We start from the raw sequence: 70,951 nt of genomic DNA, 5'->3' as shown, positions 1-70,951 counted from the left end.
TTGAATCTATTTCCCTATGTTAAGTTCTCCTCACACCTTCTATGGGCCATCTCAATTATCACTGCAAAAGTTTTTTTTCTCCTGCTGATGATAGCTCATCTCAATTGATTAGACTCTTCCAGTTGGTATGCATACTTCCACCTTTTCATGTTCTCCTGTCTGTGTGTTCCATTCTATGCATCCGAAGAAGTGAGCTGTAGATCACGAAAGCTTATGCTAAAATAAATTTGTTAGTCTCTAAGGTGCCACAAGTACTCCTGTTCTTTTTGCGGATACAGACTAACACGGCTGCTACTCTGAAACCTGTATGACATGTGTAATCCTGTGAATAATAGATAGGGGTGGGTATACTAACAGTATGGGTATTTCTATTACTTAATAAGGGTTTGGGGGGTGTTGTAATGGATGTAGGCATGTACATACTAACTGAGATAAAAGGAGAGTGACAACCCATCATACCCTACGTTACACAAGTCTCAGCAGGTTTGTCACACCCTGTCCCCTCCCTTTCTCCACCCTCAATATTTCCTGCCTCCCACCACCTCCAGCAGCTCCCACCCTCCTATGCATTTACTGCTCCTCTCCCTCCAAGCAGAGCCCACCATCAGCTCATGATAATCTCTTACCTGAGCCAGCTCCATTGCAGCCATTTCCTGCCCCCTGGGAGGACGGGATGATCTGGAGCAAACGTGGACGTTAGTCTGTAGCCTGTCAGGGCGAGAAGGGCAATGTGAGAGAATTCAGATGGGGTTTTCATCCATTCCACAAGCCGATTCCCCCCAGGATTTTTCCCTGCTAATGGACATTTTAGGTTCTGCCACACTGTGAAGAACAGAGTGACCTTATTCCAGTACAGGCCTAGCCCCCTCGCACCAGGGTGTAACCCTCTGAGAAATCGTGAAACCCTCCTAGTAACAGTCTCTTTTACACTTATCAAGTTTGTGGGCAATACCAAGCTGGGAGGGGTAGCAAGTGGTTTGGAGGATAGGATTAAAATTCAAAATGATCTGGACAAACTGGAGAAATGGTCTGAAGTAAATAGGATGAAATTCAATAGGGACACCTGCAAAGTACACCGCTTACGAAGGAACAATCAGTTGCACACATACAAAATGGGAAATGACTGCGTAGGAAGGAGTGCTGCAGAAAGGGATCTGGGGGTCATAGTGGAACACAAAGTAAATATGAGTCAACAGTGTAACTCTGTTGCAAAAAAAGAAAACATCATTCTGGGATGTATTAGCAGGAGCACTGTAAGCGAGACACGAGAAATAATTCTTCTGCTCTATTTCACACTGATTAGGCCACAACTGGAGTACTGTGTCCAGTTGTGGGTGCCACATTTCAGAAAAGATGTGGACAAATTGGAGAAAGTCCAGAGAAGAGCAAGAAAAATGATTAAAAGTCTAGAAAACATGACCTATGAGGGAAGATTGAAAACATTGGGTTTGTTTCGTCTGGAGACGAGAAGACTGAGAGGGGACATGGTAATAGTTTTCAAGTACATAAAGGTTGTTACAAAGATGCGGGAGAAAAATTGTTCTTCTTAACCTCTGAGGGTAGGATTAGAAGCAATGGCTTTAAATTGCAGCAAGGGCGGTTTAGGATGGAGATTAGGGAAAAACTTCCTAACTGTCAGAGTGGTTAAACACTGGAATAAATTGCGTAGGGAGGTTGTGGAATCTCCATCATTGGGGATTTTTAAGAGCAGGCTGGACAAACACCTCTCAGGCATGGTCTAGATAATACTTAGTCCTGCCTTGAGTGTAGGGGAACTGGACTGGTGACCTCTCGAGGTCCCTTCCAGTTCTATGATTCTATGAACCAAAGGCCAGAGAAGAGCAGAATCAAAGGAGTCACTTTGGGGGATTCTCCCTGTCATTGTCCCCAAGGCAGCTGTCTCGGGTTTACAAAGTTGTTGGATGCTCCAGCCTTTATACAGTCTTTCCTGGGAGTGCCCCTTTCATGGGCTGGCCTAGTTTTAGCTTTTGGCAAGTGTGACCCTGGGGGCTCTGAGACTGGGCCTTCTTGCCTCAGCACATCTTGTTTCTTTCTGTGCCTCCCAGCGAGTCCAAATGAATAGATATTCCTCATACAGACTGTGAGCATAAAAATGGCCGACTGCATCAGAGCACTGGTCCATCTAGCTCAGTGGCCAATGCCAGGTGCTTCAGAGGGAAAGAACAGAAAAATCATCAAGTGATCCATCCCCTGCCACCCATTCCCAGCTTCTGGCAAAGAGGCAAGACACACCATCCCTGCCCATCCTGCCTCTGACACTGGCAGATGAGGTGTTAGCTCTTGCAAAAGCCCCCATGTCTTAATTGAACACGGACAAACACATAGCTGGAATCAGTCTGACTCACCTATGTTAGTATTGTTAAAAGAGGTATTACAATTGTAAGAATGTGTTTAGACTTTATTGAATGCTTGTGAGTTGGTGTCTGGGTTAGTATCTGACTAGTTGCAGGGGGCTGGACTAGATGACTTCCTGAGGTCCCTTCCAACCCTGATATTCTATGATTCTATGACTGGCGGTAACCTGGAAGTGAAATAACCGAAGCAAGTTAAGAAGAGAACGGCATCGGGCATCGGTGGGGGTAAAACATTAGATGGAAAGAACTGACTATGCAAAAAGGAACATCGCAAACTATCAGAGCCCCAGACCCCCGCCCAACTGAACCCACCCCAGCCAGGCATATCAAGCTGGGTCCCTGAAAAATCACCCAGCCCGTCTGGCAGTGAACGCTGCGTGTTCCAGGCGGAGCTACGGTGTGTGCGTCTGCTCTGCTGACGTGCTGCTTTGGTACGGAATGCGCCACGGCCACAGGGAGCAGAGACATGGACTCCTACAAAACACAATCCCAGATACACCTCCAATGCCGCCTCCCCCCTGCCTCCCATCTCCTCCCCCACCTCCACATGGCCATTCTCAGCCCAATGCTAACAGTTCCTCCCAGCCTTCAGCACTATAAATAAATAAAACATGGTGTTACAAAAGGTAGATTGTGCCAGAGAAACGTGATCTGGACGTCAATAAGGCTTTTGATACAGTTCCACATGGGAAACTATTCGTTAAATTGGAGACGATGGGGATTAATATGAGAACCGAAAGGTCAATAAAGAATTGGTTAAAGGGGGGGTCTACAAGGGGGTCATATTGAATGGTGAGTTGTCAGGCTGGAGGGAGTTACTAGTGGAGTTCCTCAGATCAGTCTTGGGATCAATCTTACTCAACACTTTTATTAGTGATCTTGGCACAAGAAGTGGGAGTGGGACACAAAGCCGGGAGGGATTGCCACTATGGAGGAGGACAGGAAAATCATAAAAGAAAATCTGCACATCCTTGAAAGCTGGAGTAATAGAAATGGGATGAAAATTAATAGTGCACAAATTCTAGTTGTTAGTCCCCAAGTGCAGAATTTTGCAATAAGCTGGGGATTTATCAACTGGAAGTGACAGAGGAGGAGAAAGACCTGGGTGTATTGGTTGATCCCAGGATAATTATGAGCTGTCAACGTGATGCGGCCGTGAAATAGGCTAATGCAGTCCTAGGATACATCAGGTGAGGTATTTCCAGCAGACACATGAAAGGGTTAGTACTGTTGTACAAGGCACTGATGAGACCTCATCTGAAATACACCTCTACCTTCTGCCCTTAAAGTGTGTGAGCCTATCAATTGTGCCTTGCGTTGCACAGACACTGCTGGAGCTCAGGGCCCCATCGCTGCCCACGGCAGAGACCCTTACTGAGATCAGCACCCACGTTGTGCTGGGCGCTGCAGAGAGAGGGACAGTCCTTGCCCCAAAGAGATCACAGCCCAAGCAGACAATGGGGAGGAGGAAAACAGAGGGGGCTGTGACTTCCCCAAGGCCACCAAGCAGGTCAGGGACAGAGCCAGGAACAGACCCCGGTAACGCCAGAGCCCTGTCACCCGCAGCTTGGAAAGGTCCCAGACCCCATTGCATTAGGCTGCAGGAAGAGGTGGTTTGTCCATGGATGCACAGGCTGTCTTGGCAGGGCACCTCAGCGGCAGTCCCTGCACACAGCTGGGTGTGTGGGTCATGGGTCAGGAGAAGTCAGTGTCCAGTGCTGTGGGGCTGTGCTCCTGGCTCATACTTCACTGCTGCCCCTCCCTTGCCAGCTGCACTGTTCAGCCAGCCCCAGGCCTCAGTGAGATACTGGCCCCCCTACCCCTCCACACACCACAAACCTTCAAACCGGGACATGGTGCACCAGTGCCAGAGTGCACTAGTGTAAATTCTGTCTGTACTAAGGGTTTGCACCAGTGCCTAAAACACCAGTGTGGCAGAGCCCTTCAGTGCCCAAAACAGCAGTACGGTGGCACTAGAACTGGGATCTAGTTTTAGCTCCATCACGGACGGCCTGGGTGACCTTGGGGGAAAGCCGACTGCTGCAGAGAAGCGTGTGGATCGGACACAGACTTCTCTTAGGGGAGAGTCTGATGATAGAGAATCTCCAGGTTATAGTCAGGAGCAGAGGAATGAGAAATATAATGTAAGGGCCGGATCAGATGATGAACAGTCACATAAAAAAGAATCTGGCACATCAGAAAAAGGCAGGCTAATAAACAGGGACAAGTTTTTAAAGTGCTTGTACACAAATGCCAGAAGTCTAAATAATAAGATGGGTGAACTAGAGTGCCTTGTGATAAAGGAGGATATTGATATAATAGGCATCACAGAAACCTGGTGGACTGAGAGCAATCAATGGGACACAATCATTCCGGGGTACAAAATATATCGGAAGGACAGAACAGGCCGTGCAGGGGGAGGAGTGGCACTATATGTTAAAGAAAGTGTAGATTCAAATGAAGTAAAAATCTTAAGCGAATCCACAGGTTCCATAGAGTCTCTATGGATAGAAATTTCATGTTCTAGTAAAAATATAACATTAGGGATCTATTATCGACCACCTGACCAGGACAGTAATAGTGATGATGAAATGCTAAGGGAAATTAGAGAGGCTATCAAAATTAAGAACCCAATAATAGTGGGGGATTTCAATTATCCCCATATTGACTGGGAACATTTCACTTCAGGACGAAATGCAGAGATAAAATTTCTCGATACTTTAAATGACTGCTTCATGGAGCAGCTGGTACGGGAACCCACAAGGGGCGAGGCGACTCTAGATTTAATCCTGAGTGGAGCGCAGGAGCTGGTCCAAGAGGTAACTATAGCAGGACCGCTTGGAAATAGTGACCATAATACAATAGCATTCAACATCCCTGTGGTGGGAAGAACATCCCAACTGCCCACCACTGTGGCCTTTAATTTCAAAAGGGGGAACTATACAAAAATGAGGGGGTTAGTTAGACAAAAGTTAAAAGGTACATTGACTAAAGTGAAATCCCTGCAAGTTGCATGGGCCCTTTTTAAAGACACCATAATAGAGGCCCAACTTCAATGTATACCCCAAATTAAGAAAAACTGTAAAAGAACTAAAAAAGAGCCACCGTGGCTTAACCACCATGTAAAAGAAGCAGTGAAAGATAAAAGACTTCCTTTAAAAAGTGGAAGTCAAATCCTAGTGAGGCAAATAGAAAGGAGCACAAACGCTGCCAACTTAAGTGCAAGAGTGTAATAAGAAAAGCCAAAGAGGAGTTTGAAGAACGGCTAGCCAAAAACTCCAAAGGTAATAACAAAATGTTTTTTAAGTACATCAGAAGCAGGAAGCCTGCTAAACAACCAGTGGGGCCCCTTGACGATGAAAATACAAAAGGAGCGCTTAAAGATGATAAAGTCATTGCGGAGAAACTAAATGGATTCTTTGCCTCAGTCTTCACGGCTGAGGATGTTAGAGATTCCCAAACCTGAGCTGGCTTTTGTAGGTGACAAATCTGAGGAACTGTCACAAATTGAAGTATCAGTAGAGGAGGTTTTGGAATTAATTGATAAACTCAACATTAACAAGTCACGGGACCAGATGGCATTCACCCAAGAGTTCTGAAAGAACTCAAATGTGAAGTTATGGAACTATTAACTAAGGTTTGTAACCTGTCCTTTAAATCGCTTCGTACCCAATGACTGGAAGTTAGCTAATGTAACGCCAATATTTAAAAAGGGCTCTAGGGTGATCCGGCAATGACAGACCGGTAAGTCTAACGTCGGTACCGGGCAAATTAGTTGAAACAATAGTAAAGAATAAAATTGTCAGACACCTAGAAAAACATAAACTCTTGAGCAATAGTCAACATGGTTTCTGTAAAGGGAAATCGTGTCTTACTAATCTATTAGAGTTCTTTGAAGGGTCAACAAACATGTGGACAAGGGGATCCGGTGGACATAGTGTACTTAGATTTCCAGAAAGCCTTTGACAAGGTCCTCACCAAAGGCTCTTACGTAAATTAAGCTGTCATGGGATAAAAGGAAAGGTCCTTTCATGGATTGAGAACTGGTTAAAGGACAGGGAACAAAGGGTAGGAATTAATGGTAAATTCTCAGAATGGAGAGGGGTACCTAGTGGTGTTCCCAAGGGTCAGTCCTAGGACCAATCCTATTCAATTTATTCATAAATGATCTGGAGAAAGGGTAAACAGTGAGGTGGCAAAGTTTGCAGATGATACTAAACTACCCAAGATAGTTAAGACCAAAGCAGATTGTGAAGAACTTCAAAAGATCTCACAAAACTAAGTGATTGGGCAACAAAATGGCAAATGAAATTTAATGTGGATAAATGTAAAGTAATGCACATTGGAAAAAATAACCCCTACTATACATCCAACATGATGGGGGCTAATTTTGCTACAACGAGTCAGGAAAAAGATCTTGGAGTTATCGTGGATAGTTCTCTGAAGATGTCACGCAGTGTGCAGAGGCGGTCAAAAAGCAAACAGGATGTTAGGAATCATTAAAAAGGGGATAGAGAATAAGACTGAGAATATATTATTGCCCTTATATAAATCCATGGTACGCCCACATCTCGAATACTGTGTACAGATGTGGTCTCCTCACCTCAAAAAAGATATTCTAGCACTAGAAAAGGTTCAGAAAAGAGCAACTAAAATGATTAGGGGTTTAGAGAAGGTCCCATATGAGGAAAGATTAAAGAGGCTAGGACTCTTCAGTTTGGAAAAGAGAAGACTAAGGGGACATGATAGAGGTATATAAAATCATGAGTGATGTTGAGAAAGTGGATAAGGAAAAGTTATTTACTTATTCACATAATACAAGAACTAGGGGTCACCAAATGAAATTAATAGGCAGCAGGTTTAAAACAAATAAAAGGAAGTTCTTCTTCACGCAGCGCACAGTCAACTTGTGGAACTCCTTACCTGAGGAGGTTGTGAAGGCTAGGACTATAACAATGTTTAAAAGGGGACTGGATAAATTCATGGTGGCTAAGTCCATAAATGGCTATTAGCCAGGATGGGTAAGAATGGTGTCCCTAGCCTCTGTTCGTCAGAGGATGGAGATGGATGGCAGGAGAGAGATCATTTGATCATTGCCTGTTAGGTTCACTCCCTCAGGGGCACCTGGCATTGGCCACTGTCGGTAGACAGATACTGGGCTAGATGGACCTTTGGTCTGACCCGGTACGGCCTTTCTTATGTTCTTATGTTATGTACATCAATGTTTCTCCTCCCAACTTTAATTTATTTACCCAGCTGCCCACTCACTGGGGTCTCCTCTCTCTCCAGAGCTGCTCACCACTCAAATCTGTGTGGATGTCCCCAGAGCTAAGGCAGTTCAGCTCGGGAATAGTCTTACAAGGGGGGCTGGGGAGTCTCTTTCCCTGGAAGTTTTTAAGAACAAGTAGGACAAAGCTCTGTCAGAGACAATCTACAGAGACTTGGTCCTGCCTCGGCAGAGAGAGCTGGACTTGATGACATCTTGAGGTCCTGTCCAGCTCTACATTTCCATGATGCTATGAAATAGATACGTATAAAACACAACGTACAGAGTAAAACCCACCACAAAATAATGTCAGGCAATTCAGGGGGAACCCCCCCACACACACACACTCCACAGCATAAAATGACAATACAGAAGGGGAAAAAAGCAAAACAATGCAAACTAACACATCCTAGGAGAAAAGTACACAAGGGAAAAGAGCTCAGCTCAAACTAACACAACACAGGCACCAAACAAGCTAAGGCAAAACAATGCACCATAAAACTGCTACACAACATGGTGCATCACAGTTCCAAATGGCACCATGCAAAACAGCTCAGCATAGAACAGGACACAGCACAAAAGAGAATTATTTCAGTGTAGGCCTGGAAGGGATCTTGAGAGGGCGTCTACTCCAGCCTCCCGTGCTGAGGCAGGACCAAGTATCCCTAGACATTCCCAGACTGGTGTATCTCTAACCTGGTCTTAGAAACCTCCATGAAGGAAATGCCACAGCCTCCCTTGGAAGCCAATGCAAGGCAGACACAGCCCAAAACAAGCTGTACACACACACGCTGGGCTTGGGGTTAAGGGGAGAGGCAAGAATTCAAACAATCTGGGTTCAGTTCCCAGTTTTGCCCCAAATTCTCCATGGAAACTTGAGCAAATTACTTCAGCTCTTGGAGCTTCAGTTTCCCCATCTGTAAAATGGAGAGTCGCCTCCCACCATTGGCCTATTTAGCCTTTGAGCTTTTTGTGGCAAGGCCTCTCTGTCCCTGTGGGCACGTCTACACTGCCGTCAGACACCGGCGGCTGGCCCGTGCCCGCTGACTTGGTGCACACGGCTCAGGCTGTGGGGCTGTTTAATGGTGGTGTCGATGTTTTGGCTGGGGCTGCAGCCCAAGGTCTGGCACCCTCCCACCTCGCAGGGTCCTACTGCCTGGCTCCAGCCCGAGCCCAGACATCTACCCGGCAATTAACCAGCCCCTTCGCCTGAGCCCTGTGAGCCTGAGGCAGCTGCCATGGGCCAGCTGGGGGATTTTAACAGCAGGGTAGAGATTCCCTGGGTGTCTGTTCAGCACCTGTCACAATGGGGACCCTGACCTTGGTCAGTGTCTGTGCAGAGCCCTGCACACAGGGGGCCTGATCTCAGCCGGGGGCTCTGCAACTCCCGGCATTACAGGATCCCAGATTTTGTTTAGGGCCCCTGCAGCGCCTGGCAAAATGTGGGGCCAGGATCTCTGTCAGGGTCAGTGCAGTGCCCTCTACAGTGGTGGGGCGTGATCTGGGTCGGGGTCAGTGCAATGCCAGACCCAACGGGGACACAGATCTCAGTCGAGGTCTCCGAAGTGCCCAGCACAATGGATGAAGCAGTTTGGGCCACAGTCGTGCACTGCCTGACACAAGGGGGGCTGTGATCTCGGTCCAGGTTTCAGTTTTACCTGGCACAACAGTGGGGTCTGATCTCACCTTGGGTCTCTTCAGCACCTGGCAGAACAGGGCCCAGATCTCAGTTGGGGTCTCTGCAGCGCCTGGCAGAACAGGGCCCAGATCTCACGTAGGGTCTCTGCAGCGCCTGGCAGAACAGGGCCCAGATCTCAGCTGGGGTCTCTGCAGCGCCTGGCAGAACAGGGCCCAGATCTCAGTTGGGGTCTCTGCAGCGCCTGGCAGAACAGGGCCCAGATCTCAGCTGGGGTCTCTGCAGCGCCTGGCAGAACAGGGCCCAGATCTCAGCTGGGGTCTCTGCAGCGCCTGGCAGAACAGGGCCCAGATCTCAGCTGGGGTCTCTGCAGCGCCTGGCAGAACAGGGCCCAGATCTCAGCTGGGGTCTCTGCAGCGCCTGGCAGAACAGGGCCCAGATCTCAGCTGGGGTCTCTGCAGCGCCTGGCAGAACAGGGCCCAGATCTCACGTAGGGTCTCTGCAGCGCCTGGCAGAACAGGGCCCAGATCTCAGTTGGGGTCTCTGCAGCGCCTGGCAGAACAGGGCCCAGATCTCACGTAGGGTCTCTGCAGCGCCTGGCAGAACAGGGCCCAGATCTCACGTAGGGTCTCTGCAGCGCCTGGCAGAACAGGGCCCAGATCACAGTTGGGGTCTCTGCAGCGCCTGGCAGAACAGGGCCACGCTCAGTCCGATAAGAGCCCTGATCTCAGTCACACACCTGGAGAGAAAAGCAGGAAGATTTTCGAGGAGTGGGGCTGGAGTCAGAAGGTCGCTGGCTGGGGGGGTCTGGGAATGTGACTGGGGGGGGGGGGCTGCTGGGTTGGGCGGGGGGGCAGTAGCTGGACTGGTTAACCTGGGGCTGGGCCGTCTCCTGGGGGGACACATGCTCCACCCACCCCATCCTGGCCCTTCCCAGGCCCCGTTGCCAGCAGAGAGGCCCCAGCCCAGCGGTGTCCCTGTCTCAGGCCCCCCCACCCTCTGCCCAGCTCAGGAATCACTCGGGGGAACCATTTCCCACCCGCACAAGGACAAATCCCTGCAGGGGAAATGGGGGAAACCCCCAAACCCGAGCTCTGAACTGGCCACTGGCGAAGGGGAGAGAAAATGGGGCACAGTCGGGGGGGGGGGACAGGGAACTTCTCAGGGGTGGGGAGGGGGTCACCCTGGGGCTGCTCGTGGCTCTAGGGAGAAAGGGGCGGGGTCCACACGGGGCAGCGGTAAATCCGAGGGGTCTCAGCCCCCTTTCTCTCCCCGCTCCTTGGGGTCACTGGCTCCCGGCCATGTCCGGGCTGCACCGACACTTCCCCCCCCGGGCCCCTCCCGCCCGGCCCCGCCCCCGGGCTCGCGCCGGGACCTGGAGGCTGCAGCTCCGCAGCGGGGGCGGGGCCCGGGCCGGGCACGAGGGGGTTAATGAAGGTCTCTCCCGCCGCGATCTGCGCATGCCCAGAGTCCCAGCGGCACAAACCTTCTCCGGCCCGGGAGAGGCTCCAACGGCCCCGCACGAGCCAGGCAGAACCGCAGCGCCCCGCCTCTCTCGCTGACGTCACTTCCGCTCCAGGGAGAGTCCGGAACTACATCTCCCAGCCTGCCCTGGGGGCGCGTCCGCCCTCCCCAGCCCGGGTGAGGGAGGAGTCAGCAGCTGAAACTGCGCATGCTCCGTGCGAGCCCCGCTGCGGGCGGGAGAACAAAGCTGCTGCTGCCGCCTCCGTGTGAGCCGGTGAGTGAGAGACCCCGGGGGGGGGGGGCTGGGCGGGCACGTGACTTTGCCCCGGGGAACCTGGGAGAAGCCTCGGGGCCGAGCAGCAGGATCCGCCCCCCCCCCCCCCGCCGCGGCGCGGGGGGCGGAGCCTGGACCCCGGGGTTCCTGTGCGGGGTGGGAGGAGCCGGAGTTGCGGGGGGGGGGTGGAAGGTCGCTGGGATGCGGGGTTGAACTGTCTCTGGGCAGCCAGAGGGGGAGTCGGGCGGGGGTTAATTGGCTCCTGTCCCTGTTTGCGCCTCTCGCCCCCCCCGGCACAGAGTCTCTCCGGTTCTGCCCCGTTTCTCTCTCGGGGTCTCGCTCGGGCTGTAACATCCGGGGAGATTCGCCCCCCCCCCGATCCGCGCTCTCGGCTCCCTGTCCCCGGTCTCTCCACGCGTCTCCAATGTCCATTTAAAATCTCTCCCATGGGGGGTCCCCCCCCCCCCGTTTTACCTGCAGCGATTTGTCCTTGTCCGGGTGGGAAATTGTCCCCCTGGGTCAGTCCCCAGCACGTGGCTGCCCCTGGCGGGGTGAGATGCCGTTTCTCTGCCGGGGGGGCGGGAGGGGCACGTGTGCCCCGTGGGGGCTGCCCGGACCCCGGTTTCCCAGTTACTGCCCCCAACGACCACCTGCCCATCCCCCACTGCTGCCCCCTTCCCTCCTCCAGGGACCTGCCAGCTCCCCCCCCCTTTGCCCTCTTAAAGCAGCTCCTCAAGGGCTCCCTGCTGCCTGTGGGAATGGTGGGGGGAGCCATCACTTTCTGTATATGTATTGGACTGTAATATAAAATCCAGCCCAACAGTCCTGCTTTTCCCTCTAGTTATTTAACAGTAATATAAAATCCCCTCAGATCTTGCTGGTGGTCATAGAATACCAGGGTTGGTAGGGACCTCAGGCAGTATCTAGTCCAACCCTCTGCTCAAAGCAGGACCAATCCCCAACAGATTTTTACCACAGATTTCTAAATGGCCCCCTCAAGGGCTGAACTCACAACCCCGGGTTTAGCAGGCCAGTGCTCCAACCACCGAGCTATCCCTCTCCCCTCTCTCATGTTATCAACTGTGTAGTTTCTGACATGTATTCTCTGCAAATCTCAAAGATTGATAAAAATTATCCTAAGCCCCACTTTTTCTCCAATTGTCTATTTCTAAATGACTATGGCCTGAGATTTTTCCCTGTCTCTCTAATTATAAAATACTAAGAAAATCTCAAATTTACACCTTTTCTCAGATTCCTGAACATGGATATAAAATGTTGGCAAATGTTGCCCATTTTCTGTCTATTCAGTTATCAGATATTGATGTGAAACACTCAGATTTTACCTCGTATCAACAACTGAGATAAAATCCTTCTGATTTTCCATTTTCCTCTCTAAACGTATTTAATACCCATCAAATCCAGAGGCCTCCCCCTGTTTGGGGGATCAGTGGTTCCCAGCTGGTAACAGGAGAGTTGGCTGGACCCTTTTCTTTTCTCCAGCTGGCACTGGGTGAGGAGGTCACTCTGAGTGCAGCGTGGATCCAGAAGTGTCCCAAAGCCCATAACAAATGGTTCCTGGAGGGGTTGCTTCCCGCAGTGCGAAGATGTAGCTAGTGACAGGGCATGGACCTTTCCTGCCCTCCAGGCCTTCCATTCTCCTGTTAAAGCAGCACCGCCCAGGGATCCCTCTGCCCGGGTGACTGGCCAGCAGGAGGCAGTGATAACTTTCTATCCACTTAGCAGACACAGTGAGGTAACTGTTGCTGGGGTAGGGGATGGGGTGTCTGTGTGGGGAGATTGCAGCTGGAGCTGAAGGGGCATTGTGGGAGGGGGAGGCCTCTGGGTGACTGGGCAGGGGGTTCTGGAGGTTTGGGGGGGGAGGGGTTCTGATGTGCCCAACCCTGAGGCTGTGGGTCCTGGAGGTGGGTAGCACTGGGGACTTGTTGGTGCAGAACAGTGACGGTGGGCATCTCTTGGGGAGGCGGGGCAGGGGGCTGGAGGGAGCCTGGTGCTGTGCCAGGGGCTCAGTCGTGCCCAATGCACAGAACTGGGTGGGGGAGTGCCAGGAGCTAGGTCGGGATGCCCGGCAAGCAGAGGGAGGGGTCCCATTGTAAAGCATCAGAGGGTCCCAGGCAAATGGCCTGGCAGGTCCTGCTGGAGGACAGGTGGGGTCCTAGGCAGGCAGTAGGGGAATCCTGGGCAGGCAGTGAGGGACTGAATTCCCAGTGAGGGGTCCCCTGGGGGGGTGGTCCCTGGCTGTTGGGGGCTCTTGGTGGGGGGAACCTTTAGGATTCCCAGCCTGCCAGTGATGGTCTGGTGGGGGTTCTCTGGCCAGTGGGGTGCTGAGGGGTATCTGGAGTTCTTGTTCAGGGATTTTGGTGGTTGGGTCCCAGGGAATATCTGGTGGGACTCTGGCTGCGGGGTCTGGGCTCTGGGTACTGGGGGTGTCTGGGGGGCCCTGGATGGAGGCTCTGGGGGCTGCTACTAAACATGCTCCTTCTCTCTGATCAGCTTGTGCCAGAGTCCTGACTCCAAGCACATCCCAGCATTCCCCAGCCAGGCCCAGTCACCATGATAACTTTCTAGCCACTTATCAAACATCTTGAAAACTCCAGGACCTTCCAGTTCCATTGGGAAAATTTGTGCCCCGAGTCCTCATACTAGATCTTGGGGGTGCGGCAGGTGGGAAGGGGGCTAGAAATGCCACACAATGGTCTCTTCCACAACATTCTGGACTCATTCATTCTGAAATCTGGTTTCATTGAGACCATTGTTAATCCAGAGTCACTGCATGGAAAGACAAGGAGTGACTCCAGATGGACAGTGGGGCAAATGAGATCAGCAGTTCTCCCTGTGAGGAGGGGCTCTCATTAGCTGCTCTCCCCAGAGAGCTAAAGGAGGGAAGCTGCTCAAATGCTCTGTCCCTCTCTGCCCGGGATATTGGGGTTCAGCTTCCAGGGTCAGATGCTGCAGCCTCCATTGTGATCTGGGAGACCAGGCATGTATTGCAGCATCCCTGGGCAGAACCACTTTCCAGTGATCAAGAAAAGGATCAGACAGAGGAAAAGCTGGTTCTTGACTCCATATTCCCCCTGCTGGGGTGTGACTGCCGGGGGGGTCAGTGTCCGAGGGAATCCCCCACAGTGACTCCTTTGGTTCTGCTCTTTTCTAGCCTTGTGTTCAGAGACTTAGTTATGAGATTGGGAGAGGGAGAAGGAAGGTTAAAAATCTCTCTGTGGGCTTAGCCTGGCAGGAGGGGCCAGGTCTACACTGTAATACAGAGATTGAGCATTTTCCCAGGATGGCAGAATCTAGGATGTCTGTCTGCAGGGAAAGGGCCTGGGGGAATCGTCCTGTGACACTAACTAAAGCCTGTTCTGTAACCCCCACAACTGCCCTTCTCACCCTCCCACGCTGCAGAATGACGTCCGTGTTTCACTCCAGCTCATCCCATCCTGCCATGGGACAGGGGAGAGAAATGGCTGCAGAGGAGCCTGTTCAGGTAGGGATTATTGGGGGGTAGCTGATGGGTTCCTGCAGGAGGGAGAGGGACAGCAAATACACCGGAGATGGGAAGATTTGCACAGTCTGGTTTGGAGCCGGGCAGGAAATGCACAAGGTGGGGAAGGGAGGAGGACAGCTTGTGACATTCCTGCTGGGGGGAGTTTAATGAGTGGCCCAGATTCTAGGAACAGACCCATGAGATTAGGAGGTGGAAATACCCCAATTTGTGAAACAGAAAATAACCCTCCTACATCGGGCTAGGAAAACTGACCAGACTCCCAGTGCTGGAGCCTGACCTGACTGACCAGCCGCTGTGAGATATGAAGGGGGCACCCACAAGTGAGGTTTAGGGGAGATTCCCCTCCCTTCATATCCAGCTCCTCACAATGGGGAGGGTGTTGGGCTTCCTACGAGGGAGCTCTCCCTGGTCCCTGCTAGGGGCTCCATCTCCTTTATCCGTCTGTGGCTAGTAGGAGTGTGATGGATCTGCTGGGAGAGAAAAGGGACTCTCTATTTGTCCCCTTAACCTGGTGTTTCCAGGATGCTCTGAGTGGGGTGGAGGTGGGACTCTGACTGTGATCCACCCAGAGCTTGCATTTGATTGACTTCTCTCCCCCACAAATAGTGGGGCTGTGAGTGAGGCAGCAGGTACTGAGTGTTGGACTCTTGCTCTTTCAGGGGCCAGTGACCTTCGAGGCGGTGGCTGTGTATTTCTCCAGGGAAGAGTGGGCTCTGCTGGACCCTGCTCAGAGAGCCCTCTACAGAGACGTCATGCAGGAGAACTATGAGACTGTGACCTTGCTGGGTAAGGATTCCTGTCCCCTCAGTTCTTGGAAGGGGAAATGAAGAGATACGGTTCATGCCAGTCCCACAATGCCACCTCTGCTCTGTCCTGTCTCTGCATCACCCCAATACGCCAGTGACCCACACACTGCCACAGACCCTCCCCTGCTGCAGAACACAGGAACAGTATTGCACAGTGTCAAATATCTCCTGTTTGCACAAGTAAACTTCTTTGAGATGGGGTGACCACATCTGCACGCAGTGTTATGCTCCTACAAAGCACACAGGATCTTTATAGAGGAAGGTAAATACACAGTATTTATTGAGAATACAACAGTTAGCATATCACTTGCACACACACACACACTCTCTCTCTCTCTCTCTCTCTCTCTCTCTCTCTGCCAGAGCAGTTCATAGTTACCAGTCTGTTGTAGCTCGAGTCAATCTAATGGCCAATTACACTGAGCACGAGTGTGGGGCAGGGCTTTTGTCGGTCGCAATCCAATGCTCCGGGAGTGTGGCAAGATGAACCCAAAGTCCCATGGCCAAGCACCCTGGTTCTTATACGGTTTTTGCCTTTGTTGAAGTCTATGGATTTTGCTGTATCAGTTAGTGATCGGTTACTTCTTAACTGGTGTAAACATTCCAGTGCACCTCCGAGAGGGTCAGCCTGTCCTCTGTTCTGATTTAACCAATTGTCCTCAGGGGTGCCAGCCTTTACCTCAGGTTCATCAATCTGCCCTTCATTATGGATGCACGTTGATGATTCTTTGATGTCCTTTAAGTCTCTTGACTCCTTCTTCCTTGACTCTGGCTATAACAATGGCCTTTACACCTTCTCTTTTCCTGATGCATACATCCTCATTCACACAAACCCACTGAGAATACAAACAGTAGTGTTTTATATCGCGCAAAAAGGCATTGCAAATGAAACCTTGCCTTCAATGTTTCTCTAATCTACTTAACATAGACACAATAGAGAATCCTGTCTCTTATTTACTAAACCTTAAAACAAAGACATGTAGATTTAACTAGAGTGCCTAATTTGTAATACATAGAGGAAACCATAGTAGACAGTGTAACTTATCCTAAAACAAAAGGTGACCATAATCAGTCAGAAGGATTGTTCTGGTCTGTCATTTCTTTCTGCTATTCAAACAGGGTGGCTGACAGGATGAAATCAAATCATACATTAAATTCTCACAGTACATTATAAAATCCAGCTCCTACAGCCGTATTCGAGATGTGGACGTACCGTAGATTTATATACAGGCAATATGATATTTTCTGTCTTTTCTATCCCTTGCTCAATGATTCCCAATGTTCCGTTCGCTTTTTGACTGCTGCTGCACATTGAGTGGATGTTTTCAGAGAACTATCCATGACTCCAAGATCTCTCTCTTGAGTGGAAACAGCTAATTTAGACCTCATCATTTTATATGTCTAGTTGGGATTATGTTTTCCAATGGGCTGCACTATGTGCTGTCCTGACATCTAGTACTGCTGAGATCCTGCATTCAGCACTATCCCTGCCCTTTCTGTTCCCTTTCTCCACTGAAGCCCACCAGCCCATGCTTCCTGTTCCCAGCTTCTCCAGGACTCTCTCATTGTCTCTGGACCTCTCCGTCAGCAAGAAGCAGTGGCAGGGAGATTTGCCCTCTCTCTGGAGTCTTGGATTTCTGGGACATGGATTTACTTTCTCTGTGTTTTGGGAGCCTCTTTGAAATTGAGTGTCTGTGACATTAACCACAGTGCAATCTGGAGTGTTGAACAGCTGTGTCCCCTCAGTTCCCCAAGCTGGGGTGACTTTTACACTGTTTTACTGTGAGAGCAGCCACTCCTGGGCAGTTATCACACAGTCTCCAGCATGTAACTCGCTCCCAGCTACACAGTATTTAGTGCTGCTAGTCAGCGACTCATGAGTTACAGTGCAGCACAGGAAAACCCCAGAAAAGTCTCTGTTCCCAGACTTCCCCCAGAAATGTGCATCTTTCCCTGTCCAGCACACTACTGAACAAGGCAAGCTCATAGGAAGTCTGTCATTTCATCAGTGGAAACTGACATGCACCAGCCTTGTTATCCCATGTAGGTGAGTGGACTCATCCCTGCGGCACCCCCTTCTGGTGATTTCTGGGAATTAGCTCATTCCAGCTCCCGCGCACCCTCTGCAGGCCGGTGATCCGCCTGTCCTCTGGCCCCCCGTGTCCCTCCCTGGACCTGGTGCCCCTTTTACCTGGGGTGCTGCCCTCTGGCAGTAACCCCTCAGTCTTAGGGTCTCCCCTCCCCAGGGAACTCCCATCCACTATTCCCACCTCGGCTCAGTATAAGGCCAGTCATCATCTAGCCCCACACCCTGGGGCAGGCTGCAGTATCAGCCACTCATCACTGGTAAGGAGGGTTTGGACCTGCTGCCTTTGCCTACCGCTGGGCTGCCCTCTGCAACCCCCCAGTACCTATTGCCTTCTGCTAGGCCGCAGCCTGGGGCTTTCCAGGCTGGAGCTCCCCAGCTCCTCTGCCTTTCCCCAGCCCTCCTCCACTCAGGTACCCTGTGTCCAGCTCCCTGCAGCCGGGCCCATCTCCCTCTACAAACAGAGAGAGACTCTATCTGCCCCTGGCTTCTCTGCCTTTATAGGGCCAGCTGAGTCTGTTTGGGGCCTGGCCCCAGCTGCAGCCACTTCCCCCAATCAGCCCAGCCTAAAAGCTGCTTTCTCCAGCCACAGCCCCCTCCCAGGGCTGTTTTTAACCCTTCAGAGCAGGAGCGGGGGTCCACCCCGCTACATCCCAAATGCAGTTTCCAACACACTGTAATCCAAACACACTAGTTGGATAAAACAATAAAACAAGATTGTTAATTACCAAAAAAAAAAGATTTTAAGTGACTACAGGTAACGAGGCATAAAAGTCAGAATTGTTTACAAAAGAAATGCAAGATAAACCACAAATAAATGTGTTAGTCTCTAAGGTGCCACAAGTACTCCTGTTCTTTTTACAAACTAACATGTAGGTCAGGGGTAGGTAAACTACGGCCCGCAAGCCACACCCAGCCTGCTCGGCCCCTGAGCTCCCGGATGGGGAGGCTCCCCTCTCCCTCCCCTCCCCTCCTGTTCCCTCGCCTCTGCTGTCCCACTGCAGACTCAACATGCCGCACCAGCAGCGCTCTGGCCCACCGCTCCTGGGCAGTGCTGCAGCGGTGGGGCTGCGAGCTCCTACTGCTCTGAGTGGCATGGTAAGGGGGCTGGTCTGCGCGCTCCTGAGGGACCTCGTATCTAGCTCCGGCGAGCCGCGTGGCTGTGGTAAGGGGGCCAGGGGGTTGGATAAGGGGCAGAGAGCCCTGGGGGGCAGTCGGGACAGGGAGCAGGGGACGGTTGGGCGGGCGGTCAGGGGATGGGGAACAGGGGGGTTGGATAGGCGTAGGAGTCCCGGGGTCTGTCAGGGGGCAGGGGTGTGGATATGGGTTCATATCCAGGACCCCACCCCCTACCCAACCCCGCTGCTACCTGTCCCTTGACTGCCCTGACCTCTATCCACCCCCCTGCCCACTGACAGACCCTTGGGACTCCCACACCTATCCAGCCCCCGTCCCCCCAGAACCTCCGCCCCATCCAACTGTCCCCTGACTGCCCCCTGGGACTCCCTGCCCCTTATCCAACGCCCCCACCTCCTTACCATGCCGCTCAGAGCAGCGTGTCTGGCAGTCACGTGGACCACACAGAGCCAGACACACTGCCCAGCAGGAGCGCACAGCCCCGCCCCGCAGGAGCGCACTGCCCGCGCGGTGGCGTGGCTGTGGGGGAGGGGCTAGCCTCCCCAGCCAGGAGCTCAGGCACTGGGCAGGACGGTCCTGTCGGCTGGATGTGGCCCGTGGGCCGTAATTTGCCCATCCTTGATCAAGGGCATAAACCTATTGAGTCAGCAAGACATGCAGGGGTATGTCTGTGTGCTGAGACCTACGAGGCTTTTCCATGCCCTGTGCTGTGAAGCTTGTGTTTGGGACACAGGAAGTACAAGCCACATGGCAAAGGGAATATAAAGGGCAGCTGCATCATCTCCATTTTGTCTTCAATCCCTCTTCCTACCTCTGGAGCAACTTCTCTACAAATTGAAGCCTGGAACAAAGGACTGAAAGACCCATCGAACTTGTGGATGTGTTCCAGACGGACTTTCAAGCCAGCAGCTCAACAATACTGCTAATAACCTGATATATAGATTTCTGAATGCATCTCACTGCTTTTCCATTTAACAACTTTTTTTGTGTCGTGTCCTGTCTTGTCTTTCCATGCTAAAGGATTGGCTGGCAGTGTGGTCTTTTGGGTAAGATCCAAACCTATAGTGTTTGTAATGTGTTTGTAATGTGGCTGACCTTTTGGGGTCAGAAAAACATTTTGTATATGAGCAGAGTTTTTAAATAACCTCTCACTGTACTGGACCTAGGTGCTGATTGGGAGTCGGAGAACTGGAATGCAATAAAGGGGGCCGTGTGATTTCTTTTTTTCAGCTTCTCGATAACCCGTGTGTGGGATCAGAAGCACAGTTTGTGACTGGTCGTTGAGTTTAACTTCAGTGTTAACCACCAGTTTTGGGAGCATCTGCTCTCCCTTTTTCAGCCTGCCCTGACCCTGGCATTTTCAGTGTGGACTGCCCCAGGCACACCCGTCACACTAAGCACTGAAGTTAAATTAATAGAATGTTTTTTATGACAAAGTTATGAAATCAAGTGACCTCCTTTGTTTTCTTTCATCTGAGCAGGGTTTCCAATTTCCCAACCTGATGTGATCTCCCAGCTGGAACAAGGGGAAGAGCCATGGGTCCCAGACCTCCAAGGTTTAGAGGAAAGAGAGATCCTGAGAGCTCCCTGCACAGGTGAGGCAATATTAAACCAACTGAGAATCTGTAAGTGCCTGAAGGAAACATCTGGGATGCCCTACAATGCCCTTGGAAGGTCTCTCAGTTCAATATTGTCCCTAGCAGGGGTCGTATCCTTAGGGTAAATATAGCTCATGGCTTCCTGTAGACACTAGCAGACACCAGGCAGTAGCTTCCTCCCTTCCCCCTGTGAATTTGGATGGGATGTGAAGCCTGAATTGATCCCCTCCTCTCTCCTGTTTGGGGAAGAACTTGGGGGAGTTCAGTTCCTGATTTTTATTTGACCTCTCTCCAGTACTTGTATTGGTTTGGCCTTCCCCTTTCCATCCCTGTTTGAGGTTTCTGTCTGTATCACAGCAGGTGACGCAATGGTATGTGAGAAAGAGGAGCAGAATTCTCAGCAGGAAAATGTTGAGCAAGTGGATAAACACAGAGCACAAAGATCGAAAAGGAATGTGTCCTGGAGTCATAAGCCGGAAAAATCCCATGACATTCAGCACAGACCAGAAGGAGAGCAGGGAAACCAGCCAGGGGAGAAAGTGGGTAAATGTATTTCCTGTAAGGAAACTCAGAAGGACCTCAAGGAAACCACAACACAACAGGAAATCCTCAGCAGAAAGAGAAAAAATACATGCAGTGAGTTTGGGGAAAACGTATGTGATTACTCCATCCTTATAAAGCATCACAGAATCCACACAGGGAAGAGGCCCTATGAATGCAGTGAGTGTGGAAAATGCTTCCTTAGCAGCTCAGCCCTTTCTCAACATCAGAGAATCCACACAGGGGAGAGGCCCTATGAATGCAGTGAATGTGGGGAAAAATTCACTCGCAGCTCAGTCCTTATTAGACACCAGAGAATCCACACAAGGAAGAGGCCCTATGAATGCAGTGAGTGTGGGAAAACCTTCAGTCGCAGTTCACACCTGCTTACCCATCAGAGAATCCACACAGGGGAGAGGCCCTATGAATGCAGTGAGTGTGGTAAATGCTTCACTAGCAGCTCAGGCCTTTATCAACATCAGAGAATCCACACAGGGGAGAGGCCCTATGAATGCAATGAGTGTGGAAAATGCTTCACTGACAGCTCAGCCCTTTCTCAACATCAGAGAATCCACACAGGGGAGAGGCCCTATGAATGCAGTGAATGTGGTAAATGCTTCACTAGCAGCTCAGGCCTTTCTCAACATCAGAGAATCCACACAGGGGAGAGGCCCTATGAATGCAGTGAATGTGGGAAAAACTTCACTAGCAGCTCAAACCTTCTTGTCCATCAGAGAATCCACACAGGGGAGAGGCCCTATGAATGCAGTGAGTGTGGAAAATGCTTCACTGACAGCTCATCCCTTTCTCGACATCAGAGAATCCACACAGGGGAGAGGCCCTATGAATCCAGTGAGTGTGGCAAAAACTTCACTAGCAGGTCAAACCTTCTTACCCATCAGAGAATCCACACAGGGGAGAGGCCCTATGAATGCAGTGAGTGTGGAAAATGCTTCACTGACAGCTCATCCCTTTCTCAACATCAGAGAATCCACACAGGGGAGAGGCCCTATGAATGCAGTGAATGTGGGGGAAAATTCAGTCGCAGCTCAGACCTTATTACACATCAGAGAATCCACACAGGGGAGAGGCCCTATGAATGCAGTGAGTGTGGAAAATGCTTCACTAACAGTTCAGCCCTTTCTCAACATCAGAGAATCCACACAGGGGAGAGGCCCTATGAATGCAGTGAGTGCGGGAAAAACTTCTGTGGGCACTTAGCCCATGTTAGTCATCAGAGAATCTGCAAGGGAGATCAACAACATAAACACCTCTAGGGCTATCAATACTTTTTTTTCTCTAATAATTTTCCTGATTCCCACATAGGATGTGAGGTTGGATGGACCTTTACTATCTGCCAACAGTGGCCAATGCTAGGTGCCCCAGAGGGACTGAATCTAACAGGTAATGAGCAAGTGATCTCTCTCCTGCCATCCATCTCCACCCTCTGACAAACAGAGGCTAGGGACACCATTCCTTACCCATCCTGGCTAATAGCCGTTCATGGACTTAACCTCCATTAATTTATCTGCAAAAAGAACAAGGAGTTCTTGTGGCACCTTAGAAACTAACAAATTTATTTGAGCATAAGCTTTTCTGGGCTAAAACCAACTTCACTGGATGCATGCAGTGGAAAATACACACACACACTCAGAGAGGACATGAAAAATTGGGTGTTGCCATACACACTATAACGAGAGTGATCAGTTAAGATGAGCTATTATCAGCAGGAGAAAAAAACCTTTTGTAGAGGTTTTCGTGGCCTTTGAGAAAGCAAGATAGAGCTTTGGAAGACCCAGCAGGGTTTGTGGCCCAGGAATTGTTCTCAGATTCCACTGAGACTTCAACTCAGATTGCAGGATTCAAAGTTCTGAGTGCTGGCCCTTACACCATGGGACCAGCAGAGCACCTGTTGATTACTGTAGACTTCCAGCAGGGAGGACTCTGTGGGCAGGGGCGGCTCTAGGCATTTTGCTGCCCCAAGCACGGCAGACAGGTTGCCTTCGGCAGCTTGCCTGCGGGAGGTCCGCCGAAGTCGCAGGACCAGCGGACCCTTCGCAGGCATGCCGCCGAAGGCAGCCTTCCTGCCGCCCTCGCGGTGACCAGCAGAGCACCCCCCGTGGCTTGCTGTCCCAAGCATGTGCTTGGTGTGCCGGGGCCTGGAGCCGCCCCTGTCTCTGGGGACAATTTTTTCTGGCAGGGAGGACTCAGTGGGAACATGCCTCTCTGGCCAGCCCTGCATTTGCTGAAAAAGTCAGCACACAGCACTTTGCTGCAGGCCCAGAGGCCTTTCTTCCTCCAGACTGTGAGGCCAGTGGACAGGTGAGGCAGTAGCACCTTCAGTCCCAGGCAGTAAAGGGCCCTTCCTGGGAAAGGCCATGTCCTGAAAAGGAAAAACTAAAGTCAAGGAGAGTCCTTCTAAAACTCTTTGGGTATGTCACAGGGGGAAAGTGTTTCTTTGCCTCACCAGGGACTTGAACCCTGGATCCTCAAATTAGAAGGCTGATGCGCTGCCAACTGAGCTAGCCAGGCTCACATTCTACAAAAAGCAAATTTTGTACAGAAGAGAAACTAGTCAAGAAAAATGAGGGCAGGAAACTATACAGAAAATCTGCTACTCTCGCTCTCTTAGCAGTCCTAGCCCCGCCTGCTCCTCCATCTGGTGCCCTGAGGCCGTATTCTTTTTTTTGTTAAATATCAAATCCAGGAGAAAACACAGTTATACAAAGCAAAATGAAATCACAAACAGAAATGTCATTGGAAATACAGAAATAAAAAAGGAAAATGCAATTCCCATCACTTTATCATATCTGGGCCATTCCTGTATCGAGAGCACCCGCGAAGGTCCCTGTGTGCTTACGAGAAACGTGAAGGAACTCATACCACAGCCTGAACATGCAACTCAACTGCTCCCAGGTGCCACAGTAAAACCCTTTCCCTGTTGTGAAGTTGCACTCCATAGGATTTTATTAAAGTATGCTAATGAGTGTGAATATAAAGTGACTGGACTATGCTTCATGCAAAAGGTCTCTTGTAAGGTATCATTACAAAGCTTATAATCTACTGTGTGTATTCATCCTATTGTATGAACCGATCATTCTTGGATCTGAAACTAGAAATATGAACTATAACTCTGAGGTCCTGTTGTAATGATGCAAAGTGTGGGCCATTAATAGTGGTTTGGACTCTTGATGGCTCCCATTAACCAGGACAATTGACTGGAGATGGCTCTGTCCTGCACCATCTGTGAGTCAGGCCAGGAAGAATGAAGGCTTGGGGGGGGGGGGGGTCTCACGGGACATGTGACCATGTCACCTGGTACAGGAATCCATCTTAAACCTGGGGCTCTTCCCCAGGAGAGAGACAAAAGATTCCTGCCTTGTACCAAAGCTCTATAAGAGGGTGGAACTGAACAAACATGCTGCAGTCATGAGACATCCCCTAGCTACCACCTGAGCTGGAACAAGGGCTATAGCAGGTGAAAAGATTGGGCCCAGACAAGAAATAAGTCTAGTCTTTGCAGATGGGACCTTTTCCTCCAGTGCTGGAGGATTTGCCCTTCTCATCTACCCTTGTCCCAAGCAGCACAGCAGGTAGGAATCTTAAATGTGCAGAGGAGACTTAGGAGCAGAAACCCCCCCAGACCTTCCATGCAGTTGGCACTTGCCCCTCACTGAGCAGGATTGAAACTCCTGCAGGGCAGGAGCAAAGCAGCAGGGTGAAAAGAACCTGGAGATGCTAGGATTGAACCCAGGACCTCTGGGCATATGCTCTACCACTGAGCTACATCCCCAGATGGGCCATTTGTGCTATAGGTTACATTCAGAGCCCTCCTGTTTCCAGAGCACCTAGTGGCCTAAAAGCAGCATGGGGGACACATTCCCTGCTCTGAGGCCAAATCTGCTGTCCTGGAAGTTGCTGGTTCTTAGGGGTCACTCTGCTGCAAGGCCAGATTCGATGTGTGGGGCAGAGAGAGTGGGTGCCCTGGGCTCAGGGTGCAGAGATACACTCAGCCCTCTCCCCTGCATTGGGTGGGGGGTGCTGCCACCCCCTCCTGGAATGTAATGGGAGGGGAGGGGCGCTGTGAGTCGCTCAACAGCTGACCCCGGTGGCAGAAGTGCTGTGGGGAGCTCCAGGTGTTTCTAGGGTCTGCTCTTTCCACCTGCCTGTAAAGTCCAGCTTTCCCCAGCACATTCACTGCGGTGCAATTGGGTCACTGTTTCCATGGCTGAACAGCAAAGAATCACTCCCAGTTTCCCTTCTATCTGCGGCAGGATTAGCCTTGTCAGTGATTAATGAGGTGGATCTTTGTTGTAGATTGTTATTCATTCCCCACCTTGACAATTCACACAGTCCCTTTCCCATGGAGATTCCCAGCACCTCAGTGATCCTCGTAGCAGGAGTTGGGGCCTGAGATTTTCAGGGTTCTTCCCCCTCCAGCTGGAGTGAACTCAGCTTTTCCCCCATCCCAGACAATCCATGAAATAACAACAGGGGCATAAAGAAATGGGGAGGGAACATCTCACAGCCAGGGCTGGATGTGCCCAGGGCCCACTGCTTGTCCATTGTTTCCCTGGAATTTGGCCTCCTGCTTTGCACAAGGGACAGCTCAGCTCAGCATCAATTAGGTGACTCTGGGAAGTTCGGGGTCCCCGGGCTCCCAAAGGAGGGGGAAGCAAGTCACCCCTGGAGCAGATTAAAGCTGCAGAATGACAGTGGGGTTGCTGCCCCTGTGAACAGCTGCTGTAGCACCGCCTGGGCAGGACAGGGAGAGCCAGTTATACCCCCCCAGCCTGTATCGGGGGCTGGGAGCACTCACACCCTGGGGACCCACCCACCAGAGATCTACAGGGGGGGAGAGTGGCACCCACACACCCAGGATCTTGTCGGGGGGGACAAGGGCATCCACACTCCGGGATCCTCTGCAGAGGGACGGACACCCACACACCCAGGATTCTGTATGGGGGGCAGAGGTACCCGGACACCTGGATGGGGGATGGGGGCACCAAAACATCCGGGATCTTACCTGGGAGGACAGCGGCGCCTGCAGCTCGACATGAGAGGGGGGCAGGGGGAGCAGGAGCATTTCCCAGTTCCAGGCTGTCCCCGTCTGGCCAAGGCACAGAGCTCACAAGCAGAGTTTAAAGCTCCAGCTGCCAGGCTATAACACAAGCTGGGCCCTGTGGCTGGTGCCTGTGATCCCAGCCCCTGGGGAGGCTGAGGCTGGTGGATCGCTTGAGCTCAGGGGTTCTGGGCTGCAGGGGGCTGTGCTGATCGGGTGTCCGCGCGAAGTTCAGCATCAATACGGTGATCCCGGAGAAGCTTGGGGTCCCCAGGTTGTCTAAGGAGGGGTGAACCGGCCAAGGTCAGAAATGGAGCAGGTCAAAACTCCCATGCTGATCGGTAGTGGGATCACGCCTGTGAATAGCCCCTGCAGCGTAGCCTGGGCAAGACAGTGAGACACGGTCTCTTTTTATACAGACACCCCCCGCAGAGCCTGGATGGGGGGATGGGAGCACCCACATGCTGGGGATTCTGAGGTGGGGGGAGGGACGCCCCCCTGCCACACGGATCTTGAAAAGAGGAACAGCGACACCCACACACCACAGAGCCTGGATGGGGGCAGGGGAACCACACACGGGAGCTAGTTCACGGGGTGGGGGACACACCCGTATGCTCCATTGCACCATTCTCAATGAGAAGAACGGGGGCATCCACACAACACGGATCCTTAACGGGCGGGGGGACACCCACACACTCCACTATTAACCAGGAGGGACAGGGGCACCAGACACCCCCAGTAGCATGGAGAACCCCCACATCCACCGGATCTCTAATGGGGGGTAAAACAGAGGGGATTATAATGGGGCCCAGCGCACCCACACACCGGGGATTGTTAAGGGTTGAAGGGACAGGGACACCCACACACACTGAGATCACATCCTTGGAGGAACGCAAACCCTCCACAGAAGGACCTGGTCTGTTCCATGATGGCAGCCCAGCCTGGGTGAGTCAAAGTCTCTTTTTATACAGCCATGCCCCAGAGATCCTGACTAGCGGGAGAGAGACACCCACCCACCAGAGATCCTTAATGGTCTAGGGTGCACCCACACACCAGGGATTCTTAGGGGTGGGACGAATGGAGACAGCCAGACACACTGAGATCACCTCCTCCAAGGAGCCTGGGCCAGACAGGGAGACACAGTCCCCCTTTACAGATCTGCCACACAACCTTCCTCCCACTCCCTCTACACAATGTTCTTATTTGGAGGTGAAGCCAGGGAAACCACATGGAGGATTCTTATCTGGGGAACTGGGGGGACCCACTTACCACCAGAGATTCTTAAGGGCAGGAGGAACAGGGACTCCCACCTCTGTGGCATGGGGGTGGGTCACCTGCTGGGATCATCTGGGCATATTTCACCTCCTCAGTTCCCTGCCATTGCCTTGGGGGCCCCTTGTTCGCTGCCTCTGGCACCCAGTTTAGCCTCCTTCCTGAGGGCTGAAACGCTTTGATCTATCTAAGGTCTGTGGGATCAATACGTGTCATGGTGTAATTCTGTGTTATTCGGGGGTCAGACTAGCTGAGCTAATGGCCCCTTCTGCCCTTAAATGCCATGAAAACATTTCCCTGGTTTCTCCTTGCGCCTGACAGACACCACGGTGAGGGGCCGAAGAGAAGATCCTGGACACAGCGCTCTGGCTCTTACGTTACTTGGGGACGTCAGCGCTTTCCTAGCAAAGCTGCTGCTAAAGCGCTGGATTTGGGGAACGGTTCGGCTCCGATTCAGAGATCTGCCTGAGCGGTGTGAACCTGCCACGAGGAGTGGGAAACGCAACCAGCAACGGGAGGCGTTGGCTGAGCTCCGGGCTGCCCCCGTGTGGCCAAAGCTTAGAACTGAGCAGCGGAGTTTAAAGCTGGCGCTGGGAGCTACCTGAACACGCAGGGCATGAAGGCTCCTGCGTGTAACGCTTGTTGGGTGGGCAGCTGAGCGTAGCTGATTGCCGGAGTTCAGGGCTGCACCCCGGGGTGCTGAGCAGGTGTCTGTGTTCAGATTGGCCTCGCTATGATGGTTTCTGGGAAGTTTGGGGCCGCCAGTCTCCCTAAAGAGAGGGGAACCAGGCCAGAAAAGGAGACATTCAAAACTCTGGTACGAATTGCCAGTGGGACTGACCCTCTGAAGAGCCGCTGCAGCCCCGCCAGGGAGAGCCGGTCTCTCTTTGTGCAGCCCCCTCCATTCCTCAGGACAAAGGTTGTACTCAAAGATCTGTGCCCCATGTTTTTACCTCCGTGTGAAGCGCGCAGAGCAAATAACCCTCAGCGCCTCAGCTCAGTTCCAGGCTCCACTTCCACTCGCTCAGGCAAGATGGTGCAGAGCAGGGCCGGCTTTAGGCCTATTCCACCAATTCCTCCGAATCGGGCCCCGCACCTAAGAGGGCCCCACGTCCAATGAGAATCCCTTCCCTGGCTAGAGGCGCCTTTTTAAATTTTACTCACCTGGCGGCGCTCTGGTTCTTCGGCGGCACTTCGGCGGCGGGTCCTTCAGTGCCGCCAAAGACCTGGAGTGAGTGAAGGATCTGCCGCCGAAGACTCAGAGCACCACCCGGTGAGTACAAGCCCGCGCTTCCTAAAGCCGGCCCTGGTGCAGAGGAGCCCCTGGGTGGCTGTGGGCCTGGGGAGGATGGCTTTTGATTTTTCGGCCTGACCGCTACGGGCAGCAAGGCCAAAAGTCAGATGGCCGGCTCTCCCGTCCACCACGCTCATCAGGAGCCCTTAGTCGACAGGCTCGGAGAATGCGGGCGGCGTCCCCCACTACCTCTCGCATGCAAAGCGAGCGCTCTGCCGCTTGAGCTAATTCCCCGCAGCTGGCCTGACTCTCAGGCACCGGGCAAAAAAAGGCAAGGGCTCTGTGGCCTTAAGCAGAACACAGCCTGAAATGGGGGGGTGGAGGGGGGGGCGCTACCCAGAGCTGGGGAAGGGGATCCGAGTCCCAGCCACGCTCCTCAGCACAAACACCAACGCTCCCTCCCTGGAGTGTGTCTGGGCTGAGAGTTAGCCCCTGAAACAAGCACCAAACTTCAGAAGACAACGCAGGGATAGATCACTTGACGATTGCCTGCTCTGGCCATTGCCTCTGAAGCGCCTGGCATCGGTTACTGTCAGAAGACGGGATAGTGGCCTAGATGGACCATCGGTCTCACCCAGGAGGGCCGTTCTTATCTTCACCACTTTCCTCTAACCCAAGCAAAGCCAGGAGCAGGCCCAGCTCAGCAACTCTGGCAGGCTCCATGGCCCCTGGCGCAGCATACAGCAAAACGACCCTGCCTCCGCCAGGATAGACAGCCACCGACTCCCTCTTCCAGACCAACGCAGCCCTTCCCCGCTTTGGCTGTCTCCAAGCTGTCTGCGTGCTCTGCTCTGCTCCACGGCTGCCATGCTGCCTGAGATCAGGAGGCTGCGAGGTCTCACGGTCTCAGCTGAGCTGGTATCGCGTGCCACCCCGCCCATCTCCTCATTCCCTTCATGGACCCCTGGGATGTGAGTAATTCTGTATTTGAGTGGCTCTCCCTCCCGGCCAATGAGTTTGGCGTAGACTAGCAGGGAGGGAGGAGGAAAGGGATTGTGCTCAAGTGAGAGCTCAGAAAGAAAGGTGCAAGTCCCCCACTAGAGCCCAGCACAGCAGAGTACAGCAGGCTGGAGAATGTGTGTATGGGTCTGACTACTTCTCCCATGCTCTTCCATTTGAGCTAACTTCCCCCAGCTGTCGCCAGCCTCCCAGTGAGTGCAAGGGGGAGAAGGGCCGGGGAGGAAGAGCTCTGTGCTCCGCAAGGGCTGGCTTTTTGGGAGGCCAAGCGGGGAGAGGGATGGAGGCCACTGGAGAAGCTGAGCCGGCTGACTGTCCATGGCTTCTAAAGGAAGGGCAAGAGAAGGTCCCGTGGCTGCCTTGCCGCTGGAGAATGCAGGCATTAATCCCGCTGCCTCTCGCATGCGAAGCGAGCGCTCTACCACTTGAGATAATTCCCCTACCTTGGCAGATGGTGTCTTGATCCATCCATTCGAAAACGGAGGCCACATCGTTCCCCGCGCCAGCCGGTGACTTCTTCCAAAAGGGCCAGGCAAGTGTGGGCTTCCCGTAGGCCGGCTAGCTCAGCTGGTTAGAGCGTGGTGTTAATATTGCCAAGGTCATGGGTTCAAGCCCCATGCTGGCCACTGCGGGAGGGAGAGGGTGACTTCTGCTCTTTTGGCTGACTGCTAGGGGTGGCAGAGGCCAAAACCAGGTGGGCCGGGAGTGGGTAAGAGCCCTGCTGGGCACCGGGCAGGACGAGGCTCCGGACACCTCCTTGGTCTCCCCTCCCTGGGCTCCTCGCTCCACCTGCTGCCTGAAAGGAACTTGGGCCCAGGGAGGAGACGGGTGAGCCAGGCCGGCTGCCTTCCAGGCTCATAGGAGGCCAGGCTTGAGCTGCCCGCCCACGAAGCCAAAATCGCAGGCCTGCTGGCTCGCCCCCATTGTCCACAGAGGGTTGACCTGATGGCCCGAATTCTTGCCGGCCGACAGCTCCACCCAAATGGACCCGATGCCGGATCACGCTCCCCAGCCCAAGCCACAGAGGAAGGCTTAATACTCGGCACCCCAACCTAGGGGAGAGGCTTCACACTCCGCCGGCGCAGGGTGACCTTTGGGACTTCCCTGGACACCATCCTCCCACCGCCCACAACCAGACCCCCAAGCCCACACTCGAGCCCACACCTCCGACAGGAAGGAGCAGGAGGACCACTCCTTCCAGGGGCACCACCACTCCAAGTCAGCTTCACTTGCTTTCTCTTCTACCCCTTTCCTCCCAAGTTATGCGCCCCTCACGGGAGCCGGCCGTGGGAAGACGCAGGCACGGCACTCTGACTGGCGGAAGCCAAACGCCCCACACCGAGAGTTTTGCACGGGCTCTTGAGGCACTGGAGGAACCCCATGCAGACGCACTGACGGAGCTTAGCTTTACGGCCAAGGGCCCTACCTGTGCAGAAAGCCAACTTGCTTGTGAAAAAGACTCCTCCTTCGGCTCCCCTTCCAAACTTCCAAATGCCTCCAAATGGGAAAACACACACACTGAAACACCCAAACGGTCCTAACGCTGGGTCCAGGCGAAAAAGAAAAGCAAGGAAAAGATTTCTAAATGGCCACCCTGCCAGAGTCGTACAGCTCCGCAAGTGAAACCCGTGGGAGGGACATTACACAGAAAAGGGGAATGGAAAGCTGCCCAAATTGAGATGCTGTGGAAAGCTACAGCCCCATCGCTACTCCTACTCTGCACACTTCTTGCAACAGCTGATGAACGGCCAGGTGCTTTTCGCATCCAAGCCCACACCAGGGGAAGACCTTGAGAAGCTTCCCGTGGCTTGCCTGGTTCAGCTGGTCAGAGTGCGGCACTCGTGCAGGCAAGATGGTGCAGAGGAGCCCCTTGGTGGCTGTGGGCCTGGGGAGGGTGGCTTTTGATTTTTCGGCCTGACCGCTACGGGCAGCAAGGCCAAAAGTCAGATGGCCGGCTCTCCCGTCCACCACGCTCATCAGGAGCCCTTAGTCGACAGGCTCGGAGAATGCGGGCGGCGTCCTTCACTACCTCTCGCATGCAAAGCGAGCGCTCTGCCGCTTGAGCTAATTCCCCGCAGCTGGCCTGACTCTCAGGCATCGGGCAAAAAAAGGCAAGGGCTCTGTGGCATTAAGCAGAACACAGCCTGAAATGGGGAGCGGGGGCGCTACCCAGAGCTGGGGAAGGGGGTCCGAGTCCCAGCCACGCTCCTCGGCACAAACACCAACGCTCCCTCCCTGGAGTGTGTCTGGGCTGAGAGTTAGCCCCTGATACAAGCACCAAACTTCAGAAGACAATGCAGGGATAGATCACTTGACGATTGCCTGCTCTGGCCATTGCCTCTGAAGCGCCTGGCATCGGTTACTGTCAGAAGACGGGATAGTGGCCTAGATGGACCATCGGTCTCACCCAGGAGGGCCGTTCTTATCTTCACCACTTTCCTCTAACCCAAGCAAAGCCAGGAGCAGGCCCAGCTCAGCAACTCTAGCAGACTCCCTGGCCCCTGGCCCAGCATACAGCAAAACGACCCTGCCTCCGCCAGGATAGACAGCCACCGACTCCCTCTTCCAGACCAACACAGCCCTTCCCCGCTTTGGCTGTCTCCAAGCTTTCTGCGTGCTCTGCTCTGCTCTGCTCCACGGCTGCCATGCTGCCTGAGATCAGGAGGCTGCGAGGTCTCACGGTCTCAGCTGAGCTGGTATCGCGTGCCACCCCGCCCATCTCCTCATTCCCTTCATGGACCCCTGGGATGTGAGTAATTCTGTATTTGAGTGGCTCTCCCTCCTGGCCAATGAGTTTGGCGTAGACTAGCAGGGAGGGAGGAGGAAAGGGATTGTGCTCCAGTGAGAGCTCAGAAAGAAAGGTGCAGGTCCCCCACTAGAGCCCAGCCCAGCAGAGCACAGCAGGCTGGAGAATGTGTGTATGGGTCTGACTACTTCTCCCATGCTCTTCCATTTGAGCTAACTTCCCCCAGCTGTCTCCAGCCTACCAGTCAGCGCAAGGGGGAGAAGGGCCGGGGAGGAAGAGCTTTGTGCTTCGCAAGGGCTGGCTTTTTGGGAGGCCAAGCGGGGAGAGGGATGGAGGCCACTGGAGGAGCTGAGCCGGCTGACTGTCCATGGCTTCTAAAAGAAGGGCAAGAGAAGGTCCCGTGGCTGCCTTGCCGCTGGAGAATGCGGGCATTGATCCCGCTGCCTCTCGCGTGCAAAGCGAGCGCTCTACCACTTGAGCTAATTCCCCTACCTTGGCAGATGGTGTCTTGATCCATCCATTCGATAACGGAGGCCACATCATTCCCCGCGCCAGCCGGTGACTCCTTCCAAAAGGGTCAGGCAAGGGAGGGCTTCCCGTAGGCTGGCTAGCTCAGCTGGTTAGAGCGTGGTGCTAATAACGCCAAGGTCATGGGTTCAAGCCCCATGCTGGCCACTGCAGGAGGGAGAGGGTGACTTCTGCTCTTTTGGCTGACTGCTAGGGGTGGCAGAGGCCAAAACCAGGTGGGCCGGGAGCGGGCAAGAGCCCTGCTGGGCACCAGGCAGGACGAGGCTCCGGACACCTCCTTGGTCTCCCCTCCCTGGGCTCCTCGCTCCACCTGCTGCCTGAAAGGAACTTGGGCCCGGGGAGGAGACGGGTGAGCCCGGCCGGCTGCCTTCCATGCTCATAGGAGGCCAGGCTTGAGCTGCCCGCCCACGAAGCCAAAATCACAGGCCTGCCGGCTCGCCCCCATTGTCCACAGAGGGTTGACCTGATGGCCCGAATTCTTGCCGGCCGACAGCTCCACCCAAATGGACCCGATGCCGGATCACACTCCCCAGCCCAAGCCACAGAGGAAGGCTTAATACTCGGCACCCCAACCTAGGGGAGAGGCTTCACACTCCGCCGGCGCAGGGTGACCTTTGGGACTTCCCTGGACACCATCCTCCCACCGCCCACAACCAGACCCCCAAGCCCACACTCGAGCCCACACCTCCAACAGGAAGGAGCAGGAGGATCACTCCTTCCAGGGGCACCACCACTCCAAGTCAGCTTCACTTGCTTTCTCTTCTACCCCTTTCCTCCCAAGTTATGCGCCCCTCACGGGAGCCGGCCGTGGGAAGACGCAGGCACGGCACTCTGACTGGCGGAAGCCAAACGCCCCACACCGAGAGTTTTGCACGGGCTCTTGAGGCACTGGAGGAACCCCATGCAGACGCACTGACGGAGCTAAGCTTTACGGCCAAGGGCCCTACCTGTGCAGAAAGCCAACTTGCTTGTGAAAAAGACTCCTCCTTCGGCTCCCCTTCCAAACTTCCAAATGCCTCCAAATGGGAAAACACACACACTGAAACACCCAAACGGTCCTAACGCTGGGGCCAGGCGAAAAAGAAAAGCAAGGAAAAGATTTCTAAATGGCCACCCTGCCAGAGTCGTACAGCTCCGCAAGTGAAACCCATGGGAGGGACATTACACAGAAAAGGGGAATGGAAAGCTGCCCAAATTGAGATGCTGTGGAAAGCTACAGCCCCATCGCTACTCCTACTCTGCACACTTCTTGCAACAGCTGATGAGCGGCCAGGTGCTTTTCGCATCCAAGCCCACACCAGGGGAAGACCTTGAGAAGCTTCCCGTGGCTTGCCTGGTTCAGCTGGTCAGAGTGCGGCACTCGTGCAGGCAAGATGGTGCAGAGGAGCCCCTTGGTGGCTGTAGGCCTGGGGAGGGTGGCTTTGGATTTTTCGGCCTGACCGCTACGGGCAGCAAGGCCAAAAGTCAGATGGCCGGCTCTCCCGTCCACCACGCTCATCAGGAGCCCTTAGTCGACAGGCTCGGAGAATGCGGGCGGCGTCCTTCACTACCTCTCGCATGCAAAGCGAGCGCTCTGCCGCTTGAGCTAATTCCCCGCAGCTGGCCTGACTCTCAGGCATCGGGCAAAAAAAGGCAAGGGCTCTGTGGCATTAAGCAGAACACAGCCTGAAATGGGGAGCGGGGGCGCTACCCAGAGCTGGGGAAGGGGGTCCGAGTCCCAGCCACGCTCCTCGGCACAAACACCAACGCTCCCTCCCTGGAGTGTGTCTGGGCTGAGAGTTAGCCCCTGATACAAGCACCAAACTTCAGAAGACAACGCAGGGATAGATCACTTGACGATTGCCTGCTCTGGCCATTGCCTCTGAAGCGCCTGGCATCGGTTACTGTCAGAAGACGGGATAGTGGCCTAGATGGACCATCGGTCTCACACAGGAGGGCCGTTCTTATCTTCACCACTTTCCTCTAACCCAAGCAAAGCCAGGAGCAGGCCCAGCTCAGCAACTCTAGCAGACTCCCTGGCCCCTGGCCAAGCATACAGCAAAACGACCCTGCCTCCGCCAGGATAGACAGCCACCGACTCCCTCTTCCAGACCAACACAGCCCTTCCCCGCTTTGGCTGTCTCCAAGCTTTCTGCGTGCTCTGCTCTGCTCTGCTCCACGGCTGCCATGCTGCCTGAGATCAGGAGGCTGAGAGGTCTCACGGTCTCAGCTGAGCTGGTATCGCATGCCACCCCGCCCATCTCCTCATTCCCTTCATGGACCCCTGGGATGTGAGTAATTCTGTATTTGAGTGGCTCTCCCTCCCGGCCAATGAGCTTGGCGTAGACTAGCAGGGAGGGAGGAGGAAAGGGATTGTGCTCCAGTGAGAGCTCAGAAAGAAAGGTGCAGGTCCCCCACTAGAGCCCAGCCCAGCAGAGCACAGCAGGCTGGTTAATGTGTGTATGGGTCTGACTACTTCTCCCATGCTCTTCCATTTGAGCTAACTTCCCCCAGCTGTCTCCAGCCTACCAGTCAGCGCAAGGGGGAGAAGGGCCGGGGAGGAAGAGCTTTGTGCTCCGCAAGGGCTGGCTTTTTGGGAGGCCAAGCGGGGAGAGGGATGGAGGCCACTGGAGGAGCTGAGCCGGCTGACTGTCCATGGCTTCTAAAAGAAGGGCAAGAGAAGATCCTGCAGCTGCCTTGCCGCTGGAGAATGCAGGCATAGATCCCACTGCCTTTTGCATGCGAAGCGAGCGCTCTACCACTTGAGCTAATTCCCCTACCTTGGCAGAGGGTGTCTTGATCCATCCATTCGATAACGGAGGCCACATCATTCCCCGCGCCAGCCGGTGACTCCTTCCAAAAGGGTCAGGCAAGGAAGGGCTTCCTATAGGCAGGCTAGCTCAGCTGGTTAGAGCGTGGTGCTAATAATGCCAACGTCATGGGTTCAAGCCCCATGCTGGCCACTGCGGGAGGGAGAGGGTGGCTTCTGGTCTTTTGGCTGACTGCTAGGGGTGGCAGAGGCCAAAACCAGGTGGGCCGGGAGTGGGCAAGAGCCCTGCTGGGCGCCGGGCAGGACGAGGCTCCGGACACCTCCTTGGTCTCCCCTCCCTGGGCTCCTCGCTCCACCTGCTGCCTGAAAGGAACTTGGGCCCGGGGAGGAAACGGGTGAGCCCGGCCGGCTGCCTTCCAGGCTCATAGGAGGCCAGGCTTGAGCTGCCCGCCCAGCGAAGCCAAAATCACAGGCCTGCCGGCTCGCCCCCATTGTCCACAGAGCGTTGACCTGATGGCCCGAATTCTTGCCGGCCGCCAGCTCCACCCAAATGTACCCGACACGGGATCACGCTCCCCAGCCCAAGCCACAGAGGAAGGCTTAACACTCGGCACCCCAACCTAGGGGAGAGGCTTCACACTCCGCCGGCGCAGGGTGACCTTTGGGACTTCCCTGGACACCATCCTCCCACCGCCCACAGCCAGACCCCCCAAGCCCACACTCGAGCCCACCCCTCCAACAGGAAGGAGCAGGAGGACCACTCCACCCAGGGGCACCACCACTCGAAGTCAGCTTCACTTGCTTTCTCTTCTACCCCTTTCCTCCCAAGTTATGTGCGCCTCACGGGAGCCGGCCCTGGGAAGACGCAGGCACCACACTCTGACTGGCGCAAGCCAAACGCCCCACACCGAGAGTTTAGCATGGGCTCTTGAGGCACTGGAGGAACCCCATGCAGACGCACTGACGGAGCTGAGCTTTACGGCCAAGGGCCCTACCTGTGCAGAAAGCCAACTTGCTTGTGAAAAAGACTCCTCTTTCGACTCCCCTTCCAAACTTCCAAATGCCTCCAAATGGGAAAACACACACACTGAAACACCCAAACGGTCCTAACGCTGGGGCCAGGCGAAAAAGAAAAGCAAGGAAAAGATTTCTAAATGGCCACCCTGCCAGAGTCGTACAGCTCCGCAAGTGAAACCCATGGGAGGGACATTACACAGAAAAGGGGAATGGAAAACTGCCCAAATTGAGATGCTGTGGAAAGCTACAGGCCCCATCGCTACTCCTACTCTGCACACTTCTTGCAACAGCTGATTAACGGCCAGGTGCTTTTCGCATCCAAGCCCACACCAGGGGAAGACCTTGAGAAGCTTCCCGTGGCTTGCCTGGTTCAGCTGGTCAGAGTGCAGCACTCGTGGAGGCCATGGGCACCAACTTATATGGGCTCCTGGGGCTAAAGCCCCAGGAATATGCACAGTCAGGGGTTCTGCTCCACCAATATTTGGAGCTAGGTTTCTCCCCTGCTTGGAGCGCCCCCCCCCCGCCTCTCATTTCCCCGCGCCGCCGCCGCCAGGGCTGGAGCTTCCCCCCACTCCCCGCCCTGGAGCTTCCCTGCCTGAACGTGAAGAGTGCGCAGCGCGCGTCTCTCTCCCTTGCTGCTGCTGCTGCCACCGCCTAAGGGCTACAGCATAACAGCAGTGCAAGCTGCTGGTGCTGTAGCACCTCAGGAGCGGGAGGGGAGTGGAGGGGGCCGTGCCGTGCTTGGCAGCCCTCCCCTCCCCTGCCCCTACCTGGAGGAGACGCGAAGGGGACTTCTGGCCAGGAGACGGACATCACTCACCTTAGCAGCTGCTGGGGCTTCCGTGAGTGTTTGACCCTATGATTCCCCCCCTGCCCCAGCCCCAGCCCCAGCCCCCACTCCTGCCCCAACGCTGGGGAAGGGGGGGCAGCCCCATCCCCTCCCACCGTCCCCCAGTGAGGCTGTGGTGAGGGGCAGCAGGCTGCAGCAGGGGTCAGGGAGGCAGGAAGCCACATGTGAAGGCAGTGCCCCTCCCCACCACAGGGAGATGGGGAGGGGTTCATAGGCCTACCTGAGCAGCTGGGGCTTGGGTGTATTTTGTGACAACTTGCTCTCCTGTCCCCAGCCACCACCCTGCAGCCCCCCCCACTCCTGCCCCACGCTGGGGACGGGAAAGCCCCATCCCCTACCCCCAGTGAGGCACTGCAGGCTGCACAGGGGAGGCAGGAAGCCACATGGGAAGGCAATGCCCCCTCCCCCAGCACCCACCAACCCACCCGCCACAGGGGGGATGGGAGAGGGAGGCTTCCTAGATCTAAGCAGCTGGGGCTTGGGTGAATTTTATGACACCCTGCCAAAGCCCTGCACCTGGCTCCAGAGAATTAAGTCTCACATCTCACTGGGAACTCGACTTCTTGTGCCCAGAGAGTCTCGGCCCCCCTCAGTAGCTGACCTGAGAAACACAGTGTCTGCAAAAGCAGCAAAGAGTCGTGTGGCACCTTATAGACTAACAGACGTATTGGAGCATGAGCTTTCGTGGGTGAATCCCCACTTCGTCGGATGCGTCAGTGTCGGCCTTTTCCAAAGAAGTGCCTGGAGGGCCTTTTTCTATGTGGCCTAATGGATAAGGCGTCTGACTTCGGATCAGGCGATTGAGGGTTCGAGTCCCTTCGTGGTTGTGCTTGTGCAGTTTTACCTTTGGGCTGAAAGTCCTGCTCCCTTCAGGGCTGGAACCTCTTCTTGGCCGCTCAGGCCAATGCTCTGGCTTCAGCTAGAGCCCCAGGAAGGAGTTGCGGGTTGGGTGTCACAAAGGCTGGGGCATGAGCCCCAGGTGCTTCCAGTCTCGCCTTTGCCCTTCCTCACTTGCCAAAGAAAATGGGCGGCTGCCCGGGCTAGCGTGTGGAGCAGTTTCCCTCTTCCAAATGTGCACCTGTCCCTGTGCTTGAGGGGGTTTGCTACATGAAGCCTGGGTGTTTCTCTGCTTCTCGCCAGCTGGGGAAAAATCTCCTGTCCCACTGCCAAAGTGAGCATGGAGAGTGGGAACAGTAAGAGGCCCCACCAGGGGGGCTGGCCCTGCTTTCCTACCGTCTTCGATAATGGCCACAGAGCATCAGCAGCCTCCCCACATGCTGGTCTGCGGGTGGCCTTCAGTGGGTGTTTGGCCTGGCAGGGAGCAGCCTGGCTGGGTGTTTTTGTGCCTGTCTGAAGGCCACACATAGGCATGGTCCTGCCCTCCTCTTGCCCTGCCCTCGGCTGCTCTGTGGCTTTTAAGCCTTCCCTTGGAGCCGTCAGCACCAGCCGCCTCTGCTCTAGGTGCCCAGAGGAGGAGAGGTGCTGGGCTCTGTGACGAAGTGGGGGATTTTCTTAGGGTTTTCTGTGTTTTCCAGTGGTTTGCATGCACAGGGAGTGGGACTCAGTGTCCCCAGGTGTTACTGGTTTAACGAGGTGAGGGGAGAGGGAGTTTGTTGTTACAGAGGACCGGAGAGGGACTTGGGACCCCGGCTGATGGCCTGGAGGATGGAGACCCCAGCGACTGGTGACCTGGTGACCTGGTGACCCAGCTCAGGAGTCACAGCCAGTTCTGGCCAGTGAGAGGACAATGGGCTGCAGAGAGAGGACCCCGTGACCAACCTATTCCAGCCAGAGGAGGGCAGAGAGGGGAGGAGGCCCAGGCAACCCTGTTTACCTGGAGAAAAGACAATGGACAGAGGCGGGGCCTGGGGCCGGGGATATCGGAGGCCCAGCTGAGAAGCGGGGGGGCTCGGGGCTGGCGAGGGGAAGCAGGCAGAGCCCATCTGGCTGCAGGGGGCTGGGATGTGCTGTGCTGAGGGAGGCCAGGCCTGAGGCCCTGAGAGTTTCCTGTGCTGTGTTCAACTCTCAATAAACCCTCCTGTTTTACACTGGCTGAGAGTCACTCCGGTCTAGAGAACAGGGGGCATCAACCCCTTCGGGGATGAGGAGGCCCAGGGGGTCCAGAGCGCGTGGACTCCCTGAGGGGGCCCACGGCGAGAGACAGACGTGCTAAGGCTCAGAGAGGTGCGGCTCCAGGTGGAGGGGCCTGACCCCGAGAGAGAGTGGACCCCTGCGAAGGGCTGTCGCACTGAAAGGGGCACCCCCCCATGGACCGCACGGGGCCAAGAGTGGGCACGATCTGTGAGTCCGTGACAGGCAGTGACATCACAAAGGCCTTTTGCAGGACCTCAGACTATTGGTCAAAGGTGGTGGGGAGGTGGTGACCTCACAGAGAGATGCTGACATCAGCCAGGCAGGACAGGGGTGAGGGGCCAGGGAAACCTCAGAGACCCCTGTGGCTTTGCTTCAGCAAGTCTCCTTCTCCAGGTCTCTCTTTGAGGACTGAGAGAGTATTCGGGTTCAGGTACGTGAGCGCCAGGAGGAACCTCTTTCGAGTTTTCTCCTTCCCTTTTAGTGATTTTACTAGAAAACAGAAGTCCCTGTTTAGAAGGTAAGAGCCTCCTCGAGGGAAGGGGTGTCATGGGGGTGTCATAGTTTGGATGCCGGTGCCCCCCCATGAAAGGAAGTTCCCGCCACCCTGCTCTGTGTTCGCAGGGCGGGAGAGAGCAGCATCCACGGCAGAGATTTGCTCCTGGCTGCCGGAGCAGAGCAGCAGGCTCAGCTGTCAGAACTTCCCAGAGCGATGAAAGGGGAGGGGCCCATGGCTCTGTAGCAGGAATGCAGGGCAGGCGAGTTCACAGAGGGCATAGTGGGATACTGGAGGAGGCCAGTTATGGTGATATAATGAAAAGCAGCGTCTACACTGACACTCTGTCACTTTAAGTTTGCTGCAAAAAGCTCATCGACGTGGTTTTATTTGGTCACCAAAACAGGGCAGTTTTGTCACCAGATGTGGCATTGCAGTGCCAACCGAGGGAGCATAGTGTGTTTTTCACACACCTGAGCAATATAATTCTGCTGAAATAACTTTGTAGTGCAGACCTGGCCAAAGATTCTCTCTCTCTCTCACACACACACACACACACACACCTGCTCCTCTGCTTTGTGGGGCCCAGGTGGGGATGCAGGGAGTCAGGTGTGAGCAGATGCTGTACCTTAGTCACAGGCAAGCACCATGGTTTAGCTGGTTAAAGTACCTGTTTTGTAAACAGGAGATGCTGGGTTTAACTCCCAGTGGTGCCTTGTTGAGATGCTTTTAGAGCACCTGGTATTGGCTACTGTCAGAAGACAAAATACAGAGCTAGGTGGACCTTTGGTCTGGCCCAGTGTGGTTTTTCTTATGGTTTAAATTACCCTCACTGGCACTGATAATAGAGTTACTGAAAGTTTGGGAGTTAAGAGCTGATAGGTCAGTGGTCCAAGCCCCTTGCAGGTGACCCCCTCCCTCTGGGACAGGGACAGGGACAGGGACAGGTCTGAGCTATCGCACCAAATGCTGATTGTGGCTGCCAGAATCTGTGGGCAGCTCATTTAGTTTGCACCCAGGGTTGAGTCCTTGATTCACACATCAAGGATAACAACCCTTTGTTTCTCCTGCCCCAATAACAAGGAGACTGGGAATCCAACACCAGCCACAAGTGATCATTTTGGCAAGCAACCCAACCTATTTCCAACATACTGTAAAATCCACATGCAGACTCATACATGAAACCTTGCAAGAAAATCTTCCTGTGGGGGTCTGAAGCACCTGCTGCTGGAGGGAAGGAGGGAGCCGTGGGTTGGGATTGAGGAGCAGCGTGAGGAGGGGGGGCCTGTGGGTTGGGATTGAGGGGCACTGGGAATAGGGGGGGCCTGTGGGTTGGGATTGAGGGGCACTGGGAATGGGAGGGGCCTGTGGGTTGGGACAGAGGAGAAGGGTGAAAAGGAGCAGGCTCTGGTTGGGAGTGAGGAGCAGTGAGCATAGGAGGGACTGAGGGTTGGGTCTGAGGGGCACTGGGAAAAGAGGGGACATGGGTTTGGGCTGAAGAGCATCTTCATTTGGGGATCCAGCAGGAAAGGGGAAGGCAGCAGGTGATTCTAATTCCTTAGGGATAGTGTGTGTGTGTGTGTGTGTGTGTCTGTGTGTGTGTGCAGGGAAGGAACATGCTCTATGCCCAGAGGCCTTTATTCCTCCAGGCTGCAAGAACAGAGGGGATGTCAAGGAGTTGTTCCTTCAATCCCACCCCACAAAGGCCCTTCTTAGGAAAGGAAAATCCTGAAGAGAAAGAGTAACACCAAAGAAGAATTCAGAAAGTCAGATTTTTACACTCATAGTGAGAAGTTTATCACCTGACCAGGGACTTGAACCCTGGACCCTCAGATTAAAAGTCTGATGCTCTGCCAACTGAGCTAGCCAGGCTCACATAAGAAAAATGCAGGTTGGTGCAGAGGTGAAGCTAGTCAAGAAAAAGCAAGCAGGAAACAATAGGGGAAACCTGCTGCTCTCTCTCTCTCTTCCCAGCCCTGGCCTGGCCTGGTATTAGTGCTGGTTAAAAAGACGGGAAAATATCGGCATCTATCAGATTTTCATAGCTGTACAAGACTCAGGCACAATACAGAGGTGCCCATCTGCAAGTGCCGAATGGTTGGATTGGCTAATGCAGCTTGTAGACGTCCAGGGCACATTGGGATATCGAGACAAGTGTCCATCACCATCATCATTTCGAAGGGATAATGATAATGATGGGAAGGTTCACAATTGACTCAGCAGTTGCATACAAAGGTGCATGTTTGGCAGTTACATTGGGAAATTCTGGCTCCTTCTCAGGCTCAGGTTGGCCACCCCGGGTTAGATGTAGAAGTTACAACATTTAAACTTGAAAGAGGGGCCAATTTCCCCATCATTTCACACCTTTACATCCAAACACGATGACTTTCTGAATGAACCCTCCTCGTTCAGCCAGAAGATCTTGGGGTGGGTGTAGGAGTCACTGGATAAAATTCTCTGGACTCTGTTCTGAATCAGGTCAGAGCAGAGGTACCTAGTGATCTAGTCTGCCTGTAAAATCTATATATCAACACCAAATATGGTGTGAAATTAATCCTCAGAAACGGCTGTTCCCCACCCAGACCCCAGCAAGGGGCTCTCCAGGGAAGGGGGCTGTTGAGGAAGGAAAGAAGAAAGATGTCCTCTCCCTGGAGGAACTGGGCTCTGCGCTTTGGACAGAAAGGAGGGGAAGCAAATGGTCACACGATGGCAGCAGAACCTAAGAAATGAAACACAACAGGCTTCTGAGCACGTTGCTTCTGAACAGTGAATGAACCTGACTCCCGTATCATGAAAAGCCAAAAAGCCGTTTCTTTCTATGCCCGGGAGAAAAGAGTTCCAATCATTCCTGCCCGTTTACTTTTGAATTATTTTACATTATAAAGAAAATTGTAACAAAATTAGTCTGAACTTGAGCTGCCTGTTATTAAAAGGTGGTTCCCCAATTCAGTTCCAACTGCTCTGCTAGAAACACCCCCAGGTCCCTGCTCACCCCAGGAATAGGAAAAAGAGAAACCCCCAGTGGGCACTGCCCTTGGCGCCAGGCTGTTGTCCTGGGGTGCGGGTGGGGACTGATTGTTTCCTGCTCAGGAGGGAGCCAGTAGAGGCCTCTGGTGCTCTGCTCCTAGCATCTGCCCGGCCCAGGCTGTCCTCTGCCTCAGCTGCTGCTCCCGGCCTGCTCTAGAGTCAAACACGCAGGGCCCCCAGGGGAACAGAGGCTGGGACAGGGCAGCAGCCTGGGCTGGGCTGGGAAGATGCTGGGAGTTCTCGTTCCCTGAGAACTGGCCCGGCTCCCTTCTCAACAGCAAACAAATCAATTCCACGTCCCCTCCCCAGAAAAACCAGCCTGGAGCCAAGGGCAGCAGGGGACGATTCCCTGCAGTTCCCACCGAGGCAGGAGAGAATCCAGGGTGTTTCTAGCAGAGCTTATGGAACTGAGGTGGGGAAACCAGCCTTTAATAACAGGCAGTTCCAGTTTAAGCTCAGTGTTTTTAACAATTTTTACAACATTAAATAACCCTTCAATCGTAGTGTCACCATCCATAAAATTGCTTCAGCCTTACAGGTTCCCAAGTGCAAAACTAAACATCTCTTCAAATCCAAGGGAGTGGAGATTAGTCAGTGTTGAGAGTCATCCCACATAAAAGAACCATGTTGTGGTACATACTGGCCCCATCATGTGGCCATCGCCTTTCCCTCCTCTCTGTTAAAACTTTTAGTATTTTGCACAGAAACCTTCTTCCCTCAGGAGAGACTTGGGAACCAGGGCTGCCAGCCAGACAAAAACTTTTAAGAGGAGGCGTAACCTGTCAAAAAATGATCTCCCCTCTTCAGTTCAGTGACAGCCTGAAATGTTACTTGTCCCGGCAGAGCTGGAGGATTGAAAGCAGATACATCAAAGCCCTGTGTAGCTAGCAGGAATGAACATAAACACTCCCTGGTATCTGAAGAGATATTTAGTTTTACCCTTGGTAAACTACAAGACTAAAGGGAAAGGCAGTGGTGCCAAATATATAGAGTGAAACACAGAACAATCGTCATGGTTATGCCCATAGTGACTGCAAAATCTTTCTATATACTTATTATTATTTTCTCTGGTGTCTAGAGATTGACCAAGAAATTTGGCTCTTGATAAAATAATCAACTACCACTGGTTAATGCAATGGACTAGAAATTGACTGGGGTCTCTCCACACAGGTTCAAATCCTGCCAGCTACAGATGTATTAGTATATTGTAATTACTGTTGTCTTAGTGCCTGAGCATCCACAGAGCCAAATCTGGTTTTGCTCTGAGGCTGTCTACACTTAAAATGCTGCTATAGCACTGTGGAGAAGACAGTTGCTACAGTGAGGGGAGGGGTTTTCCATTCCTGTAATAGCTACATTCACAGAACAATCTTTCCTTTCATTTAGCACTATCTAACCATGGCTTAGGTCAGCTTAATTATACTGGTTCTGGGGTTTTTCACACCCTGATAGACGTACTTGTTAGAGGGTTTATCCCATCACCCTCCCATTTCCTGGTCCTTCTCACGTGACCAGAGAGCAGCAATGCACGAAGCTCAAAGGTGCAAACAATTCAGTGTTTATTGGGGTAAACTTCCAGCAAGCAATGATTCCAATTTCCTTCCTCAGTGTCCCCCTTCCAAGATCTGACACCACAGAGCCTTGCCTGTGTCCCTGTTCCCCTTCGCTGTTCCTATTCCCCCCCTTAGCAAAACATAATTCTAATTCCTCTACCCCCATTCCCCCCCTTACTTCCTGATTGACTGCAGACTATATAGTAAAACTGGAGTTCTGCTTAGCTATACCTTAACCAATCATTTTACTGAAATGTAACTTACCAATCCTAACATATTATAAAATGATTATCTAACCAATTATACCCTACCACCTTAATTGGTTTACACTCAACAAATTAATTATACAACAGACAGAAAGAATCACAGCACCAGACAGAGATTATACAGACAAGCAATAGGAAAGTGGGGACTACAGTGATAGAACAACACAGAAATGAGGATTTCACGCCCCAGCTGTTGGTAAGTGAGTTGTTCCCAGACAGGATGCTATCATGGTAGAGGTTGTGGGTGCTGGTTGCTTAACTGCCTGGCCCACAGGGCAGGATTTTGAGGTTCACCATTACTGTCTCAGAATGCCAGCACCCATCTTTTGTTCACTTAAAATGCGAGCAGGGAGATTCCAACACCACAGAACTCATGGAGCTCCAGGAAACGTGTAACTTTAGGTCCGGGTGAGTGTGTCTACAAATCAGCTGTGCTGTAGAAGGTCTCTAGGAGTCGAAAGAGATGTGCCATCTCGACCTCCCTAAAGAGTTCATCAACTATTAATGAAAACTAGGGTTGATAAGTCATGTTTTTTGTAGCAGGAGGATGGTGGACTGGTCTAAAGTGCCAGTTTTAAGACTCTTTTTTCCCTATCTCTTGGGTGTTCTGGTATCTGCATAGAGATGTGGTTTCAAATCCCACTCCTGACATGACCATCTGGAGAAAATGGCCTCACTTCAATCTCCTGTGCAACAATAGAACCCCATTTGCTTAGCTTTGCTATTCCAGTAGTTGTGAGAGAAGCTCCAAACCAGGGGGAAACAGGGCCTGTTCTCTCGACCGGATCAATTTTTGTCTTCCTTCATTCCAAGCCATTTTCTCAGATACATCCGTATTTCCCACACTATTTTGTTTAATGTTCTTTGCTTTTATGAAACTTTAGAGTCATCATTTAATTGCCACACAACTGTACTTCTGAAGTAAAGTGAAACACAATATTTTTTGGATATTCTTGCAGAAGAGTTTTGCTTTCTGAACTGGAATTGAACAGGGGCTGCCCAAGGGGGACAATGCTGCTCCCTTTTCTTGGCTCATCCAAAAAACATAAGTTCTTGGTGCCCTTTGTTTCCCTGTTCTTCAAAGGCAAATCAGCTGGTGTAGCAGCTACTGAGAAAGCCTTAGAAAAGGGCCCCAAAACTGACAGCAGCTGGTTTCTGTAGTGTAGTGGTTATCACATTTGCCTAACTTGCAAAAGATCCCTGGTTTAAAACCAGGCAGAAACATTGATACTTTCCTTCCTTTGGTCTTTTATCACTCCAAGTCCTTTCTTAACTACATCCATAGCTTCTATGCTTTCTTCCTCATTATTTTTTGCCTTTCATGGAGCTTTAAATTCAAAAGGAGAGGGTTAGCCGGCATTTTGAGGGAAGGAACAGACCATCATTTGGGAGACTGCCAGCTACATAACAAATCTGAGCGTAGAAGAATCCCAACCCTTTGTCCTGCATATTCAGCTCCCAGCCAGCAGTTTTTCCCTTGCCTGTTTTTTTTTTTTTTTTTTTTTGAGCTAACCTTGAGTCCAGGGCGCACACACTCTCTCTGCCCCACACATCGAATCTGGCCCTGCTGCAAAGTGACCCCTAAGAACCAGCAACCTGCACGAGAGCATGACTGGGGGGGAAGGGTTTCCCATGAAGCTTATAAGCCACTGGATGCGTTGGAAAGAGGCCGGCTCTGAGTGTAACAGTCAGCAAAGAAGGCCTGTTTGGGGATGTGGCTCAGTGGTACAGTGCCTGCTTTGCATGTATAAGGCCCTGGGTTCGCTCCCCATGTTTGCCTTTCACCCCTGCTGCTTTGCTCAGGCCCAGCTGGCATGTGGCCCAGCCAGTCTCCCTGCACAGGTTACAGTCCTGAGCAGTGAGGGCAAAGTGCCAATTGCATGGAAGCTCTGGGGGGGTTTCTGCTCCTAAAGCACCAGGGTGACTCTAAGATTCCCATCCACTGAGCTGCTTGATGAGGAAGGACTGGAGAGAAGGGTCCCATCAGTACAGAGGGAGGGACAGGGACATGGAGGGGCAGTCAGTGCTGAGGGAGGTCAGTGATTTACACAAGACAGGGGACTCTGGTTCTGGAGGGGACAGGAGGTGAGGGCAGCTTGTTTACAATGATGCTGAATAGAAGAAAAGGCTGGAGTCAACTGAAACATGAGAGATAGAAGGAGAAGGGCAGCTCCACAGAGGGCCCTGGTGCTCATACACCCCAGTTCACAAGTACACAACATAAGAATGGCCACACTGGGTCAGATCAATGGTCCATCTAGCCTAGTATCCTGTCTTCTTACAGTGGCCGATCCTAGGTGCCCCAGGGTTCCACAGGTTGACTGCGTGTTATGTGAAGAAATATTTCCTTTTGTTTGGTTTAAACCTGCTGTCTCTTCGTTTCATTTGGTGACCCCTAGTTCTTGTGTCTAGAGGAGTAAATAACACTTCCTTGTTTACTTTCTCCAACCCAGTCATTGCTTTATAGACCTCTGTCATCTCTTTTCCAAGCTGAAAAGTCTCAGTCTTATTAATCACTCATCATATGAAAGCTGTTCCAGACCCCTAATCATTTTTGTTGCCCTTTTCTGAACCTTTTCCAATTACAATATATCTTTTATCAGGTGGGGTGACCACATCTGCAGGCAGTATTCAAGATGTGGGTGTGCCATGGATTCCTGTAGAGGCGCCCCGGCTTGTCCTAGATAGAGAGACTAGACAAACAGGGACCCAGCCCCCTACAGTGATCCATGGACAAGAACCTGGTTGTTAGTGGGGTGAAGGTTTCCTCTGGACAAAGGGAAGCTGAAATCCCTCAGGGTCCTGGAACTTAAGCAATGAAAGCTTCAAACCCTTTATAGCCGTGCGTTGAGGTGCATCAGCAGAAGGTTGGGCTGGAGCAGGGGTCAGCAACCGATGGCACACGTGCCAAAGATGGCACGCGAGCCAACTTTTAATGGCACGCTGGGGCCTGCCGGGACTCCAGTGTGCCATTCAAAATCCTGCCAGCACAGCAACTTGCCGGCCCCTCCCCTGCCTTCCCCTGGAGGCCTGCCACCACGCACACAGCGCTCTGGGGGCCGGGGCTCCGCACTCCCGCGGGGCAGCGTTTGGCTCTGCAGGGAGTGAAAGACGCTCCCCGCTCATCCAGCGCCCTGCTGCCTTGCGCACAGCACTTTGAGGGGTGTGGCTGCGCGCGGCAGCCGGGCTCCGAATGAGCGGGAAGCCTCATGGTAAGGGGTCCGGGGCTGGGGTGGGGTTGGGGTATGCGGGGGGCAATCAGGGGACAGGGAGCAGGGTGGGTTGGATGGGGTGGGATCCTGGGGGTGGTTGGGGTGGGGTCTCTGGAGGAGCAGTCAGGGACCGGGGGTGGATGGGGCATGGGAGTCCCGGGGTCTGTTAGGGGGTGGGGGGGTGGATAGGAGACAGGGCAGTCAGGGAACAGGGAGCAAGGAGGGTCCTGGGGGAACAGTTAGGGGTCTTGGGGGGGTTCAGGGACCAAGGAGCTGGGGGGGTTGGATGAGTCGGGAGTTCTGGGGGCTGTCAGGAGGTAGGGGTGTGGAGAGCGGTTGTGGCAGGCAGAGAGCTGGGGGGTGTATGGATCCAGAGTTCTGGGGGTCCTGTCAGGGGGCAGGGAGCGGTTAGATAGGCATGGGAGTCTGGGAGGTTCTGTCTGGGTGCGGGGGTGTGGATAAGGGTTGGGGCAGTCAGGGGACAGGTAGGGGGTAGGTTCCTAGGGGGGCAGTCAGGGGACACGGGGCAGGGAGGCTTAGATAGGGAGTGGGGTCCCAGGAGGGGGTAGTCAGGACAAGGAGCGGGGGGGAAGGGAGTTCGGGGGGGCAGTCACCCAGCCCTCTGCCCGGAGCCCTGACCCCCCCAAGCCCCCCAGGCCCCTGGCCTGAGCCTTGCACCCCCACACCCCACCCAGGCCCCGGCCCTGAGCCCTGTACCACCCGCCCTCTGTTGACTCCTTCACCCCTCCACCCCCCCGACCCCAGCTCTGACTCTGGCACCCCCACACACACCCAGCCCCCCTACTCTGACACCTGCACCCCCTCACATGCCCCCAGCCCTGACTCTGGCACCTCCCACATCCCCAGCCTCCCCACATCCCATGCACCCCGCACATCCCCACCCCCCACCCTGAGCACCAAACGGGAGCTCCTGCACCCCTCTGCACACATTCCCACCTGCACCCCTCACACCAAATGGGAGCTCCCCAGGTAAGTGCCCCCACACCCAAACCTCCTGCCCCAACCCTGAGCCCCCTCCTTCATTCTAGCTCCTGGCCAGACCCTTCATCCCCAGCCCTGTGCTCGGTCCATTCCCATCCTCAGCTCAGTGCAGAGAGAGGAAGAGAATGGGCCAGAACCAGGGAGAAGGTAGGTACCCACTGTATGTGGGCAGAGCCGGGACCCCAGACCGGCAGCGGGCTGAGCGGGTCCGGCAGCCGGGATCCCGGCTGGCAGGAGCCGGAGGATGGAACCCCTGAGCGGCAGTGGGCTGAGGGTCCCGGCTGCTGGCCCTGCACAGCCCGCTGCCGGTCTGGGGTTCTGGCTGCCAGACCCTTCCCAGCTGGGGTCCTGGCCGCAGGCCCCACTCAGCCCACTGCCAGCCTAGGTGAACAGAACCCCAGACCAGCAGCAGGCTGAGCAGGCCAGCGGCGTAAGATCAACATTTTAATTTAATTTTAAATGAAGCTTCTTAAACATTTTGAAAACCTTGTTTATTTTACAATACAACAATAGTTTAGTTATATAATATAGAGACTTGTAGAGAGAGACCTTCTAAAAAACATTAAAATGTATTACCGGCATGCAAAACCTTAAATTAGACTGAATAAATGAAGACTTGGCACACCGCTTCTGAAAGGCTGCCAACCCCTGGGCTGGAGGAACCTGAGAGTACATTTCTATTCTAATCTAATCTACATTTCTATTTGTTTGGTTTTTGTAGGTTAAATTAATGCAGCCTCTGGTCCACTCTCTCAAAGGGTGTAATGTTGCTGTGCACAATGAGAAATCTTGGGGAAAGATTGAAATGAAATGGAAGCAGCATATGGTGGCAGAACCTAAGGAATTAAAAGCCCATTGATTCTTACGTGTGTGCACTGCCTCTGAACCAGAAGTGTAATTTTTCTCGCTTTGTGGCTGCAGACAGTAAAATATTTAAATATCTATCAGGGATGGTCTAGACAGTATTTGGTACTGCCATGAGAGCAGGGGACTGGACTCGATGACCTCTCGAGGTCCCTTCCGGTCATAGAGTCTATGAATCTATGAAACTCTGGCTTTTCCTGAATGCTGTAGACACTGGAGAAGAATAATGGGGGGAGAAGAAAGACAGAGAACACAGAGAGACAATCAATGACTGAAGATGTCCCAACTCCATCTTGCTCCTCACAGGTGTTCAGAAAGCTGGGTAGATGTAGGTTTCAAATATCAAGGGGCTCTCCACATACCTGATCTCTCTCCCCCGGCTCCCATTTTAGCATTAACTTTTATTTTGAAATTTTTGGATTACCCATGAAATACTCTTTCCAAAACTGTATTGCAAGTTGGGTGGGTTTTTTTGTTGTTTTTTTGCTTCCCTTTTGTTGATATCAATATAATTGTAACAGCAAAGGAATCTGTAGGAGCAAAAACTGACTCAAAACTTTATTTCCCCATCATGCAGGAACATGGTACAAACAGCTCACGCAGCTGGAATCATCACACGGAAGCCAGGGGATGGGAGATGCAGGTTTCCAAGTGTTCTGTCTTCTCAGATGACACATTCCAGCCCCTTGTATTACTCCCTCCTGTGTGACCTGCTCGGCTTTGACACACTTATTGTCTCATTCTATTGATAATGTGATTGTAACACAATGTGACTGAAATTAAACCACTTCCAGACAAGGAACCAACAAAAGAGAAAAGCCATTATTGCATTGGCTAGGAATCAAACCCAGGTCAACTGTTTGGAAGGCAGCTATGCTCACCACTATACCACCAACACAGCTGGCGGGAGCAGCTTTCCTGCAGGCTACGTGTGCTGGCAAAGGGGGTTACACGTGACCATGGAGCTAGTAAGCACGGTGGATGGGCTGGAAGCCGCCTGACAGCTGGGAGCAGAGTTAGGGGGTAAAGGTGAAAACAGATCTCAGTGGGAGCTGACCCCACACCCAACCTGCCCCTAGGAGAGGGGAACTGAAGCTCAATTTCAATCATAGAAAAATCTTCCCTAAGAAGGAAGGGGACGGCTTGTTTTAAAGACAAGGTTTGTGGGTTTTGCCCACTACATACAGAGGGGCTGGATATTGCTGAGTCCAGACAAGACTCTGGTAGGATAAGGAAGAAATTCAGGCTGCCAGTGAGCTGAAGGAGGGAGATGATATTCTGACAGTGATGGACACCTCATCTTAAAGGCCTTTGTCTGCCTCCTTCTAGTGACTGTTTGGCACAGGAATGCAGCCCCCACTCCTGGGTGTCTCCTGTGGAAATGATGTTTCTGTGCAAAACACAAAAGCTTTTCACAGAAAGGAGGGAAAGGAAATGGCCATGCCATGCAGTGGGACAGGAATGTAAGGAATGAAACAGCAGATACTTCTCCCAGGTGCATTGACTTTGAACCTTGTTGTTTGCCGTGTTGTTATATCCCTGTTGTTCCCTGGACATGAGAGGTGGGGCAGGGAGGTGGGGGCTCACATATCGTCTTTCAAAGGACCAAGGAAGGGAGTGTTATTTACTCCTTCTCATAACACAAGAACTAGGAGGAGTCACCAAATGAAATGAATAGGCTACAGGTTTGAAACGAAGTATTTCTTCGCACAACGCACAGTTAACCTGGGGAACTCTTTAGCAGAAGATGTTGTGAAAGCCAAGAATAGAACAGAGTTCAAAAAAGAACTAGAGAAGTGCACAGAGGATAGGTTCCTCGATGGCTATTAGCCAGGATGGGCACGGATGGTGTCCCTCGCCATTGCTTTCCAGAAGCTGGGAATGAGCAACAGGAGAACCACAGAGCAATGACAAAGCCAGGCTGTCATGGGCGAGTAGTTAAGGGGATGCACTAAAAATCCAGTGGAGTCATCCCCCTCCTCTCCACCCCCAAGCAGCTTTGAATCTTGATGACTCTGATGCTGAAATTCCACTGCCTCAGCATCCTCAACCCCCACTGGAGGCCAGTGTAGAGTCTTTAGATCCCTGTTCATATTTCATACTCCAGCTGATGCACCATTCCTGCCCAGCCACTCATTGTCTGCCCCAGGAGAACCAGCTGGTGGGCCGCACCCACAGGCAGACAACTCATACCGCTCCCCTCAGAGCAGCAGCCGCAGCTGTTGGCAGCTAATCCCCACCTAAGGCTTTGGGGAAGGAGATGGGGATCACGTGTTATTTCTTTCGTACATCGAGTCTCACTGTGTTTGAACATATTTCTCTCTAACTCTGATATAAATTTAGAGCCCCTCCCCCCATTTCGGCTTTGTAAGAGCCTCATTTCTGTACATAAAACATAAGAACAACCCTACTGAGTCAGACCAATGGTCCATCCTGCCAAGTGTCCTATCTCCCAAGAGTGGTCAAAGCCAGATGCTTTAGCGGGAATTAACAGAACACATAATCATGAAGTGATCCATCCCGTCACCCATTCCTAGTGTCTTTACAGATGTGAACACAAAGAGACACTTGCAGCTACTTAGAATCATAGAAGATTAGGGTTGAAAGAAACCTCAGGAGGTATCTAGTCCAACCCCCTACTCAAAGCAGGACCAATCCCCAACTAAATCATCCCAGTCAGGGCTCTGTCAAGCTGGGCCTTACAAACCTCTAAGGATGGAGATTGTACCACCTCCCTAGGGAACCCATTCCAATACTTCACCACCCTCCTAGTGAAAAAGTTTTTCCTAATATCCAACCTAGACCTCCCCCACTACAACTTGAGACCATTGCTCCTTGTTCTGTCATCTGCCACCACTGAGAACAGCCGAGCTCCATCCTCTTTGGACCCCCCTTCAGGTAGTTGAAGGCTGCTCTCAAATTCCCACCTCACTCTTCTCTTCTGCAGACTAAATAACTCCAGTTCCCTCACCCTCTCTTCATAAATCATATGCCTAGGTCTCCTAATAATTTTTGTTGTCCTCCGCTGAACACTCTCCAATTTGTCCACATTCTTTCTGTAGTGCGGGGAGGAACTGGATGCAGTACTCCAGATGTGGCCACATCAGTGCCAAATAGAAGGGAATAATCACTTCCTTTGATCTGCTGGCAACATTCCTACTAATGCTGCCCAATATGCTGTTAACCTTCCTGGCAACAAGGGCACATTATTGACTCATATCCAGCTTCTTGTCCACTGTAATCCCCAGCTCCTTTTCTGCAGAACTGCCACTTAGCCAGTCTGTCCCCAGCCTGAAGCGGTGCATAGGACTCTTCCATCCTAGAGAGTAGGAATCTCCACTTGTCCTTGTTGAACCTCATCAGATTTCTTTTGGCCCAATCCTCCAATGTGTCTAGGTCACTCTGGACCCAAACCCTACCCTCCAGCGCTTGGATTCTTTATGTGCTTTCACAGAGCAAAGAGCACATGTTCCATGATTTCATAGGGCAGAGTTTTATGCTATAGGAGCTTTCCCTGTGTGGATCAACATAGATGCACATTGTGACCCTTCTCAGGGTGCTGAGGGCCGTGACTCTCCTTGTGGCCACCTGCCACAAGGAATAGGGACTTTTGCATTTGGCAGCTGGATGTCAGTGACCAAACTCACCAGCCTGTCAGGCAGTCAAGCACCCTCCTCTGAGCGACAGCAACCTTAACAGTTGACAATAAAGACACCTTAACCCCTCAGTTTCTTCAATGTGTCCCCCTCTGGGGTCCAGCTCCAATCACCAGATACTCAGGGTATGTCTATACTATCTGCCGAATTGGCGGGCAGCGATCGATCCAGCAAGGAGGGGGGGGGGGGTTTGATCTATCGCGTCTAGTGTAGATGCAATAAATCGATCCTCAAGTACTCTTCTGTCGACCACTGTACTCCAGCTCGGTGAGAGGCACAGGCAGAGTCTACGGAGGAGCTGCAGCAGTCGACTCACCACGATGAAGACACCATGGTAAGTCGATCTAAGTACATCGACTTCAGCTACGTTATTCATGTAGCTGAAGTTGCGTAAGTTAGATTGATTCCCTCTCCTAGAGTAGACCAGGACTCAGAAAAATCCCAGATCCTCTCTGCCCGAAGCAATGGTACATCCCAGGTTACCAGTTTTACTGCAGCCCACTGCTACTGGATCATACACAGCACTTGAGCACAGTTATTGAACAAAGGGAAATTTCTTTAACAAGGGACAGAGATTTAAACAAACAAATGTGAATGATGGAAACCAACTGTTACCAACAAAACAAAATCACAAAATGCAACCTACACTTTTTAATAGTTACCTTTCCTACCTAAGTAGATTGAAGTGTGAGGTGACAGTCTATTGCAGTGACTGCTAGTCCCTAGGAGCCAGAGCCCTGCCTTTCTTGAAGCACCACTGGTCATTAGTGATCTCCTTGGTGAATGGACCTAGAGTGTTTCTCTCCACCCTGTTATAAAATGAATCAGTCTTTTGTGTATATTCACAGAAAGGACCATTTCCTCATTGTCATATTGTCGTTTACACTTCCACAGGGTTTCGATGTCTATAATTTGTCTTTGATAGTTTTCCATTGGCTTTTCTGGGCTGGTGCAAAGATTGACAATGCAGCAACACATTGCATAACTGGCTAGCAAGGGACGGGTGACAATTCCCTCCCACTTGAATGGGCCATTCCCAACAAGACCTTTGATTGGGGTGACTCACTTTCATGATAATACCATATGGGCATAATTTTCCATATACTAACATGACTCCTTCAATAGGACTCATACACACCTCTTGAAGTGATCAGGAGTAACAATAATTTACAAGCTTTCAGTAGAGATCTCACTGCTATGCTTCCTGGATAAATATCATAAAAATCAGTGCATTAGGTGTGATGAGTTTGTCAGGTCTGAGGCAGGAGTTTCTTGTGAATTACTTTCACCTCTCTGCCAATTGGCACACTCTGATAGAACAGAAAGGACAACACAAAAAATAGAGAAAGGAACAATCATATACTAAAATGACAATGGTTGGAACTCAACATTTCTCTCAGTCTTTGGACTGATGGGTACTAAGAGCTTTTCCCTCAGTTGAACCAGGTGATCGGACAGCTGGCTCAGCCCTCCATACTAGCAGATTTCTCACATATAGGGAGATGGGTCAAAATTGGAATTGATGTCATGACTCACTTCCCAGAGGGGATCAATCTGTCTAAGGCTGTGTCTACCCTTCAAACACTGGAAATATTCTTCTGACAACCTAACACTGTCTACACTGGGGCTTTGGTCACATTAACTACTTCTCTCAGTGGAGTGGATCTTTCACACCCCTGAGATATGTGGCCATGTCAACATAGTTTTTCAGTGTAGACCAGCCTCTGGATGGCTTTTAGATATGAAAGGCAGTGGACTTCAGCCTTTTCCTTGGTATTGATGGTTGACAACTGCAGCTTTCCTACCTGCTGGACACATCCTATGACAGATGTCAGGCCTTTCCTTTGCAAATTAGAGAAGTGGGGAAGTCAGTGACGCTTACAGTGTAAGTGGGTAAAAACTTACACAACTTGTCTCCTCGAGAAGTTTTCCTTTTAATAGAAATTGACTTTGAAGCTAAGCAAAGTATGCTCTATCTGAAATACAAAAAAAATAAAACCTATACAGACCCAATATTCTCTTATACACTCTTTGTAACACCTATTCTCCCATCCCAACCTTTGGAGTGAGGTTTTCTACCAGGTTTACACTACAGGGGGTAAATTAAATCAAATTAACTTTTGAAGATTAACCATCATTTCCTGTACAACTAAAAAAAGAAAAAACCACAAGACAACTTTCAGTTTTCCAAAATAATTCAGATTATCAAATAACTAGTCTCTTACTCTAGCCAATAACATCACCTATGATTTCATTTTCACTAGTAACACTAATATATTCAAAGATCACAAATTCTGGTCACATATTTAGTTTTCTTTTAATCCCCATTGCCAACAACTGAACCTTGGCTCAAGTTGTGGTTTGTCCCAACACTTCTGTGAGTTCATATATCTCTGGTTCCTCTGCCAGGCGTGTTGGTGGAAGGGGTCTCCTATGTGGGAATGTTAGCATCATGAGGAAAAATACCTCTCTTTTCACACTTTAAATCTTTCAAAGTAGTAGGAAGTAGGGGAGAAGTGATACAAATGCAGAAAACACAGGAGAAAACTGTCTGGGCTACACTAAAGACATTTATCGGTATAATTATTGCTCAGGGGTGTGAAAAATCGATATAGCTGAGCAACATAGTTACACAGCTCTAATCCCCTATGTAAATAGTGCTACATCAGCAGGAGAGCTTCTCCTGCCAACATAGCCATCTGAGACAATATTGATTTAAACAATTGAACTACACTGTGATCATATGCACTTCCTTCAGTTAGTTGGGGATCTGCTGTTGTTCACAATTTCCAAGTGGAGATTTTAGATCACTGCTGTGTCTTTGTTAGCATGGCCAGTAAATTGGAGAGTTCTCTTCTATTGACAGAACTGAACTTGAACTTTCTCCATATCATCATGGAAGGATGGGGAAAAAGCAAAGCTGAAGTGAGAAATGATGACTTTAGCAAATGGTCATTTGTCTTAAACTCTCCAATAAATCTGAGCTGAACTAATATCTAATTGTGTGACCACACAACCATCAAGAAAGATAGAAACCGAGATCACAGAGAGATAAAATACATGACAATGAAAGTGTAAACTGAAATTCCAGAGCAGATTACATCTAATTATTTAGAATCAGGACAAGAGATTCTCCCATCACATTCTCCTCTGAACCATTCAAACATATTTCAGTGAGTAACTGTCTCAATAGTCAGTTATGTTATTTACAACATGTTTAGTATCCTAGCATCCCCATAATGGGGGAAAAACAGCCACCTTGCCAGAAGTGGCTTTACCAATAGATGGAACCTGGGATTTAAACTCGAAATGATCACACTGCGATTAGGATCCATTTGAATTCCCCTTCCTGGTCTTTGATACTTTTCTCACCAGTCATAGCAACTCTGGCATAGGATTAAATAAGTCAAAGCATCATCTCCAAGCACAGACAACTGAGAACTCTTCATCACATGACACTTTGAGAAGTGGAGGGGTAGAATGTGAGGACGATAAACTCTGCCTGGTTCAGACAAAAGGTAACAGTTCTGCCATGATGGGGAAGGAGGGAATCTCTGAGTCACCCCATCTCCTTCCAAGTATCAGAGGAGTAGCTCTGTTAGGGTACATCTATACTTACCAGCCGGGTCGACGGGTAGCGTTCGACTTCTCGGAGTTCGAACTATCGCGTCTAATCTAGATGCGCTAGTTCGAACTCCCGTCGACTCCGGAACTCCACCACCGCAAACGGTGGTGGCGGAGTCGATGGGGGAGCCGCGGACTTTGATCCCGCGGCGTCTGGACAGGTAAGAAGTTCCCCCCCCCCACAAGTGTAGAGCAGGCCTTAGTCTGGATCTGCAAAATGTGACAAAGAGTCCTGTGGCACCTTGTAGACTAACAGACATATGGGTGCATGAGCTTTCGTGGGTGAATCCCCACATCGTCAGATGCATGTAGCGGAAATTACCAGAGGCGGGTGTAAATATGCAGGCAAGAATCAGTCTAGAGATAACAAGGTTAGTTAAATCAGGGAGGATGGGCCCCTCTTCTAGCAGTTGAGGTGTGAACACCAAGGGAGGAGAAACTGCTTTTGTAGTTGGCTAGCCAGGGACAGTCTTTGTTTAGTCCTGAGCTGATGGTGTCAAATTTGCAGATGAACTGAAGCTCAGCAGTTTCTCTTTGAAGTCTGGCCCTGAAGTATTTTTGCTGCAGGATGGCACTTTTAAGTCTGCTATTGTGTGTCCAGGGAGGTTGAAGTGTTCTCCTACAGGTTTTTGTATATTGCTTATGCTCCAGTACGTATTTTAGTCTATAAGGTGCCACAGGACTCTGTCGCTTTTTACATCTCCTTCCAGTATCACAGAGGCTGAAATGACAATTTTTTCCTGCCCCTGCTCTTCATTTAAATGTAATATGAAAAGTTCCCATGATAACTGCTCTTCAGCACAACATGAGAACAACTGGCAATGATACAATCTGTAACACTGGTGACTCTAACAATAACTTTGCAATAGGAGGAATGGTATAAATGTGACGCTCCCTGGTTCCTGATAGGAAGGGCACACTAGAATTACTCATGGGAGAATGGAGTTGATAGAAAGGATAAATGAGTCCACCTCAAAGAGGTCAAACTGCAAAATGCAAAAATAGGCCACTCACTCATCTGGACAAGCTGAGGGATATCGGTGCTTCAAACAGCTTTTAAAAGTGGGAATCAGGAAAGTATTAAAGTATTGATAGCCCTAGAGGTTTTTATGGTGTTGATCCCCCTTGCAGATTCTCTGATGGCTCACATGGTCTCAGTGGCAAGACAAGGTTTTCCCACACTCACTGCTTCCATTGGGTCGCATACCTGTGTGGATTCTGAGATGGGTAAGAAGGTGTGAGCTGTGATTGAAGGTTTTCCCACACTCACTGCATTTATAAGGTCTCTCACCGGTGTGGATTTTGTGATGTTTAGAAAGGCCTGAGCTGCTAGAGAAGCTTTTCCCACACTCATGACATTCATAGGGCCTCTTCCCTGTGTGGATTATCTGATGTTTAGAAAGGTCTGAGCTGGTAATAAAGCTTTTCCCACACTCATGACATTCATAGGGCCTCTCCCCTGTGTGGATTCTCTGATGAACAGAAAAGGCTGAGCTGCTAGTGAAGCTTTTCCCACACTCACGGCATTCATAGGGCCTCTCCCCTGTGTGGATTCTTTGAAGAACAGAAAAGGCTGAGCTGCAAGTGAAGATTTTACCACACTCACTGCAATAAAAGGGCCTCTCCCCTGTGTGGATTCTCTGATGTTTAGAAAGTCCTGAACTGCTAATGAAGCTTTTCCCACACTCACGGCATTCATAGGGCCTCTCCCCTGTGTGGATTCTCTGATGTTGAGAAAGGGCTGAGCTCCTAGTGAAGCTTTTCCCACACTCATGGCATTCATAGGGCCTCTCCCCTGTGTGGATTCTCTGATGAATAGAAAGGGCTGAGCTGAAAGTGAAGGTTTTTCCACACTCACTGCAATAAAAGGGCCTCTCCCCTGTGTGGATTCTCTGATGTTTAGAAAGGCCTGAGCTGCTATTGAAGCTTTTCCCACACTCACGGCATTCATAGGGCCTCTCCCCTGTGTGGATTCTCTGATGTTGAGAAAGGGCTGAGCTGCTAGAGAAGCTTTTCCCACACTCATGACATTCATAGGGCCTCTTCCCTGTGTGGATTCTCTGATGTTTAGAAAGGTCTGAGCTGGTAATAAAGCTTTTCCCACACTCACTGCAATCAAAGGGCCTCTCCCCTGTGTGGATTCTCTGATGAACAGAAAAGGATGAGCTGCAAGGGAAGGTTTTTCCACACTCACTGCAATAAAAGGGCCTCTCCCCTGTGTGGATTCTCCGATGTTGAGAAAGGGCTGATCTGTAAGTGAAGGTTTTCCCACACTCACAGCATTCATAGGGCCTCTCCCCTGTGTGGATTCTCTGATGTTGAGAAAGGGCTGATCTGTAAGTGAAGGTTTTCCCACACTCACTGCATTCATAGGGCCTCTCCCCTGTGTGGATTCTCTGATGAACAGAAAGGGCTGAGCTGCAAGTGAAGGTTTTTCCACACTCAGTGCATGTATTTTTCCTCTTTCCCATGAGGACTTCCTGCTGTGTTGTGGTTTCCTTGACGCTTTTCTGAGTTCCCCGACAGGAAATAAATTTACCCATTTTCTCCTCTGGCTGGTTTCCTTGCTCTCTTTCTGGTCTGTGCTGAATCTCACAGGATTTTCCCTGCTCATGACTCCTGGACACATTCCTTTTCGATCTTTGCGATAATTCTCTGTGTTTAGCCACTTTCTCAACATTTTCCTGCTGAGAATTCTGCTCCTCTTTCTCACACACCATTGCGTCACCTGCTGTGATAGAGACAGAAACCTCAAACAGGGATGGAAAGGGGAAGGCCAAACCAAAACAAGTGCTGGAGAGACGTCAAATAAAAATCGGGAACTGAACTCCCCCAAACTCTTCCCCAAACAGGAGAGAGGAGGGGATCAATTCGGCCCTCACATCCCATCCAAACTCACAGGGGAAAGGGAGGAAGCTACTGCCTGGTGTCTGCTAGGGTCTACAGGAAGCCATGAGCTATATTTACCCTGAGGATACGACCCCTGCTAGGGACAATAATGAACTGAGAAACCTTCCAAGGGCTTTGTAGGGCATCCCAGATGTTTCCTTCAGGCACTTACAGATTCTGAGTTGGTTTAATCTTTCCTCACCTGTGCAGGGAACTCTCAGGATCTCTCTTTCCTCTGAACCCTGGAGGTCTGGGACCCATGGCTCATCCCCTTGTTCCAGATGGGAGATTATATGAGGTTTGGAAACTGGAAACCCTGCTCAGATGAAAGAAAACAAAGGAGTTCAGCTGATTTCATATGACTGTGTCATAAAAAACACTATTAATTTAACTTCAGTGCTTACTGTGACCCAGTGTGCCTGGGGCAGTCCACACTGAAAATGCCAAGATCAGGACAGGCTGAAAAAGGGAGAGCAGATGCTCCCAAAACTGGTGGTTAACACGGAAGTTAAATTCACCGATCAGTCACCAACTGTGCTTCTGATCCCCCACACTGGTTATCGAGAAACTGAAAAAAGACATCACATGGCCCCCTTTACTGCATTCCAGTTCTCTGACTCCCAATCAGCACCTAGGTCCGGCACAGTGAGAGGTTATTTAAAAACTCTGCTCACATAAACAAAGTGTTCTTCTGACCCCAGAGTCAGACACATTACCAGGTCTGTATAGGTTTGGATCTTACCCAGAATACTATGATGCCAGCCAATCCTTAGCATCTAAACTAAAGGTTTATAAGCAAGAAAGCATCTCAACTAAAGGTTTATTATAAAAGAAGGAAAGAAAAAGGAAGTTGTTAAAATGGGAAAACAGTCAGAAATCTATATATCTGGTTCTTAGCAGTATTGGTGAGTTTCTGGCTTGAAAGGCTCTTCGGTAATGATTTTTTGCCCCAGATCCCTAAGTGGCCCCCTCAAGGATTGAACTCACAATACTGGGTTTAGCAGGTCAATGCTCAAACCACTGAGCTATCCCTCCCCCCACATCATTCAGTCCTTTGTTCCAGGGTTCAGTTTGTAGAGAAGTTGCTCCAGAGGTAGGAAGAGGGACTAAAGACAAAATGGAGATGATGCAGCTGCCCTTTATATTCCTTTTGCCAAGTGGCTTCTACTTCCTGTGTCCCAAACACAAGCTTCACAGCACAGGGCATGGAAAAGCCTTGGAGGTCTCAGTACACAGGCATATCCCTGCATGTCTTGCTGACTCAATAGGTGTCTCCCCTTGATCCTTTCAATGGGTTCATATTGGTATTTATAATAAAATAATAATAATATAAAATGTCTCTCAATTCCATAGAGTGTCACTTAATAAACCAGTGAATTCCCAGGACTGGTTCCCAGGTGTTTGAAGATGCCGAACACCTTGCTTGTGAAGGATTGAAATACCCACATATATGTTGGGAACACACAGACGGACACTGTGCAAGTCTGTGCCCCTATGTTCACTCTTCTAGAAAATTATGATCAATTTTGTTCATAGTATGTGTCATGGCTGAATCTCCACTCTGTCACTCCGAGTGCAGAAAGTGGGGGCCCGCCAGGATTCTAAAAATTAATTTGTGCAACTCTAATAAGAACATAAGAAAGGCCGTACTGGGTCAGACCAAAGGTCCATCTAGCCCAGTATCTGTCTACCGACAGTGGCCAATGCCAGGTGCCCCAAAGGGAGTGAACCTAACAGGCTTTACAAGTAATCTCTCTCCTGCCATCCATCTCCATCCTCTGACGAACAGAGGCTAGGGACACCATTCTTACCCATCCTGGCTAATAGCCATTTATGGACTTAACCACCATGAATTTATCCAGTCCCCTTTGAAACATTGTTATAGTCCTAGCCTTCACAACCTCCTCAGGTAAGGAGTTCCACAAGCTGACTGTGTGCTGGGTGAAGAAGAACTTCCTTTTATTTGTTTTAAACCTGCTGCCTATTAATTTCATTTGGTGACCCCTAGTTCTTGCATTATGGGAATAAGTAAATAACTTTTCCTTATCCACTTTCTCAACATCACTCATGATTTTATATACCTCTATCATATGCCCCCTTAGTCTTCTCTTTTCCAAGCTGAAGAGTCCTAGCCTCTTTAATCTTTCCTCATATGGGACCCTCTCTAACCCCCTAATCATTTTAGTTGCCCTCTTCTGAACCTTTTCTAGTGCTAGAATATCTTTTTTGAGGTGAGGAGACCACATCTGTACACAGTATTCAAGATGTGGGCGTACCATGGATTTATATAAGGGCAATAATATATTCTCAGTCTTATTCTCTATCCCCTTTTAATTATTCCTAACATCCTGTTTGCTTTTTTGACCGCCTCTGCACACTGCGTGGACATCTTCAGAGAACTATCCACGATTACTCCAAGATCTTTTTCCTGACTTGTTGTAGCTAAATTAGCCCCCATCATGTTGTATGTATAGTAGGGGTTATTTTTCCCAATGTGCATTACTTTACATTTATCCACATTAAATTTCATTTGCCATTGTGTTGCCCAATCACTTAGTTTTGTGAGATCTTTTTGAAGTTCTTCACAATCTGCTTTGGTCTTAACTATCTTGAGCAGTTTAGTATCATCTGCAAACTTTGCCACCTCACTGTTTACCCCTTTCTCCAGATCATTTATGAATAAATTAAATAGGATTGGTCCTAGGACTGACCCTTGGGGAACACCACTAGTTACCCCTCTCCATTCTGAGAATTTACCATTAATTCCTACCCTTTGTTCCCTGTCCTTTAACCAGGCTTGTATTAAACCCCCAAAGTTACAGCTTTTCTCTGACCTTGGCTTGGTAAATGCTGCCACCACCCAAATGCAAAAAAACCCAAACCCTTGGACCCAGGAAGGAGCACTTGAGAATTCTTGCCTCTGGGGTAGCCTCAAGCCCTTTCACCTCCTCTCCGGGAAAGAGCTGAGAAAGAAAACAGAGGACATTAGCTGTGGCTACCAGTTAATCAAACAACATGCACAAACCTCTTAGGGCACCAAAAATCCAACCCTGTTCTTAAAAGAGGAAAATTTTATTAAAATTGAAAAGGAAAACAATAAATCTGGAACTTAGGCTTTTGCTAGATCTTAAAAGAAACAATTGTTGTAAGCACCCAAAATAGCTTTCTTGGGGGTTCAGCTTAAAGCTTAGGCCTGGTCTACACTAAAAAGGGGGTTCGAATTAGGGTACGCAAATTCAGCTACGGGAATAGCGTAGCTGAATTCGAAGTACCCTAATTCGAACTACTCACCCGTCCAGACGCGGCGGGGTCGAACTCCGCGGCTCCCCCGTCGACTCCACCACCGCCGTTTGCAGTGGTGGAGTACTGGAGTCGTCCGCGGCGCTTCCGGAGTTTGAACTATCGCGTCTAGATCAGACGCGATAGTTCGAACTCCAAGAAGTCGAACTCACCGCGTCGACCAGGAAGGTAAGTGTAAACGTACCCTTAGAAGCAAACAAAAGCATCTGGGATAGCACAGAGGAGCTCCAAAAGCCAAAATAAAAAATATAAATCTGATTGTGTTTGTCTAAACTTCCCTGTCCAAAACATTTCTTCTAGGGATGGAAGATGAATTTTCAAACCTGCTTCAAGCCACACACAGCATCGCTACTCTGTGTTGCCTTCTCCGGAGAACAACAGACAAAGGGAAAGTTACTGTCCCATTTAAAAAAGTTCTAGTCTTTCCATTGGCTCTTTTGGTCAGGTGCCCACTCCTTTTCTTTTACCTATGGCCTTGTTAACCCTTTACAGGTAAAGCAAGCAGAGAAGTCACACCACCAAGGATTTTACAGCAATCTGGCTGTCTGGGTGTTTATAAAAGGGAGATCCCTCCCCTTCATTTATCACTATATGGCTTGTGAGGTATCATTTGAAGACAATCTACTGAATATCCTCCTTAAAATGTGTAGCAACATTGTATGTAAAGTTATGAGATTTTACGGTATGATATTACTGAAAAAGTTGCAACCCTAACCCTAAGTTCCTCAGAGATAGCAAGGCAAAAGCTGGTCAAATAGCCATTCTCCAGGAGGGGGAAGGTGTGAAGACGACATTTACATTCCATCACAGGGACCACTTGAAGCTCATATCCACGACAGCCTGTCACCATGACTCAGCTGAGAACTGGATTTGTTTCTAGTACAAAGGACTGAATTATAAAGAGAGGTGAGGAAAATGCATGAGACTCTCTCTCTCTCTCCCCCCTTTCCCTCTGCTCATGACAACTCCTGAAGAACTGAATGTGGGCAGCAGGGGCAGGTTCGAGGGATTCCCAGCTGAAAGGAAAGCCAGCCTGTCTCAGCAGATGGTGAGAGAAACATTTGTTTTAAATCATTTTAGCTGGTTAACTTAGACATTAGTTTGTGTTTTATCTTCCACTTCTTTCATAAACAATTCTGACTTTTATGCCTCATTACTTGTAGTCACTGAAAATCTTTTTTTTTTCCCTTCAGTAGTTAACAATCTTGGTTTATTGTTTTATCTAACCAGTGTGGTTGGATTAAAGTGTGTTGGAAACTCCATTTGGAATAACAAGTCTGGTGCATGTCATTTTCCATTGATGAAATAACAGATTTCATATGAGCTCCCACTGTTCAGTAGTGTGCTGGACAGGACAAGATGCACATTTCTGGGGGATGTCTGGGAGCAGAGAATTTTCTGGGGTTCTCCGGTGGGGTACTGTAATTCGGGAGTTGCTGACTAGCAGCACTCAAAACTGTGTAGCTGGGAGCGAGTTACATGCTGGAGACTGTGTGTTACCTGCCCAGGAGTGGCTGCTCTCACAGTAGAGCAGTGTAAAAGGCACCCCAGCCTGGGGAACTGAGGGGACACAGCTGTTCAACAGTCCAGATTGTACTGTGCTTAATGTCACAGACACTCAATTTCAAAGTCTCCTAAAACACATAGAAAGTAAATCCATGTCCCAGAAATCGAAGTCTCCAGAGAGAGGGCAAGTCTCCCTGGCTCTGCTTCTTGCTGACAGACAGGTCCAGAGACAAAGAGAGAGTCCTGGGGAAGCTGGAAACATAAGTGTGGGGCTCAGTGGAGAAAGGGGAGAGGAAGGGCAGGGATATTACTGAATGCAGCATCTCAGCACTACTAGATGTCAGGATAACATATAGTGCAGCCCACTGGAAAACATAATCCCAAATATACATATAAAATGATGGGCTCTAAATTAGTTATTTCCATTGATTTATATAAGGGCAATAAGATATTCCCTGTATTATTGTCTATCCCTTTTTAAATAATTCCTAACATCCTGTTTGCTTTTTTGACTTCCGCTGCACACGGCTGGATGTCTTCAGAGAACTATCCACAATGACAAAAAGATCTTTTTACTGATCAGCTGTAGCTAAATTTGCCCCCATCATATTGAATGTATAGTTGAGGTTATTTTTTCCAACGTGCATTACTTTTCATTTATCCACATTGAATTTCATTTGCCATTTTGTTGCCCAATCACTTAGTTTTGTGAGATCTTTTTGAAGTTCTTCACAGTCTGCTTTGGTCTTAACTATCTTGAGCAGTTTAGTAACATCTGCAAACTTTGCCACCTCACTGTTTACCCCTTTCTCCAGATCATTTATGAATAAGTTGAATAGGATTGGTCCTAGGACTGACCCTTGGGGAACACCACTAGTTACTCCTCTTCATTCTGAAAATTTACCATTTATTCCTACCCTTTGTTCCCTGTCTTTTAACTAGTTCTCAATCCATGAAAAGATCTTCCTCTTATCCCATGATAACTTCATTTATGTAAGAGCCTTTGGTGAGGACCTTGTCAAAGGCTTTCTGGAAATCTAAGTACACTATGTCCACTGGATCCCCTTGTCCACGTTTGTTGACACCTTCAAAGAACTCTAACAGACTAGTAAGACATGATTTCCCTTTACAGAAACTATGTTGACTTTTGCCCAACAATTTTGTTCTTCTATGTGCCTGACAATTTTGATTCTTTACTATTGTTTCAACTAATTTGCCTGGCACAGACATTAGACTTACCAGTCTGTATTTGCCAGAATCGCCTCTAGAGCCCTTTTTAAATATTGGCGTTACAGTAGCAATCTTCCAGTCACTGGGTACAGAAGCTGATTTAAAGACAGGTTACAAACCATAGCTCATAGTTCCCCAATTTCACCTCTGAGTTCCTTCAGAACTCTTGGGTAAATACTATCTGGTTCTGGTGACTTGTTACAGTTAAGGTTATCAATTAGTTCCAAAACCTCCTCTAGTGACACTTCAATCTGTGGCAATTCCTCAGATTTGTCACCCACAAAGGTTTGGGAATCTCCTAACATCCTCAGCCATGAAGACTGAAGCAAAGAATGCATTTAGTTTCTCCGCAATGACTTTATCGTCTTTAAGGGCTCCTTATGTATCTCAATCGTCCAGGGGCCCACTGGTTGTTTAGCAGCTTCCTGCTTTTGATGTAATTAAAAACATTGTTATTACCTTCTGAGTTTTTGGCTAGCTGTTCCTCAAACTCCTTTTGGCTTTTCTTATTACATTTTTACACTTAATTTGGCAGTGCTTATGCTCCTTCTATAGACACCTCACTAAGATTTGACTTCCACTTTTTAAAAGATGCCTTTTATCTCTCACTGCTTCTTTTACATGGTTAAGCCAAGCCACAGTGGCTCTTCTTAATTCTTTTGCTGTGTTTTTAATTTGGGGTATACATTTAAGTTGGGCCTTTAATATTGTGTCTTTGAAAAGCGTCCATGCAGCTTGCAGGGATTTCACTCTAGTCACTGTACCTTTTAATTTCTGTTTAACTAGCCCCTCATTTTTGCATAGTTCTCCTTTCTGAAATTAAATGCCACAGTGTTGAGCTGTTCTTCTCACCACAGGAATGTTAAATTTTGTTATATTATGATCACTATTTCCAAGCGGTCCTGTTTAGTTACCTCTTGGACAAGATCCTGCACTCCACTCAGGACTAAATGGAGAGTTGCTTCTCCCCTTGCAGGCTCTTGTACCAGCTGCTCTAAGAAACAGTCATTTAAAGTATCGAGAAATTTTGTCTCTGCATTTTGTCCTGAAGTGACACGTACCCAGTCAATATGGGGATAATTGAAATCTCCCACTATTATGGAGTTCTTTATTTTGATAGCCTCTCTAATCTCCCTTCGCATTTCATCCTCACTATCACTGTCTTTGACAGGTGGTCGATAATAGATCCTTATTGTTATATTCTTATTAGAGCTTGGAATTACTATCCAGAGAGATTCTATGGAACATGCGGTTTCATTTAAGATTTTTACTTCATTTGAGTCTACATTTTCTTTAACATACAGTGCCACTCCCCTCCCCGCACCCTGAGTATGACCTGCTCTGTCCTTCCGATATATTTTGTACCCTGGAATGATTGTGTCCCATTGATTATCCTCACTCCACTAGGTTTCTGTGATGCCTATTATGTCAATATCCTCTTTTAACACGAGGCACTCTAATTCACCCATCTTATTATTTACACTTCTAGCATTTGTGTACACGCACTTTAAAAACTTGTCACTGTTTATTTGTCTGCCCTCTTCTGATGTGTCAGATTCTTTTGTGTGTGAATGCTTCTCGTCTGATCTGGCCCCTACTTTATCCTCTTCCAGCCTCTCTTCCTGACTAAAACTAGAAAAATCTCTATCACTACACTCTCCTCTAAGAGAAGTCTCTGTCGATCCACGTGCTACTCTGCAGCCATTGGCTTTCCCCCCATCTCCAAGTTTAAAAACTGCTCTGCAACCTTTTTAATGTTAAGTGCCAGCAGTCTGGATCCACTTTGGTTTAGGTGGAGTCCATCCTTCCTGTATAGGCTGCCCCATCCCCAAAGTTTCCCCAGTTCCTAATAAATCTAAACCCCCCTCTCTCTACACCATCATCTCATCCACGCATTGAGACTCCGAAGCTCTGCCTGCCTACCTGGCCCTGCGCGTGGAACTGGGAGCATTTCTGAGAATGCCACCATAGAGGTCCTGGATTTCAGTCTCTTTCCTAGCAGATTAAATTTGGCCTCCAGGACATCTCACTTACCCTTCCCTATGTCATTGGTATCTACATGTACCATGACCACTGGCTCCTCCCCAGCACTACACATAAATCTATCTAGATGCCTTGAGAAATCCACAACCTACGCACCAGGCAGGCAAGTCACCATACGGCTCTCCCGGTCATCACAAACCCAGATATCCTTGTTTCTAATGATCGAATCTCCCATTACTAACAGCTGCCATTTCTTAATGACTGGAGTTCCCTCCCCCGGTGAGGTAACCTCAGTGCAAGAGGTTACCCTAACACTATCTGGAAGGAGGGTCCCAACTATGAGAAGCTTTCCCTCTGCCCCCGTTGACTGCTCTCATTCCCTGGGCCTTTCATCCTCCTCAACAGTGTGGGGGGCTGTCTGACCGGAGTTGGGACAATTCTATAGTGTCCCGGAAAGCCTCATCAACATACTTCTCTGCCTCCCTTAGCTCCTCCAGTTCCAACACCCTGGCCTCCAAAGCCTCCACACAGTCTCTGAGGGCCAGGAGCTCCTTGCACCAAATGCCCACATACATACATAACATAAGAACGGCCGTACCGGGTCAGATCCAAAGGTCCATCTAGCCCAGTATCCTGTCTACCGACAGTGGCCAATGCCAGGTGCCCCAGAGGGAGTGAACCTAACAGGCAATGATCAAGTGATCTCTCTCCTGCCATCCATCTCCACCCTCTGACAAACAGAAGCTAGGGACACCATTCCTTACCCATCCTGGCTAATAGCCATTGATGGACTTAACCACCATGAATTTATCCAGTTCTCTTTTAAACGCTGTTATAGTCCTAGCCTTCACAACCTTCTCAGGTAAGGAGTTCCACAAGTTGACTGTGCGCTGCGTGAAGAAGAACTTCCTTTCATTTTCTTTAAACCTGCTGCCTATTGATTTCATCTGGTGACCCCTAGGAAGCTTCTGTTGATTATGCTGCACTTAACCCTCAGTTTTACTTGAGCAAACAGGAGATATTTGACACTGTGCGATACGGCTCCTGTGCTCCGTTCCCAAAGTGTTCTGCAGCAGGGGAGGGTCTCTGGTAGTGTGTGTGTCACTGGCATATTGGGGTGATGCTGAAACAGGGCAGAGTAGAGGTGGCATTGTGGGGCTGGCGTAAACCTTCTCTCTCCACTTCCCCTTCCAAGAACCGAGGGGACAGTAACCCTTACCCAGTGAGGTCACATTCTCATAGTTCTCCTGCATGACATCCCAGTAGAGGGCTCTCTGAGTGGGGTCCAGCAGAGCCCACTCTTCACTGGTGAAATACACAGCCACCTCCTCGAAGGTTACTGGCCCCTGAAAGAGCAAGAATCCAACACTCAGTACCTGCTGCCCCATTCAAAGCCCCACTATTTGTGGGGAGAGGAGCCCATCAAAGGGAAGCCCTGGGTGGATTGCATTCAACAAAGTCCCACCCCTACCCTGCTCAGAGCATCCCGGAAACATCAGAGTGAGGGGACAAAGAGAGCCCCTTATCTCTCCCAGCAGATCCATCACATACCTACTAGCCACAGACTGATAGAGGAGAGGGAGGCCCTAGCAGGTACCAGGGAGAGCTCCCTGGTAGGAAGCCCAACACCCTCCTCATTGTGAGGAGCTGGATATGAAGGGAGGGGAATCTCCCCTAACCCTCACTGGTGGGTGCCCCCTTCATATCTCACAGCAGCCACTGGTTAGTCGGGTCAGGCTCCAGCACTATGAGTCTGGTCAGTTTTCCCAGCCCCATTCACGTGGGTTATTTTCTGCTCCACAAACTAGAGCATTTACACCTCCGAACCTCATGGGTCTGTTCCTAGAATCTAGGCCACTTATTAAACAACTCCCAGCAGGTTTGTCACACGCTGTCCTCCCTTTCTCCACCCTGTGCATTTCCTGCCCCGCTCCAACCTCCAAACCAGACTGTGCAAACCTGCCCATCTCCGCTGTATTTGCTGTGCCTCTTCCTCCTGTAGGAACCCACCAACCCCCTCTCAAAAAAATAATCCCTACCTGAGCTGGCTCCACTGCAGCCATTTCTCTTCCCTGTGTCATGGGAGGATGGGATGAGCTGGAGAAAACATGGACGTCATTCTGCAGCCTGGCAGGGCAAGAAGGGCAGTTGTGGAGGTTTCAGAACAGGCTTTAGTTAATTTCACATCACGAGTCCCCCAGGCCCTTTCCCTGCACACATACATCGTAGACTCCGCCATGCTGGGAACATGCTTGATCTCTTTAATTACAGTGTAGACCTGGCCCCTCCTGCCAGGCTAAGCCCACAGAGACATTTTTAACCTCCCTTCTCCCTCCCCTTACCCCGTAACAAAGTCTCTGAACACAAGGCTAGAAAAGAGCAGAACCAAAGGAGTCACTGTGGGGGATTCCCTCAGACAGTGACCCCAGGGCAGTCACACCCCAGCAGGGGGAATATGGAGTCAAGAACTGGTTTCTCCTCTGTCTGAGCCTTTTCTTGTTCACTGGAAAGTGGTTCTGCCCAGGGATGCTGCAATACATGTGTCTGGGTGGACTAGAGGGCTGGAAATCTCTCCCCCCCACTCATTTCTCCCACTGCCCCTTTCAGTCTCTCCTTCCCCTGTCCTCTCTGCCTGCCCCTCTGGCTGGGACAGTCCCATTCCTGGAGGCTTTGATCTCCCAGGGCTGGATTTTCTCCTGGCAACTACTAATGGGAGGAGAAATGGGGGGGAGGGGGCTGTTTGTGCAGAGTCACTTTCTTGCCAGTCCCCAGCACTTTTCCTGAGGTCTGTTACCTGGAGTCTGTGGTAGAATTTGTATTAACAGGGCCCAGGGCTGCCCTAGGGGGCTAAGACGAGCGGAGAAAGTCATCACTTTGGCAGGGCAGAAAAGAAGCTTTAATTAAGGTCACATCCCAGCACAGAGCCCCGCTGGGGGAGCAGCAGCTGCTAAGCCTGGTCTCCCAGATCACAATGGAGGCTGCAGCATCTGACCCAGGAAGCTGAACCCCAATATCCTGAGCAGAGAGGGACAGAGCGTTTGAGCAGCTTCCCTCCTTTAGCTCTCTGGGGAG

General features: G+C 50.9%; 1 protein-coding gene and 5 non-coding genes across 6 annotated transcripts; 3 read left to right on the top strand and 3 right to left on the bottom strand.

Annotated features, from left to right (window-relative positions):
* The first annotated feature begins 29,842 nt into the window (after window positions 1-29,842).
* On the top strand, window positions 29,843-29,916 carry TRNAI-AAU. The gene has a single exon. It is a non-coding gene; the product is annotated as a tRNA-Ile (tRNA).
* Window positions 29,917-32,452: 2,536 nt separating this feature from the next.
* TRNAA-UGC lies at window positions 32,453-32,525 on the bottom strand. The gene has a single exon. It is a non-coding gene; the product is annotated as a tRNA-Ala (tRNA).
* Window positions 32,526-32,637: 112 nt separating this feature from the next.
* On the top strand, window positions 32,638-32,711 carry TRNAI-AAU. Its single transcript has one exon. It is a non-coding gene; the product is annotated as a tRNA-Ile (tRNA).
* A 2,721-nt stretch (window positions 32,712-35,432) lies between these two features.
* On the top strand, window positions 35,433-35,506 carry TRNAI-AAU. Its single transcript has one exon. It is a non-coding gene; the product is annotated as a tRNA-Ile (tRNA).
* Window positions 35,507-41,566: 6,060 nt separating this feature from the next.
* Window positions 41,567-41,639, bottom strand: TRNAK-UUU. Its single transcript has one exon. It is a non-coding gene; the product is annotated as a tRNA-Lys (tRNA).
* A 16,534-nt stretch (window positions 41,640-58,173) lies between these two features.
* Window positions 58,174-69,201, bottom strand: LOC120375529 (zinc finger protein 135-like; the record flags this gene model as incomplete). The annotated part of the gene is made up of 2 exons (XM_039496226.1): window positions 58,174-59,451; window positions 69,112-69,201. Coding segments are annotated over 2 exons (1,368 nt in total), but the record flags the coding sequence as incomplete, so codon positions are not given.
* Window positions 69,202-70,951: the final 1,750 nt, after the last annotated feature.

This window comes from Mauremys reevesii, linkage group 12 (assembly GCF_016161935.1).
Source record: "Mauremys reevesii isolate NIE-2019 linkage group 12, ASM1616193v1, whole genome shotgun sequence".
Classification (NCBI taxonomy): domain Eukaryota; kingdom Metazoa; phylum Chordata; order Testudines; family Geoemydidae; genus Mauremys; species Mauremys reevesii.
Note: the sequence above shows the minus strand (reverse complement) of the source record. Positions and strands in the feature narration are given on the sequence as shown.